This window comes from Neovison vison, chromosome 13 (genome assembly GCF_020171115.1).
Source record: "Neovison vison isolate M4711 chromosome 13, ASM_NN_V1, whole genome shotgun sequence".
Classification (NCBI taxonomy): domain Eukaryota; kingdom Metazoa; phylum Chordata; class Mammalia; order Carnivora; family Mustelidae; genus Neogale; species Neogale vison.
Window position 1 is genome coordinate 2,171,087 of NC_058103.1, and position 62,527 is coordinate 2,233,613.

At 65.3% G+C, this 62,527-nt stretch overlaps 1 protein-coding gene and 1 long non-coding RNA gene across 3 annotated transcripts; both read right to left on the bottom strand.

Moving 5' to 3' along the window:
• Window positions 1-5,364: 5,364 nt before the first annotated feature.
• KIF26A (kinesin family member 26A) lies at window positions 5,365-41,850 on the bottom strand. Of its 2 annotated transcripts, XM_044230608.1 has the most exons (15): window positions 41,608-41,839; window positions 30,308-30,760; window positions 23,984-24,174; window positions 16,991-17,180; window positions 12,641-12,850; window positions 12,065-12,158; window positions 11,533-11,795; window positions 11,249-11,414; window positions 10,931-11,093; window positions 10,489-10,651; window positions 7,311-10,137; window positions 6,496-6,701; window positions 6,348-6,368; window positions 5,825-5,975; window positions 5,365-5,608 (listed from the first exon to the last, which is right to left on the bottom strand). In XM_044230608.1, exons 2-15 carry the CDS (start codon window positions 30,518-30,520, stop codon window positions 5,427-5,429), a joined length of 5,040 nt encoding a protein of 1,679 aa, XP_044086543.1. In that variant the 5' UTR covers window positions 30,521-30,760; window positions 41,608-41,839; the 3' UTR covers window positions 5,365-5,426. The 2 variants fall into 2 exon arrangements, with proteins under 2 accessions (XP_044086543.1, XP_044086544.1); XM_044230609.1 differs by lacking the exon at window positions 6,348-6,368 and having other exon boundaries at window positions 41,608-41,850.
• Window positions 41,851-46,619: 4,769 nt separating this feature from the next.
• LOC122893546 lies at window positions 46,620-58,658 on the bottom strand. The gene is made up of 6 exons (XR_006381649.1): window positions 58,572-58,658; window positions 48,500-48,621; window positions 47,665-47,740; window positions 47,342-47,479; window positions 47,007-47,066; window positions 46,620-46,663 (listed from the first exon to the last, which is right to left on the bottom strand). It is a non-coding gene; the product is annotated as an uncharacterized LOC122893546 (long non-coding RNA).
• Window positions 58,659-62,527: the final 3,869 nt, after the last annotated feature.

Consider the following 62,527-nt stretch of genomic DNA (forward strand, 5'->3'; position numbering starts at 1 on the left):
TCTGTAGCAACAGGAAGCGGAGTAGGACTCTAAGCCGAAGCCTGGCCTCAGTGTCCGCGCTCATGGAAGGCATCGAGGGGGGCTGGAGAGAGAGGAGCTGGCCTCTTGTGGGGGCCCCATTAACCCAGGGAGGTGCCCCCAGCCGTGCGCTGTTCCGGGAACCCTCGACCAGAGGGACATGAGGCGAACTCTGCGTAAAAATTGGTCTTTGGTGGCTGACAAGCGACCACTACCAGCTCGGTCACACCCCGCAGGACGACAGCATCAGGGAGATGGAGTGTGCGGTCCAGGGAACCCCCTGCCAACACCCGTGCTGCCCTCAGACTCTTCTGCGAACCCGGGAGAACATTTATGTTAGGAGGTGATTCTAAAACACATAAAAGTAAAAGGCTGAGGTTTGATGGGGCTGGTGGGTGTGTGCGACGACGCTCTTACTTGCCCCAGGGCCTGTTGCACAAGGTGAGGGAGGGGAGAGGGGAGGGGGGGGAGGAGAGAAGGAAAGGGGAGAGAAGAGGAGGGGAAGGAGAGGAGGGGATAGAGGGGAAGGGGAAGGGAGAAGGTGGGGAGAGGAAAAGGGGGAGGGGGAGGGAGGGAGGGGAGGAGGGAGGAGGGAGGGGGAGGAGGAAGGCAGGGACGCGTACATGAAAGCCTCCCAGGGCCCTGCTGAGTAGTGGACATTTAGAAGGCGGAGGGGCCGAGGGGCCTGTGTGGTTTAGTCTCGAATGGGGTGACCAGGCCAGAAGGGCTCTGGTGCCCAGGCTACAGCTAGACCACGAGCCTGGTGGCCCTGGACGGGACCATGGGCAGGGAGGGGGGGGCCACAGGATGGGCTCCAGGCACAGACCTCCCAGAAGGCCAACCCTCCCAGAAGGCCCTTCCCCCAGACCTCAAGTGTCCCTGCGCCCCCACTTGACCCCTGGGCCAGGCCACCCTAGACTCCATGACCCTCGGCCATGTCCCGGTCTTACGGGGCCTCAGTATCCCCAACCACAACACGGGGTGGGGGGTCACAGGACTTGAGGGCCCCCAGCCTTGAGTTGTGGGTGGGGAGGCTTCTGTCTTGGCGGGGCTCCCCCACGGGCGCATGTGCACACACACACACACACACACACACACACACACACACATATGCACGCACAACCCGCAGACCCAGCCCACGGGAAGTCGCTCCTTGGCTGGCCCAAGGAATTCCTTCCCAGCCCCATCCCAGCCTCCCAGGCTTCCTGTGTGGAAATGGGGCCTGAATCCCGCCGGTAAACATATTACCAGGAGGGGGAAGTCACCCTCCGCGCTTCCTGTTTGCCACAGCAGACGCCAGGGCCCAGCCCAGCCCCCCAGGGTCAAGCCCAGCGCCCCGCAAGACCCTCGGGAGCCCTGCTGTGGAGGAGCCTGCTCTGTCCCCCAGCTCCTGTCTGCAGCCCTGAGACCAGCCCTCCCCCACCCAGGGCTGCAGGGAGGCCCCAAGGTGGGGTGCTCAGCCCCCCTGGACGGTGCACCCCCAGGCAGCCCATGTGCCCCGGATGGCACCAGGCAGCTGGAGGCAGGTGTGGGTTGGCACTGCGGGAGACCCAGGGCTGGAGAGACCCCCGCCATGAGCCCACTCTCCAAGTCTGCGGAGGAGACTGAGGCACCCCTGCCCTCGACGCCTTCTCAGCCCCAGACCTCACTCAGCAAAGCACCCAGTGCCCTGACAGGCAGGGGCACAGGCCCTGGATGGGACCCTACTATTGATTTAGGACACAGCACCTCGAGCCACTGCCACCAGGCTGCAGGGCCAGGGCCCCTCCCCATGGCCCTGGCTGTGATCCAGGGGTCAGAAGAGGGGGCGCACAGCCAAACACTTACTCTGGAAGCTCCAGGTCCCCCGTCAGGGAGGTCATGGTGCCCCTTTGCCCAGAGTAAGGCCCAGGAAGGAGGGGGCAGGCTCTGGACCCCAGGGGAGCCACTGCCTGGGGGCTGCAGGCCAGGCACCCTGCGCCTGCCCCAGCTGCCCGCCCCCACTTTGGCTCTGGCCTGTTCCCAGCCACTCCTGGTCGGTCCCTGAGCCCCCGTCCACGGGCATCCAGTCCTGCCTGACCTCCACCTGGCCCCACCTTCCTAGGTGGCCTCCCAGTGCCCGGGGCCGGGGTGGGCAGGGCGGGCAGAGCAGGCCTGGACCCGCAGAGTGAGTCAGGCGGGCACCTCACCCCAGGGAGCAGGCTGGCCGGGCGCCAGGCTGGCCTCGGAGGCCAGGAGAGATGCCACCTGGGCCGCTCCGGTCCTTGTCCCCAGATGGCCCAGGCGGGCACTTCGGCCTCCCCTGGGCAGCACGCCCCCTCCACGGTGGGCTGACCCTCGCCCCACAGAGAACAGTCTCTGTTTGACCCTGAGGACTCTGCACCCCACCCCCCACCCCCACTAAGAAGAACGAACACAAAAATGGGAGCTGGAGGTGATGGCGCCCACACTGGGGCTCCGAGCAAGATGCCCACGGACCCCTGACAGGGGCCCGGACACAGGGCTGCCTCGGCTTCGTCAGAGCTGGGTCCCGGGCGGCAGCAGCTTTCCCATCCATAAAATGGGCACCGAGCGGGGTTCCCAGCCTGTAATGACAGGGCTGAGGGCTTTGATATCCCAGATGAAAGGCGCTCCCAGGCTGCCCCCAGGACAGGGGCTTCCCGGCCCAGAGAGCAGGCACCGCCCTCCCAGAGCCTCCCCTGGACTGTGGGAAGTCGGCTCCAGCGGCTGGCCCCCAAGGTCAGCCATCTCCAGCCTGGGCCTGCTCCACAGAGCCCCCCCCAGCCAGGACAGGGGCTGGGGTGGGGAGTTAGAGAAGGTCAAGGGCAGAAGGGGCTCCTCCAGGAATGGAGGGGTGGGAGGAGGAGCAAGGCACATTCCCCGCAGGAGGAAGGGACCACGCGGCATCCCCCACACAGTTCCGGCACGGCTGTCCAGGCAACATGGCCGGTCTCCCCAGCTTCCCGGGTGACCTGCCCCCCAAGCCCCAGCATGGCCCTGGTCTCTCAGGATGGAGGGGGTCCCCAGGCCAGGCCACCACCTCCACAGAGCAAGGTCAGACCGTGGGTCACAATGAGCGAGACCAGGCCCATGGGTGCCACAACCAGGTTGGGCTTCTCAGCCCGTCCTCGGATATCCGGTCCCAAGGGCTCTATCTCCCCACGTATGCCTGCCACACCCCCCTCGACCCCTCAGACCCTCCCAAGTTCAGAGGCGGAGAAGCAGGCTTGGTGGCCGTGGTGTGGGGCTGGGCTCCTGCTGGGGGCCAGACCCAGCCTCAGAAGAGAAAGGGAGACCCCCGGGGCTGGTCTGGGCCTCCTGATGCCCCAGTGGACACGGGACCCTGATCCCAGGCGTGGGGGTCGAGTGCCGTTGACAGCAGGGAGCAGGAAGGCGGTCTGGGGCAGGGGGCTCTATGTGATAGACTCCAAGGACGGGGGGCGGGTAGGGTCCAAGGAAGCACTTTGCAGACGCTGTGGCCTCTGCGCCCGGCTGGACCTCCCCCTTGAAGAGAAACTTCACTCACTTGCTCATTCATTCATTCTTTCCTCCAGCAAGTATTTCCCAAGGCCCCACGGAGGCCCAGCCCTGCGCCTGATGGTGGGGAGCAGCAGTGACTCACTGTACCCCACGCTCTCAAGGCCCCGTGGAGGTCGGGAATGCAGGCAGAGGCCACACACGGTGTGATGTCCCGGAAGGGGAGTCCCAGACCTCACTAAAAAGGGCCCCGCCGGCTGCGAGGGGCCACGGTGCCCGCACCAGAGTCTGGGGGGCCCCCAGCTGGGGTGGGGACAGCAGCCGGGCTTGCCCAGGACCCCGGTTCGAGCACAGGCTGGAGCGACCGAGGCCGGCAGGGAGGTGGGGGCTGGGCGGGGTAGCCACGTCCAGCGCAGGCTCCTGCCAGCTCCGGGGGTCCTGCGCCCGGTGTGTCCAGTGTGTCTACTCACCCGTCTCCTGGAAAGACAGGCGGGGCCGAGGGAAGGAGGTGAGGCTCTCCGGGCGCCACTCCAGTACCTGCCTCAGTTTCCTCAGTGAGCACAACCCCTGGGAAGAGCCCGGGAGCCCACCAGCCTGGCCCTGGGATCCCTGCCTCAGCCTGGGGACCCCAAGAGCTGTTCAGACGGAGGAGCTCAGGAAGGGGGTCAGGGAGGGGGTCAGGGAGGGGGTCAGGGGAGGAATGGGGTGAGAGTCCCAGCCTGGCTGGAGGCCCTTCCTGCCGTCCGTCCGTCACAGCTCTGCCCCCGCTCGCCTGCAAGGCTGGTCCCCGCAGGGCCAGCAGGCAGAAGGCAGGTCTCCTGCTGTCCTGAAGACGTGTCCCCAGTGGTCTGAGGCCCCATCGCCCCAGGACCCTCGGAGGGCAGCGCACCCAGTGAGCTCAGGAGCCATTTTAACAACGGATGTGTCTTTTATTCACAAATAAAAGCCGTAGCAAGAGGTTATCTACATATTTGTACACAGGTCTGAGAGCCCCTAGAAAATGCACAAGGGTCAGAAAACAGAGCCCATTGTGACGGGGATACACGTACGTCGGCAGGCGCCCTCCCGGTCTGCATTGGGCAAGAAGAGCCCCCCACGGACCCCTGCCCCCACCGGGCGCCCCCCCAGAAAGAACCTGGCCTGAGGGATACCTTCCATAGAAAACCATAAAAACATAGATCATTTGTCTCCAAATTCCCACTGCAAATACTGCATTTATAGGCAAAATGATATAAAAATATGAACCTAACAGAACCTTTACAAAACCCTTACCCCCCCCCATTGTGTGTGTGTGTATGTTGGTTTTGTTTTTTGCTTGTGGTTTTGGTAAGAATTCCTGCCGTAGAAGAAGGCGCCTTGTGGGCGCTGCCCTCTCTGTATCCTCAGGACAGAGCAGGTCCCGGGGGGTTGGGAACACGGGCCATCCCCCCCGGGGGACCCCACGCCCCACACGATCCACAGCAAGGACGCAGACCGTGGTCTGGTGACCCCCAGGGCCGGTTCTGCCGAGAGGAAACAGCTGTAAAGGAAGAGTCCTGCATCCTGACCCTTGGGCCGGCGGGGCCCAGAGCAGTCCTGCTACATGAAACTGCTTGGCTGGGAAGGGGCCCGGCCTGGCCCCGGACGGCCCCCTGCCGCTGCCCAGGCCACAGCCTGAGCACACGGTCTGCTGGTGTCTTGAGTCCTTAGCACCAAACGCAAAAAGAGAGAAGTCGATTCAAGGTTAAAGGCACTTGCGTTGCTGTCTGGGTGGTGACCGTCTCGTCTCTGGCACATGCGCTCACTCCCCCTCCACCGCCCGCTCCGCCTGGCCAACCCCTCCCTCCTGCTCATCGCCTCAGAGCCCCCCCACCCACTGGGCCGGCCCCCAGCCCTCCACACCCTCATCCCTCTGACCCCTGCCACGTCCTCGCTCCATCCCACGTGCCCTCCCGGCGTCCCGGGGCCCAGCCTCAGACGTCCACCTCCTGCAGCGCCGGCGGGCCGGCGGGGGAGGCCACGCTGATGTCGAAGCAGGTGACCATCATGACGTGGGCCTTGCACACATTCACGCACTGCTCCAGAGCGGCCGTGGCGTGCTCCAGGGCCGCCAAGTACTCTGCCGACTCGGGCTGCAGCTCCGGGTCCACCTCGACTGGGGAGGGACAGTGAGCAGTGGGTCAGCGGCCAAGGACAGGCGTCGCCCCCCACCCAGCGTCTGGGTCCCTGTCTGGGCCAAGGTGAAGGAGGCCGGCCGGAGCTCTCGAGGGAAGCGCCTGGCTTGGGGATGGAGAGCAGGCGAGGCGAACCAGGGCAGAGGGCAGGGATCAGGGTCCTGCAAGCCTTGCCTCCCCGGGGCCGGGGGACTCACACTGCTCCAGCCAGCGGCCTTGCTCCAGCATCAGCCGGCCCTGGGTCTCCGCCAGCTCCCCGCACAGCTGCTCGTGCTTGGCCTGTACCTCCCGCAGCCGCTGCTGCCTGCGCTCCGCCAGCCGAAGCCGGGCGCTGGCGCACACCAGACCCTGGGGGGCAAGGGGCAGGCAGGAGACTCAGGCCTATAGGACGACGGGGTCTCCCGGCGTCCCGGGCTTTGGCCGTGACACCCTCCTCCAGCCTCCGGGCCCGGGCAAACCTACAGTGCGGCCTCAAAGGAGGGCAGGGTCAGCCCCAGGTCCCCCACAGGTGAGGCTCAGGCCAGACGCTCTCAGAGTACCCTGCCAAGGCTTGCCTGGGACCCGGGCCCAGGACGAAGGGGCCCAGCTGTGGGAGACCCTTCAGCAGGGCAGCTCCACGGGACAACCGTGGTGACCTCAGGACCCTTCCGGCCACCCACTTGGCCCAAGGTGGGCATCGGTGGCCACCACGGCTTCAGGGATGGGAGGGCTGGTTCCTACCTTCTCCACGTCCTGGGAGGGCTGCGGGCAGGAGGGGAAGGCAAGCTCAGCTGGCTGCTGGGCCAACCCCCAGGGGGCCCACCCCACCATCCCAGGACCTCTCCGCACCAGCCCCCCACCCCAGGCCCCAGGCCCCGCCGGCCCTGACCTCAGCCGGGTCCTCCCTCGGGGGCGGCCGGTGCCGCTGCAGACGCTCCACGTCGTCGATCTCATAGACCTTGATCTCGAAGGGCTCCTTCAGGGAGCCGGCCAGGGGCGGCGGCAGGTCCACCCACTGGCCAGGGAGGCCGGGCTTGCGGCCCAGGGCAGCAGTGTCCGGCATGGGGGCCGGGATCAGCCGTCTCCGCTGTGGACCTGAAGCAGAGAGCCAGGGTGCTGGGTGAGCGGGGTCTGGGGCCCGCTCCCAGGACTTCGCGCCTGGCCAGGGGCTCGTCCGGAAATCCCCAGCCCTTACAGGCCCCCTCTCGCCTGGACAGCTGCCCCAGCGGCCCCACACGGGGGCAGCCTCTTGGCTGGCCTCTCCTGGAGACAGCCCTCAACACCCCAGTCACGCCGAGGCCCCGCTCAACACCCCCTACTCCCACCGCCCCCCCCGACCGGGTCCTCAGCCCTCCCGCCAGTCCCCCAGGCCCAAGTGGCGCCCCTGCCACGTCTCCCAGGACGTCCCTCCCTGCTCCCCGCCCCAGCCGCTGGCCCACTTCCTCCACCACGTGCATAGCAAGAAGCTGGCCCAACCCACCGGGTCCCCCCGCCACACTGGCTGTGGGGCTCCCAGGCAGCTGGGCCTGAGCCCAAGAGACCCCAGGCCAAGTGCCCTACACCCAAGGCCTCCCCTGACCCCTACGCCCCACCGGGGTGACCTGCGACGCCGGCCCCCAGCAGCTGGCTCCGACAGGGGTGGCCCAAACCTCGGGGACCGCGCGGGGCAGAAGGGGGCCCAGTGGGGGTCGCACGCACACCCACCTGCGGCCCTCTTCTTGGGGGACCTGAGGCTGCGGGAGCGGGCCCCCGGCGAGGCGGCCCCGCTGTCACTCATGGAGTCGGGCGCGGACGAGGCGCTGCCGGTGGCCTCGCTGTCACGCAGCACGCTCTCGTAGCCGCTGCTGCCGCCGCTGTGATAGAAGAGCGCCGTGCGGCCCATGGCGGGCGGGAGCTCGCCGCTCAGCACGCTGCTGTTGTCGCTGCCGTGGCCACTGCTGCAGCGCTGGGGCCGCCGCGGAGCCGTGACCTTGCTGTAGGGGGAGGGCAGCGCGGGGACAGCGGGTAGCCGCTCCTCCCCCACATTCACGCCACTGTCGCTGCCGCTGTCCGAGTCCGCCGAGCCCCAAGAGGGACCACCTCTGCCGGGGGCACCGCTGGCCGCCAGCTCGTTGACGCGGCTGTGGGCGGCCCGGAGCGCCTGCCTGGTGCCCATGATGGTGCCCCGGCTGGCCTTGGCCCCGACACCAGGCACAGCCCGCGGGGCCGCCCGGGGAGCCATCACGGGGCCACCGGGGGTCCTGCCCACCGCTGGGGTCAGTGGCTTCACGGGAGCACACAAGGCCCTCGACCCACCCACTGCTGGACTGCGGCCCTTGCTCCCGCCCGCTGGGGGCTTAGGGGCCCCCACACCTTTGGCCGGGCTGCCCCTACAGGCTGGAGCAGGCCCAGGCACGGGGCTGGGGGACGGAACACCCAACCTGGGCACAGCCCGGGCCCTCCCAGGAGCCTCCCTGGCCTTGCCGTGCGCCGGGCCCTCGCACCGCTCGAGAGAGCCATGGGCGCTGGGCCGGCTCACGGCTTCCACCTTGCCCACCCGGGCCTTCAGGCTGGACGTGGCCTTGGCGACGGAAGGGTCAGCCCGGCTCCCAGCCCTGGCCTCCTCCTCTCCTCGGGGAAGGGCAACAGCCGCAGCCCGGGGCAGGCCCCCGCCCTGGGGAGCAGCCAGCGCTGGGCTACTCTTCTGTTCCAGGCTGGATTTGCGCACAGGAGGGGCGGGGGGGGCCGCCCCGCCAGGCCTCGTGAAGAGGCTTCCCTTGGGAGCCACGCTCCGCTTACTGCTGGGGGCAGCCTTCGGGTTGCCCAGAGAGGCGGCCGCGGCCGCCAGGACGTCCCTGCAGGATGCGGCGGGTGTGGTCACACCCAGCGTGCTGGCCCCCCTCCGCAGCGGGGGTATCTGGGCTATGGCCTCTGGCCTCTGGGCCGCCCCGGCTGCCACTTCACAGCCGTCCACCACCCTCCGGGCACAAGCCAGCACTGGGGCTGGGCTGGGGGCCCTGCCGGCCGAGGGCCCCTGGCACGGGCCACATTCGTCTGCCCGGAGCAGCCAGGGGTCCTCGAAGAGGCCTCCGGGGCCGGGTGGGCTCGGGGCCAGGCGACTGCAGCCTGCACGACCGGCCGCTGAGGAAGTCCTCGGTTTCCGGGGGAGGCTGGAGTGGATCGTCTGTGCGGGAGCCGCCCCCCATGGGGATGCGGCTGGGGACTCCCTACCAGGTCGGGCGGGGGCCGCAGAAGCCACGTCCCCAGGGCGAGGACTCTGGGCCGGGCCAGGACCGTCCGGTCTGCTGTGCTCCGGGAACCGACAGCTGCCCTCGTCCGGGGAGCCGCCCGGGACAGGGGTGCCCAGGGGGTCGGGCCCTGCTGGCGAGTCCTGGCCAGCCCGGAAGGTAGGCGGGGGCGCGGGGCTGCGGCGGTCGTCCGTGCAGATGCTGACCTCGCTGAGCCAGGAACTGACCGAGGTGCCCTGGCTGCTCCCAGTCCAGCCCGCCCCCTCCGAGGGCGCGCCCGCAGCCTGTGCGGTGTAAGCGTCGAACTCGTCGTTGATGCTGCTGATGATGCTGACCGGCCTGGACCCTGAGGCTACGGCCTGCAGAGAGCAATTGCTGCCGAAGCTGGCCAGGCTGCTGGGGCGGTCGGAGCCGGCCAGCGCCCCCAGGGACAGCTCCTCCACCACCGTGAACACCAGCTCGTCCTCGCCATTGAGCTCCACGGGCTGCTGCAGTGTCACCGTGGTGGTCAGCAGGCTCCGCTCCAGACGGCGGCCGTGTGCGGGGGGCCGGGGGCTGCCCGCCTGCCCACTCCTGCCCACGGGGGGCGTCCGCAGCACGCCGTCCGCGCTCCCTCCCCCCGGGTCCTCCGGCGCTCTGCTGGCTTCCAGCTGCCGAGGAGGCGGAGGGGCCGGGCTGGGCAGTGGCTTCCTACCCCCGACCCCAGCGGCCTTGTCCGGCACCAGCAGATCCCTCCGGTCGGCACCAGCCTTAGCGGGCTCCAGGGCACCCCGGCAGGCGTCTGGGGCGGGGCTGCCTCGAGGCGTGCCAGCCGCCAGCGGGGAGCCCGCCGCCTTCCTGGGAGCGCCGGCCTCGGGCGGTGAGGGCCTCCTGCCCCCACAGGCCGGGCTGGCCTGGGCTGCTCCGGGCACACCCAGGGCTCCGCCGGGGCCCTCGCTGCCGTCGATGCCCTCCAGCCGCTCCTGCAGCTCCGCGAAGGTGCGGCAGCGAAAGTGGTCGGCGTCCCTCGGGCCCTCAGAGGGCCGGCGGCGGCGGAGCGCGGGGATGATGGGCACGAAGTCGGGCGGCCCTTCGTCGTCGGTGAGCTCGCGGTCTGACAGGGCTGCCCCGCCGGGCCCCACGTAGATGACCGTGTCGCAGGACTGCTCGCTGCTGGAGGAGTAGTCGGGGTCTCCGGGCGAGCTGGAGGCCAGGCGGCTGGGCTCCGAGGCCACGGAGCGGGGGTGGAAGGGCCGCAGGTGCGGGGGGCGGCGGGCACGGCCCTCCTCACAGGAGCTGTCCCCACCGGAGGAGCTGGACGCGTACTGGGGACAGAGTAGGCCTGCGTGAGTGGTCACCTTCCCCACCGCCCCATCCACCCATCCCAGCTGGGGGAAGGACATGCTCCCGCCGAAGGCTGCCCAGGGAGTGCCCTGCTGGCTGGCTCCGGAGGGACACGGGCCACCCCCAGCGGGTACACGGCAACCGTAGGCCCCCCTTGGGAGCGGTTCCAGTGCCGCCCTGGGTGCCAGGTGATTTGGGGCACAGCCCCCTGCTTTGTCCAGGGGCACACGGGGAGCCCAGCCAGGGATGGACGGCAGGTCCCTCACCATGCTGGGCAGGGGCCCTCACAGGGCTCTCGGGGGCGGGAGGGGCAGGCAGGAGACAGAGCCAACCTTGACTTTCTTCCTGCGTAGCCGGTGGACGCGGGCAGCGATCTGCACGGTGCTGAGCGTCTCGGCGTGGCGCGCGGGTGCGTCCGAGACGTGGGCGATCATGGTGGTCCGGCAGCTGGGGGCCGCCAAGCACTCACGCAGCAGCAGGGTGAGCCTGTGCTCCCTGGGGGCGAGGGGCGCTCAGAGGCTGCAGGCCTGGGGAGGGGAGGTCAGGGCGGGAGGCTGGGCATGGGGGTGCGGCGGGGCAGAGGGGAAGGAAGGAGGCAGGCCTCTCCCCGGGACGGGGTCATGCCTGGAGCCCAGGCCCAGCTCTGGCATCTGGCCCTCGGGCAGCCAGGCCCCAGGAGCTCAGGGGTCCAGGCACCCTGGGTGCGCCTGCCGTGCCCTTGACTAGCTCCTGGGGGCCACCTCGCCACTACCCGCCAAGGAGCCCGCCACTCACCTATAGGGCACGTGCTTGGCTCCGCTGACCAGGGCCAGGATGACACTGCCCAAGGCGGACAGAGGCAGACACGAGGGTCCCCCGGGGGCCTCCCCGCCCCGGCCAGGCGCCCCCTCACACCCGCCCAGGTCGATGAGGTGCAGGCGGCTGCGGCCTCCAGACACTGAAAGCACAGGGCGGGAAGGTGGGGGAGCAGCCCTGGATCCCCTGATCCCAGACCCCCAGGCCCCCGGACGCCCGGATCCCCCGGATCCCTGGGCTCCCCCAACCCCAGGCACCGCGGGGAGGGCAGGCGGGGACGCGCGAGCCGACACCTACTCCCGCCGCGGCCGCACTTCTCCACGCGGTACTGGTAGACGTGCAGCGTGAAGACCAGGTGCGAGCCACAGCCGGGCCGGCGGGAGCTGCGGGCCGCCAGCGCCGCGTCCAGGTACAGGCCGGCCTTCTCCGCCGTGGGCGCCCGAAGCTCGCTCTGGTTTGGCAGCTGGGGAGGGCAGTGCGCAAGCTGGAACTCGGGCCTGCCTCCCGGAGGCCGTCCTCACTGTCCCCCAGGACCCGTGGCCCTGCCCCCCCACCCCATGGCCGCGGAGCCGGTGGCGTACCTGAACCCCACACCCAGGGTCCTCCCGCAGGTACACGCCCGGGGACTGGGCGTCCTGGAGGCTGCCGGAGGCCACCTCGGCCAGCAGGTCCCGCAGGCTCTCGTCGGGGCCGGACACCTCCGCCGCAGACACGCGCACTGAGAAGCGGGTGCCCGTCCTCTCCCTACGCTCCTCGATGAGCCTGAAGAGCCAGGAAATGGCGCAGGGCACAACGCCCAGGCTCTGGGGCGAGCTGTCCTTCCCGATCATGGTGTAGGACTTGCCTGGGGGGCGCACGGACGCGTCAGGTCCCTACATTCACCCTGACACGCCCTCAGAGCCCAGCCACGCCCAGCTGCCTCCCAGGTCCGACCTGGGGACACTGAGACCAGGGTCCCCCTGCCTCCTAGGACTGCCGGGGGCTTTCTCTCCACGTGCCCCCACCCCCGGTCCTGGGCCCACCCACTGCCCGCATGGGACAACCCATTTCCCCCGTCCTTCCTGCAAAATGAGGCCCAGAGACTGCGGACAGGAAAGATGGGGGGACGCTTACCAAGGCTCGTGTGGCCGAAGGAAAAAATGCAGCCGTCAGCCCCACTGACCACGGACTGGAGCACGTCAGCCACGGTCCCCGAGCAGACCTCAGCCTGAGAGAGGGGCACAGGGCACCAGGCTGGCACGGGGGTCGCGGGGCCGACACCCGGCCTCCCACACGCCTGCCTGTCCCCATCCCACGCCGGCCGGCGGCTCAGCAGGCGGGACACGGGCCCCGGCTCTCGGAGCTCACCACGCACGCGCAGGACACACACGGCGTGGGCCAGTCGGGCACACAGCTCACCCGCCCTCGTGGGGCAACCTGAGACAAGGACCTCTCCGCACCCCCGATGCTCACGTGCACCCGGCAGACAGCAAACCCTGCTCCCAAACCTCCCCCGGAGCCCACGGAAAATCCAGCACTTCTGCAAACGGCCCCACAACAGCGCCAGGAGAAGGGGAGGAGGACCCCAGGCCCGAGCCAAGGAGGGAAACACACCGCAGGCCGGGCCCGGACCACTGGGCCTCGCTCGCACCCCCTCCTTTTCCTCCCCGGGCACCAGAAGCAAGGGCAGGCCTGGGGCCGGCCCCTCACCTGCTCCGAGTCCTGGGGGAAGACGGCGTCGAAGGCAAACATCTTGGGAGCCGCGGTGGAGGCTCGTCGGGGGCCCGAGCTGCCGGGGGGCCCAGCAGCCTGGTCGTACAGGGTCACCTGCTTCTTGCGTGGGTCCACCTTCAGGAAGGACGCGGACTCGGCCGAGGGCTGCGCCCCCTGTGCGGGCCAGACCCGCAGCATGACCTTCACCTGCAGGAGGCGGGCGGGAGCGATCGCCTGAGCCGCCGCCCACCCGCCCAGCGGCCGCTAATTATAGGCCAGGAAGAGCTCGCGCGAGCTGAGACAGCGGGCCAGGCCTCGGCACGGGGATCCCCACCGCAGGAATGCGGGTGCCTGCGTCCCAGCTCTGGCCACGGCAGGTCCCTTATGAGATCAGCCAGGCAGGCAGAAAGCAAGGCTCATTGGGAAACTGGTGCGGGGCGGTCAGCAGAGGAGGAGGGGCCAGGACAGGGGGGCACAAGGGTGTGGTGGGGGGGCCGTGCATACAGGAGCAGGAGGTGGGGAAGAACGGGGGAGGACGTGATGACGCAGGACAGGGGAGCAGAGGTCGCGGAGGGCAGGGAGGGGTCCACAGAGCACTGGGCTGGGCGGGCAGGACAGTGGTGGGGGATGGTGATGCAACCAACGTGAAAAAGGCTCCTGGCGGCTCAGTGAACAGAGGGACGAAAGTGTGAGATGGTAGCCAAGGGCACCCCACCTGCCCTTGACCTGGGGTTCCTCCACACCCTCCGCTGTGTCCGAGGCAGAGCTGGAAGCTAAGTGAGCTCAACCCGGAGGCACAGAGCTTCGGGGACCAGAAGCAGCCCCACACCCAGGGCGCAGCTCCTCCGGCTTCCCTAGCCACCGGCCGGCCCGGCCACCCCCAGCCCAGGCCCACTGAGGCTTAAGGAGGGAGGAAACATGTGGACAAGTTGACTGTGACACCAGGTCACACAGCCTGAGGGTGGTTCTCCTCCAATCCCAGATCCCAAACCGAGGGCAGAGGGAGACGGGAAGCCAGAGGGGCGAGCAGAACAGGCCCCACAACAAAGCCCAGAGTCCCAGCCAACAGGGACCCTTCTCAGAGGGCTCCCCAGGGGTGCATGTCCCACGCCCTGGCCCTCCCTGCACCCCCATCTCCCAACCTCAGCTGGCAGCTCCTGCCCCCAGGCCAGTCGGGCCTCTGCCTCCTCCACAGAGCCCCCCAGCCCACTCCCCAGGCCAATCGGGAGCCCTGAGTGCATCTCCCCGCCCTGACTCCCCGACAGCAACGCCTGACGGGAGGAACAAAGGCACACAAGGGGGATGGCCTAGGGGACCAGGGCTCTGACCCCAGAGCCAGCTAGGGAGCCCAACTCAAAGCCCAGGCCCGGCGGCATCCGGGGGCCGGCAGGAAGGACGCACATGGTGGTCCTCCCGGAGGGAGAGCTCAGCTCTGACGGGGGGAGCTGGAGACACTGAGGCCTGGCCAGGGGGCGCAGGTCGGGAGCACAGGGGACAGAACAGGGCCTTAGCTTGGGGGCCCTGGTCAGGGACCAAGCAGCCTCTGCTCCCGTGTGACCCTAAAATACAAAAACAGACACACAAGTGTGCCCCCCGCCCCCCACCCTGTGCCGGGTCTGCAGAAGACAGGTGTCCCCATGGCCGGGCCACCAGCCCCAACACCCTCGAGGGAAGAGAGGTTCAGCAGGGAGGGGGGCTTGGACCTGGACACAAGCGCCTGGCGCGCTGTGCTACAGACACCCTGAAACCCGCATGGAGAAGAACCAGCCCGAGCTGCATCTTCTGCCCGGCCCCGGGGGCACCCCCTGACCCAGAGGAGCCCCAGGGCTCTAGGGCCCCTGTAGGGAGGGACACCAGACGCGACGTTCTGCTGAAGGACACCACCTTCCGCTCCCCCATGAAACCTTCGATTTCTCCACTACGGCATAAATCAAATTACCCGACTCATTTCAGAGCCAATATTTTTCACGGGTTTAATTGTAAGTGACAGATACATAACGCGGCGGAATTGGTTTACTGTGGGTAGTTCGCACGCACGAGGCCCATCTCCTCCCCTTCAGCACGTGGCAAATTGACATGCAAAATTGCTCCAGGAAGGAGGGGACGCTCTCTCAGGGGAGAAGCCTAAGAAACGCTTTCCCGCCGCACTCCCCGAACCTGGGCGAGAATCGATTCTTTTATTCCCTACGACAGGAACAAAACTACTTCATTTCCAAAGGCTGCCGCCAAGCAGGCAAAAATGTGCACTTCCCGGTAATTTCTGGCAATTTTTTTTCAGCATGAACTCCTGGCCACTTCAGGAGCCAAATGGGTTGTGCAGATTGGAAGGGGTTCCTGGGGGGCTGAGGAGGGGCTCTTGCAGCACAGAAACGGCCCCAGTGGTGCCGGGAGCCAGCCACGAGTCCCCACGCAGGGACCCCACCCTGCGGCGAGGGGACAGGCGGCCCCCGTCAGGCCACCCCATCCTAGCTGAACGCACGGGCCATTGTCTGTAAGGATCCTCTCATTCAGGAAATGACAGGATCTTTGCAGGAGACAAGGGCGGCTGAGTCTCTCCCCCAAATGTTCAGATATTACAAAGCAGCGCTGAATGGCTGCCAGGTAGGAAAAAACACGTTTTGCATAAAAAAGGGCTTCCACTCCTAAGAGGTGGCCCAGGCAGCCAGGGGGGAGGGGCGCCGCTCCGCACCCACAGAAAGGATGTCTTTTTTAATACTGCGAGATGATGAATTATCTTAAGTAGCACATTAATGTCAGAAATCGAGCGTAATCTAACTTCTTTTCTGTGACAATATGAAATGCCTTTCAGGAGGCATTTCTGACTGTGACATTCGTGCAAATAACATCCAGAGAGCCAGAGAGAGGGGGCACAGGCTGGAGGGGGGTGGGCAGCGGGGGGGCTGGTGGCCAGGGGCTCCCTGTATGGAGGGACTGGGGCAGGGGGAGGGGAGGGGGCTAGTCTACCACGTAGAAAAGGGAGGAGCTCCCAGCCCCAGAATACTTGGGTGGAGACCGGGCCCCAGGAGGAGGTGGCCCAGTGCTGGAGACGCGTGGCCCACCCCTACCCACCCCTGCTTTCAGACAGATGGTCCAGACCTGCCAAGTGAGCAGGCCAAGGTCAGAGCCAGGCCCCGGAGCTGCTGGATCCCTTCCCCTGCAGCCACTCTGCCCTGTCCAGCTGAGCGTGTCCACCACCGCCCAGGCCCTTCCACGGCCCAGCGGGCGGCGCGGAGAGTCCCTCCTCTAGCTCCCAGGGACACTGACGCCACGAGGCTTGGCCATGTAGGCTCTGAATCTCGTGAGGGCTTGGGGGTGACAGGGTGAGAAAAGGCTTCCAGAAGGAGCAGCCTGGCAGAGTCACCATGAGACTCGGGGGTGTGGCTCAGGCCTGGGGCCCCTCAGGGTCACCAGGAGCCCAAGGCCCTGGAGGCCGGTCCCAGGCTGGGTAGGGCGGGCCTGCTGGGGAGAGCCTGAACCCAGCCAACCACCTCTGCGGGGGGTTAGCCTCTGGGCGCTGGAGAGGCTGGGGGTGTGGGGTGCCGGGGTGCCAGGGTGTGGGCCCACGGTGGACCCACCCCAACCCCCAACCACCCTCAGGGGTGTACCTTGGAGTGGCCCATGGGAGCAGCGTGGGCAGAAAGTCAGGAAAAAGCTCAGGCTGTGCTTTCGGGCGGGGCCCGTCCTCCTGCCCAGAGCTGTGGGGCGTGCCTCGGCCCCCCGCCCCCCATGGGCACAGAGAACGCACCTCAAAACGCGCTCACACAACCCACGCCCGCAGGACCCTGAGTGAGGCCAGGGTGCAGTTACAAGCGACCCGACGGGGCCCAGACAAAAGCCTAGTCTCGGCAAAAGGCCACAGGAGCCAGGGGTCGGAGCCAGGGGCCAGCCAGCCTGTTCCAGGACAAGGCCCTTCCCTGCACCCCCCAGACCCAATTTCCCCACCTGACCAGATGATCACATGTTGGCCTGGAGGGGTCCCATCCCTTCCCTGGAGCCTCACCTCAGGGCAGCATGCCAACAGACACAGAGTATGGGGGTCCCCAGGGGGTCAGAGCCCAGTCCCGGGGAGCCCTGGCTGTCCCACCCCAACGAGACCAGCACGAGCCCCTGGAACCCCCACCCATTTCCTGAAGCCCCACCACAGTCTCTGAGGCTCCTGTCAGGACCCGAGCTTCCAACGTGGAACTGGGCCTCGGTCTCCCTGCCTGCACCCCACCTCGTCCAACCTGGGAGAAGGACGCCGGATCCCTCCACACCCAGCACCCCTCCCAGCACCTCCTCGGACACCCCCAGCTTCATCCCACCCCCAAGCCCCAGGGGTCACCCCCACATCAGCAGTGGGTCTACCTTTCCGATGCTGCCGGGATTGTCCTTGACCTTGGAGGCGGCCCTGAGCAAGCAGGGGGGCGTGGGGGGCGGCCACAGCTGCAGGACCCCGCTGAAGTCCGTGGGGTACGGGGAGGCACTGCGGGCAGCAGGGGCCGGCGGCGGATGAGGTTTCTTGCGCTTGGAGGCCAGGCTGAGCTTCTGGGCAGCCCTGAGGAGGGGAGGAGAGGGACCAGGTGGGGCTCTCGGCGCGGTCCTGGGCGCCTGTCCTGCCCCAGGTCGGCCCCACGGCCACATCCCTGCCAGGCCAGGCGGCAGACGCCCCTCCCCTCCCCCCACCCTGCCCGGCGCGCACCTTCCTCCCACCAACCTCAACTGGCCCTCAGGTGCAACCCAGCAGCTGCTGCGGTGGGGGGGGGGGGTACTGGCTGGAGCGTGCTGGGGTCAGCTCTTCCCAGGCATGGTGACCTGTTCTCTGTGCCTCAGTCTCCCCACCGCTAGCACATGCTGACACGACCAGCGCAGGCGCCTGTATGCGGCCCTGAGGAACCAAGGCAGCCAAGGAACCCTAGGCCATGCCGGCGGCCAGGAGAAGCTCCACGAAGCCCACTTGCCCTGATCCCGTGGCCCCCAGGCCCCAACCCACCGCCCTCTCCTCTGCGGCCCTCTGGGTCCTGCCCACAATCCTCCGGCCCCACACTCCGCTTGGCACTGGAACCTGCCAGCCCCACAGCGTCCCCAGGGGACCCACAGTCCTCCCCAGACCCCAGGGTCTTCCTTGACCCCAGAGAGGCTCCCGGCGCACCTGTGAGAGGCACGGTTCCGGAGTCCCAGGGCGCCCTCCCACACGCGCGTGCCCAGCACAGGCCCACCACACCCGGGGCCGTGGCTCCCATGGACCCTCCTGCCAGGCTCTCCCCACCGCGGCCCCTGCAGCCGGCCAGCCCGCTCTCCCGGGGCCCCAGGGAGAGCTGGCCTGGCGTCGGGAGCACCCACCCTCCAAGGGCAGCCCCTTGCAAGGGGTACAGCGGGGACACAGATGGGCCCGCTCCATATTCGCACTCCACTCCCACTGCCCGGAGGGCCTGGCCTCAGTCGCCCCGTTCCCGCGGGCGGGGGCCCCCAGAGAGAAAAGGGATCGGGATGCGATCCGAGCCCCCCGCTGACGCCCCCACCAACACCCACCTGCACCTCCGCCCAGCTCCCTGCGGGGCCCACTGCCACCCCAGAGCCCTACCTCCGAAGCACGCCCACAGCAGGGCCTGCCCACGCGGGGCCGCCCAGCCCTCAGCAAGGCTCCCGCTCCGAGGTCTTGCTCAGCTTAACTAGGAGCTGTCTTCCAAGAGCCCCCGGGGACCGCTTTCCTCGGAGCGGGGCGTCGTGGCGGGAAATAAAAGTAATTTCCGACGGGCCGGAGCCTAACAGAGCGGGGGCAGGGCGCCGGTGGGCGCCTGGGGTGGGGGGTCTGCAGGTGGGGCCCACCCCAGGACGAGCCCCAGCAACTCGGGGTGCGGGAGCCCTGAGCTGGGGTGCTTGGTCTCTCGGGCCACAAGCCCGCATGAGCCCGATTCCCACCTACTTGTAAACCTCAAAACCGCCTGCAAGGAAAAAACCCTGCTCCCCCTCTGCCTGCCTGAGAGTCACCCAGCAGACCAGGGGCCGAGTGGCGGCGGAGAGAGTCCCCTGGGCGCGGAATGAGCAAGTGGCAGTGAGTGGACGCAGGAGCAGCTCTAAGAAGGCCACAGGAGCGCCACAACCCAAACGGCCACGGCACCAACCCTGGGGGCCGTGAGGGCTGGGCAGGGGGCTGTGGGAGCCTAGGGCTCCTCTACCCTGACTGCCGCCCAGCCTCAACGCCCGTCCTGGACTCCAACCACCCTGGGCAACGCCACAGCCTCCTGCCAGCCGCCCCATGGGAAAGAACTGTAGCCCGGACCGGAGAATGAGCCCCCAGCAGGCAGCCCGGCCCCCTGCCTCGCACTGCCCCCAGGGGTAGGACTGCCCAGGAGGGGGGACTCCGCAGGTGCAAGCACGACCGGGGAACTAAGCTGAGCCTGCGAAGGTCAGCCAGGCCCCAGGGACTCACTTCCTCTTCTGTAAATGGAAGTGCCATGGGGCCTGTTCCCAGGATTTGGGGAAAGGGCAGCACCAAGGGGCCGCCCCACCCCAGCATGCATGGGAGGGCGTCAGTCAGGTCCTCAAGTTGATTGGACAGACCAGCAAACGGCCTCGGCTAAGGCATGGCCCCCCACCCCCGAAAGCCCCCCCCCCCGGGGCGTGCAGGGTCAGCCTGGGCCCCGCAGCGGTGTGAACGCACAACCCGAAGCCTCCAGGGGATCCAGACCTGTGGCTGATGGCCAGAGCAACTTCGGCCGGAGCCTCCAGTCTGCAAAGGCTACACCAAAGGGCAGAGCTTTGCCTAGTGGGTCCCACAGCAGGCCACGAGGGCTCTGCCCCTTCTGCGACCCTCTCAAGAGCCAGGGGTCTGCAGCACAGACCTCGGCACAGGCAGGCCACCCTCAGGGCCCTAGCACTGCGGCGTGGGGACGTGTCCTTCCCCACTGGACACATCCCAGTCATGTCTGCACAGAGGTGGGGCCTGGCACCTTCTGAGGACCCGCCAGCCCTGGGAGTCTGGAATGTTATGGGCCAGGTGTCTCCATCCTGCAATCTGATCTAACCCAGGGCACCCCCTCCTCCCTCCCCAGCCCTGTGGTCAGCCCCGGAGGGAGCTAAGGAGCTGTGCCCTGGCCCGCCCGGCCCTCCGGGTCCTGCTCTCACAGGCTCATCCCAGCAGGCGTGACTCAAAGGCGAGCAGCTGCATTAACAAGGGCCCCGGACTGCGCGCTCCCCTTTGATGGAATCCAGGCCCCTGGTAACTACTGGTACAATCCCAGCGGCTGCACCTCAGTCCATAGGTCTGGACAGGCAAGGGTGGGGGGGCCTCCGGGGGTCAGGCCGGCCCTTGCACCTCTGGGCCTGCAGCTTTCTGGAGGCCCAGACCTGGTTTCTGAGCAGTGAAGTCACAGGGAACAGAGGGTGGTGATTTGGGGCCTCACAGAGCACCACACCCAGGCCCAGGACAGCCTGGGGGCCCAGGGTGGGACCTGCAGGGGGGAGGAGGAGCAGGAGGTGAGACTGGCAGGGGAGTGCAGGCAAGTCTGAGTGGCTGGAAGAGAAGCCAGACAAACAGCGACTTCACCCCTCAGAAGACCCTCTTCCAGGAAGCCCGCCCTGATGCCCCCACGCTGGGCTTCGGCAGAACCTCTGCCTCCTGCTACTACAGGAACCAGTCCCTGTTCTGTGACACAAGACACAAGTTCCTGAGGCTGTGTTCATCCACTAGGCAGGGTCTCCCAAGGGCGGGAGTTTGCCAAGCCCAAGGCAACATGGGGAGCTCAGGATGCCCTGACATGGCCTGGGGGCGTGGGTGAGCGAGAGGGTGAGTCAGTGGGCCAGTGAATGTGTAAGCGAGTGCATGGGAACACAGGTCAGTGGGTGCCTGGGTCAGCAGGTATGTGGGTCAGTGGATGTGGGGTTGCATGGAAGAGGAGGTGCGTGGAGGAGCAGGGGTGCGGGTGAGCGGGTGGTGCAAGGAGCAGGGGCGCAGGTGAGCGGGTGCACGGAGCAGGGGCGTGGATGAGCGGGTGCAAGGAGCAGGGGAGCGGGTGAGCGGGTGCAAGGAGCAGGGGCGCGGGTGAGCGGGTGCACGGAGCAGGGGCGCGGGTGAGCGGGTGCACGGAGCAGGGGAGCGGGTGAGCGGGTGCACGGAGCAGGGGTGCGGGTGAGCGGGTGCACGGAGCAGGGGCGTGGGTGAGCGGGTGCACGGAGCAGGGGTGCGTGCGGGTGAGGGGGTGCATGGAGGAGCAGGGGCGCAGGTAAGCAGGTGCACGGAGCAGGGGCGCGGGTGAGCGGGTGCGAGGAGCAGGGGCGCGTGCACGGAGAGGCGGGTGTGGTGAACAGATGAACGGGGTGCAGGTGAGCGAATGGATGAATGAATGAGAGAGTGGCTGGGGGACGGGCACCTCCCACGCCCCCAGGGAGTAATTTGCCTCTTTACAAAGAAGTGCCTCTTCCCAGCCAGAGGGTGGTTTCTGGGGCAGCTGGCCTCGATGGCATGGCGAGGCCTTACCTGTGGGCGGGTCTGGGGACGCTGCTGACTCAAGAGCATTGGGCGGGGCCAACCCAGAGCTGCTTAACTGGGGGAGGAGGCTGATGGCCCCGGCCACGCCCCCCAGTACCCACCCCCCAGCATCCACCCCAAGGGGAACTGCCACCCACAGGTGCCAAGAGCCCCCAGGTCTGCCCGCAGGGGGCCCAGAGGTGCAGGGCTGCTGAGAGGACCTAGACCGCTGACCCCAGGGACCAAGGTCCCCGTAGCCAGACCCCTCCTACCACGGCTGGCGTTTCTCGCAAACCCTGGGAACCTCACCCAGAGACTGAGGCTTCCTCCCCCCGAGCCCTCCCGCTCTGCGGGCCCCGGGCAGCACCCCTCTGGTTCCCCACCTCTGCTGGGTGCCGGGCCGGCCATTCCGTGGGCCAAGGGTCCAGGCAGACACCATGGAGGGGGCTCCACGGGGGCTGCACTTGGGGCGGGGGAGCAGCTGTGAGTGCAGCGGGCGGTCCGGCACCTGAAGGAAACCTCACCCCTCCCCCTCCCGGCCCCTCCCCAGGAGACCCCAGCCATTCTTCCAAAGCCTCTCCATTCAGGAATTTGGGAGGGGGTCCCCAGAAAGGTCCAAGCGACCACTAATGGAGACATCTTGGAGGAGGAGAGCCTGCGAGCTGGGAGCCGGAGGGCTCAGGAAGGGGGCAAGGTGACGAAATCCTCCAGAAAAAATGTAATTCTGGCTGCCCGCGCCATGTAGCCCGGCCTTCTCAGAACTCTGGCCGGGTGGGCGCACCGCGCTCCGACCACAGCCGTGGCCACCATGCCCGAACGGCCCGGCAGGCCCCAGTGGGGGACGCGGGTGAGGGGTGCGGGGCGCCCAGCCTCAGCCCCGCTCGGTGGCCCGTGAGCGTCAACGAGGTCCTGGACACCGGCCCCCATGCAACCACACGCCACCTCGCTTTCCCCACACCGGGGTGAGGAGCTCAGAAGTCATGGGAAGGCCGGAGGCCAGGTGGGGTCGCGCAGGTGGTGCTCCAGGAACAAAGGGAACCCACACGCCCGACCTCCAGCCCGTTCTGCCTCCCCTTGGCAAACGCCGGCTCCTACTCAGCCCTCCAAGTCCACCTCCGTGGACTGTCCCCAGCAGCATGGACAGCACCCGGCTCTGTCCCTTCCCACGCCGCACCGCGGTCCAAGCTGTCTCCATGCGCACCCATGCCGGCCGGCCCAGGGGCAGGGCGTGGGCTCGGCTCGGCTCCGTCCCTAAGGAGCCTGGCGAGGGGCAGAGGCGGGAGCACAGAGCACGCAGCCCCGCGCATGCCGGCGGCCCCCACGGGGTGCGGTCTCTCAGGGACCCCGGACTGGCCCCTCCTCCGAGCCGCAGCCTCCCCACCACACCGGCGCTCCCATCCCACCCCGAGCTTAAGGGTCCTGCGACCCCAGCGCGCGGGCGGTCTCTGACCCGAGTCCGGCGACAGCTCCGCACGGCGTTCCCCACCAGACACGCCCCCCGCCCCCAGCTGGGCCCATGACTCTTCTCGAAGCGGCTAGATTCAGGGCCGTCCAACAGGCTGGAAGTAATGGCAGCCGGCACTGCGCACGCCTCCCGCCCCTTCGGGAAACTTGCCTCCCGCGGTCCCCAGCACTTGTTTCTATGGTAACTTCCCAAGGTCAGCAGCAGCCTTGCTCCCAGGGAGACAAAAGGCAGCCAGCACCTGCTTGGCAGGCTCGGGGTTACTAATGAGCCAGTGTGGCCCCCAGAACTGGGACCGCCAGGGCCGGTCTTCCTTCCCAGAAGGCAGAAGAGCCTCCGGCCGGTGGGAGCGCAGAGCGTGGCCACCACGGACAGCCCTGGAGACGGAGGTGAACCCCGGAGGGTCCTTCACTGCTCTGCCCTTCTCCTGCCCTTCACAGGGACCCCCAAGCCACGGGGCAGAGCCCCCGCCAGCCCCACAGCCAGAGCACTCACCAGCCGGAGACACAGCACCACTCACCCCCCAGGCAAACCCACAGCCCGTGCTGATAAGGTGCCCGGCTGCCGCCGCCGCACATGATTCATGGACAAGTTTATCAGTGCCCGCCAGGGCTGCTAATGGGACAGTGACCCGCGGCTGGTCCTGCCATTACCGTTCATTACCACCATTATATCCTGTAAGCCGCGGGCCTCCACGCAGGATGAGAGCTCGGCCTCCTGTCTGCAGAACCCCTGCGCCCTGCCGGGAGGGGTGCCTGTCCCCGGGGACAGCGGGCGGGGAAGAGAGCCCTGCTCCCACCGCACTTCCCTCCCCCGCCGCTGCCGGGCCTGCCGGGCCTGGGCTGCCCCAGCCCACATCCCCTGGACCTGGGGCCCACACCCAGGGCTCCGGTCCCGTGCACCCACCAGCGCTTGGGCCGGACAGGACGACACGGCTCCTGGAGCTGATTCTAACCACAGCAACCGTGCCAGCCGCCAGCACGCTGCCGCCCGGAACACTCCACGACCCCGCCCTCCAGGACACCCCCCCTAGCTCTCCCCAAAGTCCTCCATCATCCCAGGACCCTCCCGCAAGCCCTGTCCCACCCTCGTGCTCCCGGACTGAAATCTGCAGCCCCAGCCCACACCGGCCCAGCCCACACCCCAGGTCACCGAGGGCTGAGCCTCCCGGGACTCCATCCGCACCCTGTCTGTGGTGGCATCCCACCCCCGGGCCGAGAGGTCTCCGCTGCCCACGGCCGCTGACACAGTGCCCGGGGGCGGCGGTCCCCCCGTCCGCCCCCATCTGCCCCACCGGGCAGCAGCCAGGCCGCCCTTCTCGCGGGGAAGGCCCGTGGGCCACAGGGGCCGGCAGCCGAGGTCCCCGCCCACAGCGCTCGGGGGCCGCGCGCCAGACCCAGGCCCCCCCGAGAAGCCGCAGAGGACGTACCTAATGAAGAAGGAGGCTGCCGCTGACGGGCCTGGGGAGCCCCCCGCCGGGGTGCCCGGGGCCGGGGTGACCAGCGCCGTCCTGCAGGCCCCGCTGAGGCCCCACGTCTTCGACACACCGTCAGAGCCCAAGCTGGGGGCACCGTCCCGGACAGAGTCCGCCACTGCCACGGCAGCCACCGCCGCTTCAGCCTGGCGGGAGGGAGGGAGCCCGCTGAGGAACGCACGTGCGCTGGGGAGCCCGAGCCGCATGCCCCGGAGCCCCGGCAGGCGCCCCAGGGCCCCGCGCTCACACGACCTGCCAGCCAGCAGGGCCCCTGCAGCAGACATGGACACGCACGCCCACCCCAGGGCCAGACTTGCCAGCCCCTCCCACATCGGGTTCCAGAAACGCCGTGGGCACAGTGGTCGGGACAGATGGACGGGGAGGCCCCGCGCCCTCAGCCCCGGGCCAGCCACCTGCAAGCGCCCAGAGGCACGAGCCAGGAAGAGGCCACAATAAATATTCGTCACAAGCACTAACTGCCCCGTGTCTGATAATGTACGATGTTCCCGTCATCTGAAATGCTACTCTGGCATTTCCAACTAATTAGCTAAAATAAATTCTAGAAAGGGACACAGCCCCGTAACGAAGCAGAAATGGAACTGAATGATCCCTAAGTCGGTGCCAACGACCCTGAGGTCTGGCTACACTGAGTATTGCGTTCATGGGCGCTTGTTGGGCCCTGGACCCCCAGGCCAGACCTGGCCCCTGGCAGGGCAGGAGGGAAGCAGCCGGCCTCGGCCTGGCCACCCCCAGCACCATCCACGGCCCCTAGGCCACCCGGCCGCACCTCAAGGTTCTCCAGGGAACCACGCCTCGTCTCCAGGCCTCCGGGGTTCCACTCAGCCCCAGGAATTGTGGACAAGCACTATCCTCTAGGCCCACCAGGGAGGACCGGGGTCCCCATGCTGACCAGACTTGGGCCTGCCTGGTGACCCTGAGGGTGAGGAGCCCAGGCAGCAGTCACATCTGGAAGGCTCAACGTCCTTGGGGGTCTCCCAAGTGGCACGGCCAGAGCCCAGGGTGGGGCTACAGGACAAGCCACCATATCCCCAGGAGGAACATTCCGAAGGCGGTCCTGTCGCCACGGCGGAGGGTCTCACCCTGCCCGGCCCACAGTCAGCACCAGCTTCCAAACCCCGCCTGGGACACAGTCAAACCATGTCTGCAAAGGAAGTCACAGAGAACTCCATACTTTCAGCTGGAGGAAAGGCACACAACACCCTCCCCAGCTCCCAGGGCTGTGGCCGCTCCCCGGGGCGTTCGAGAACAGGTCAGCAGCAGAGAAGGGTGAACCTGAAACAGCTCAGGCCCTCACCCACCACACCCTGTCCCCTGCCTTGCCTCTGCCTAGAGGGCAGGAACTCCTATGCAGCCCTCAGAACCCAGCCCAGCCGGCCCTCTCCTTCCCCAGGCCCCTCCCTGCACCTGCCTCGTGTGCCCTGTCCAGGCCTCTCTGGCCCACTGACCCCGCCTCAGCTTCCTTCACCGTCTAGTGCTTCCTGCACCCCACCCCCGGGAGTAATGGGGCCATGCTCAGTGTCACAGTTTCCCATGCCGATGGCTTTCGCGAGCACCTTTCATGTACTCTCGCACGTACCTGGTCTCCTCCATGTCCCTGCGCTAACAGCCTGCTGGCCGGTTGTAAGTGGCCCGTAAATGTTTCTCCCAGGAGCACACAGCCTATCGGGGACGCAGACACAGGACAGACCTAGCCCACAGCTGGGAGACGACCCCTGTACCTGAGGGAATCGGGGCTGCTGGAACAGAGGGGATACCAGCTCACAGGGAACCTTCCAGAAGGAGGGTAAGCCAGGCCTAGACCCAGCCTTCAAGAACCGGAAGCTGCTTCTCCTCCAGGGAGCTGCATGAGTAACGCGGCAGCCAGCCTCACGGACACCCCGCCGGCCCGGCCGTCTGCCTGTCCCCCCGCGGCCGTCTCACACACACACCCTGGCCTCAAACGTGGGTTCCTCCCGCACCACCAGAAGCACCTGCTCCCTGGGAAAGAGCGGACTCGAACGAGCAGAGCGGAGGGAAGGGGCTGGGACATTCTGCCACATCCGCGGGGACCGCTGGGGCGGGCGCTCCTCAGAGCGGGGCTGGGTTCAGAGGCTCGCCCACCCCGTGCCCACCCTGGCTCCATCCAGCCCCCGGGGTGTCTGCCATGGTGCCCAGGCCCAGCAGCCCAGGCCAGGCCCGGTCACTCTGTTCAGTGAGGCACCCTGGACAGCAGGGGACCGAAGCAGGGGTAGGGTCACAGAGGGGACAGAGCCGCCGCACCATGGCCGTCCACGGCCACTCCGTCCACGTCCGGGCCAGCCCACCGTGCCATGCAGCCTGTCCGCCTCCAGCCAGACACTCTGACCCCACCCGGCGAGGGCGCAGGCCGCCCGCACTGACCTGTCTCGGGAGTCCCACAGGCGCCTCGGCTCCACCGTCCCACGAGCTGCCGAGACGCGGCTCCGGCCACCGGGCCGGCCCCTGCCGATTCTGCCAGAAGCAGAAGCCGGGCATGCCAAAAGACGCCGGAGGGAGCGGGAGGGAGGGGGAGGGAGGGGCGACCACAACAGGAGGACAGAAGAGAGGGGTGCGGGGGTGGGGGGCGGGCGGACGCCGAACAAAACGAGATGGAGGCAGCGGAGTAGCCACGAAAGAGAAGCATGAAGAGCGGAGAGCGTGAGGCAGGCCACGCCGTCCCGCGGGCCCCCGCGGAGGCACCCAACTCCAGCCAGCACCGGCGGGCCGTGCCGGGGTTCCGGGGAGCACCGTCTGGGAAGCACCAGACTAACGCTGCTCAGGAACCATCTGGGCCCGAGCTCTAGCACGTGAAGGACCGCATTCGCCTGCCCCTCGGGACGAACACCTCACTGGGGGCCGTCTCAAGCCGGGCGGTGGGGACAGCCAAGGGGGCAAGGGGCCAGGAACAGCGAGGACGGGGTCCTGCAGACGCTCTCAACCCAGCGCGGGGCACTGGCGGTTCACTGGGCGAACCCAGCTGCCTCTCAGAGCCCCGCCTGATCACAGACAGGGCCTCAGGCCAAGGACGTCCTGACCCCAGCAAGCGCCTTGTCCCACCCCCCACCTCCCGTCACAGAAGCAGTTTCCCCGCAGCACGTGGAGGAGGGGGCTGTCGGGTCCGATGTCCATCCTACAGGTGGGTAAACTGCGGCCCAGAGCGAGGGCACCAGCAATGGGCCAGATCAGAGAGACAGGCCAGAGCCCTCTACCTTCTGCCAGACACACTCCTGAGGCCGGGTGGACACCCACCTGAGACCCCGCCGGGGACGGCAGGGACGAGGGCAGGCAAACAGGCTGCTACAGGGGTCAGCGACACCCGCTCCCAGGCCCCCACCAAAATGACCTCACCTCCTGACTGTACATCAAAGACATGTGCAGCACCTCCTCCAGGAAGCCTCCAGCTTCCCTATCCAGGCCGGGCCTCCACTGCCCCACATCCACGGAGCACCACTGGACACTGGGGAGGTGGAATGAGCCAGAAAGGGCCAAGCTCTGGGCTCCCAGACGAGGGAGGTGGGCTTCGGTTTTGACTACAGCTGTGGCTAGCTCTCCAGATGGCCACACCCCCGACCTGACCCCACAGAGGGCACGGGGCAGGCTCCTCCCAGCCACAGCACCCAGAATGTTCCAGGCCCTCAGAGCCTTGGTTCCCTGCCCCACCCTCAAAGACCATCCCTGCCGCAATCTGCCTCCTCCCCACACACTAGATGGGAGGGCTGCTGCCCGGCCCCTCCCAGCTAGCCTGACCGGTGTCGCGCCCTGGGCTGCGGATGGGCCGTGGGAGACACTCACCGCACACCCTCCAGGAGCATTTCCTCGTGACGGTTGAACATTCCAGAGCCACCTCTAGCAATCGATGCCCCGGTTCCGGGGAAATCACCTCATCTGAATCCTAAAGTTCTATTATGCGTCTAATAATCTCCCACTGATCGCCAGCACGGTCGTCTAAGTATAAATCCATTCTCGCCCGCCCCGAACGCGATCGATGTGGACGGAAAACAGAGAGAACCTTCAATGGCCACGTTTTACAACGTGCTGGCTGCTGGCGGGGCTGCCCGGCCAGAGGCCAGCGACACCCGCCTCCGGGGGCCAAGGAGGCATAAAGCCTGCCCACGCCGGCTGCACAGACCCTCCTTGCTCCCACTGGCAGCTCCTGTCCCTCCTCCCCCTCCTGGCACTCTCACAGGGAAGGCCAACCGCCCTCTCCGCCCAGCACTCCAGGCCCCAGTAAGACAAGCATTCGGCTCCCTCCCCAGGTAAGGATTCCTCTGGCTATTGCCAGTGGCCCCCACAGTCCCTAAGCACCTGAGCACACCTCATGCTGGGCCCGCCATCTCTGAGGCTTCCCACTGGGCCCAGCTCAATGTCACTTCCTCCAGGAAGCCACCCGGCTCTCCTGAGCTTCCCGTCAGCTCAGTGCTGCCCCCCAGCACATGCCTCAGGCCAGGAGGCACTGTGCGCGCTTGGTGGGGGCTGACTGCCCTCTTCCTTCCTCACCCCAGGACTCAACAAAGGAGGAGTCAGAAGCAGCCAGACCACACCCGGGGGCCATCTGCGCACCAACCAGAAGCTGACTCAAGACCCGAAGTTTTCCCTGAGCCTCTGTGCCCCCCACCCCCAAGCTGCCAAGGGCCAGAGAGGCCCCAAGGACAGAGTGCCCTCTGGAGGACTGGCCCCAGCAATGGGCCGCAGGATCCAGCCTCCAGCAAGGGCAAGATCTCTCCGAAGGCTGTGCTGGATGTACTGATGCTGACCTGGCCCTGGACTTAGAAGGGCCCAGGAGCCCAGGCTGGGCACAGGGCAGGGTCTGTCCTGCTTCAGGACCGTATGTGACCTTAGCCCAGCAGCTGGGGACCCTCCCTATGCCTCCATCTGCCCAGCCCCATGGGACACAGGGCCCGTAGGGAAGGCTCACCGGTGCTCTACTTCAGAGACACTCACTGGGCAGCCTGGGCAGCCAGCTCTGCCGTGACTGGAGAACAACTTGCTTTCATACTCAGCCACGGTCTCGGCCTCTGGCTCAGAGGAGGGCGACACCGGTGAAGTCGGGATGCTTCTCCATGTATCCGCACACACCATCGCAGCCTGTCCCAGGCCCCAACCTCTCTTCCACCTTCCCTGCTCCCTGTCACAGCCCTCCCTCCTGACAAGGCTCACACCTCCAGGGAGGCCTCAGGCTTCACACCTCTGGGCCTCCACACAGAGGGTTCCTTCTGCTTAGAAGGTCCTTCCTACTTGTTTGCCTGATGAACCCTGTGCTGGGCTGTCAGTCTCAGTCCGCTAAAAGGGTGGGAACTGCCAAAGGCACAGACCTTCGGGAGAAGGTATCCCCTGAGGCTCGGGCAGAGCAGCCTTCCCAGGGCGGCCCCCAAGACAGTGAGCTCACGTATGACCCAAACCAGCTCCCCCAGTGCCCCAGGAGAGCCCCCCTCCCAACTCCTATCCTGGATAGTTTCTGCCTGATGAAAAACTGGGGGCACGGCAGACACTGGGAGAAACCACCAGAAGCCCAGCCCTGTGACCGGTGGGAATGCGGCCGGCCCCAGCTCCGCCCTCCAAGGCCCGCCAGCTTCATCCCAACCCACGCAAGTGACACCGGCCCAGAGCTTTGCCGGAGGACACATGGCCCGAGTCCACGGCAACCACAGCACCCACTGGTGCCCAGAGCTGGTCCCGCAGAGGCCGTGCCCCCTGGTGTGGGCAGCGATCTGGGCACCCGAGAGCCTCTGCGGGGGCCACTCTGCAGCCAACTGAAAAGAGGTATCTCCCGAGAGGCCGCGGGAGCGGACGCAGACCTCCCCTAGCACCTACACTCCGAGCTCTGCCCGCTGAGCCACAGCCTCGCGGGCACCTGGCATGGCAGCCGCTGGAGATCCCCCCTCACAAGGAGATGCTCCCCTGCCACTCACCCTGAGGAGGAGGGTCTGACCCTGTCCCGGGAGCCCTCCCGCCAGCCCACGGCGCCACACGTGCCCTCAGAGGCAGGGGCAGCCAATACCCGTCCCGGCCATGCCCGCAGGTGCCTCACGAAGGGAAGGCACCGGGGGCACGGGAGGACCCTGCCGCGGGGACCCCGCTGGCCGGCTGGATGCAACCTCCTGCCACGTGCTCGGCTCCCTGACGCAGCGGGGAGCCGCTGAGCCTGCGCAGCACGGGCCATGCAGAGACATGGACGGGACCCCCAGGAAGGAACCCAGAGGTCGGACCCCGCGGCCCGGTGGCCCCAGGAGGCCAGCCACCCACCCAGCCGCGCGGACTCACCAGGCAGGATGGCGGCAGGAAGCTGTTGACCCTCGAGACGCTCCACATGCCCTCCAGGCACTGCTGGGCCTGGATGGTGACTGTGCTCAGGGCTCCGCCCAGGCCGGCCGGGGCCACCGACACCTGGACGCTGGGCCCAGATGGCCAGGCCAGCCCCTTCCTCTTGTCCGGCCCCGCCCGGCCCGGCTGCCTCCCCGGCGGGCCCGCAGGCATGGACGCGTCCCGCGGGCTGGTCCCGGAGCCGGGGCTGGAGGGCACGAGGCCCGGGCCTCCATGGGGGGCGTCGGGGGCGTCGCGGCTGGCGGGAGCCTGCAGCAGCCGCAGGGCCTCCCGCGTCAGCTGGGTCAGGTGCGTGGCGCAGACGTCACAGCGGCGCTCAGCCTCCGGGCGGCAGGCGGGCAGGACCCCGGGGGCCGGCAGCTTGTCGAGGAGCAACGCAGAGAGGCAAGGGTCCTGGGGAGGGAGCAAGGAACAAAGCGGTTAGTGCCCGGGGCCCAGGACCCTGCCCCGGGGCCTCACCCTCCACAGCACAGGCCGCTGTGCCACCGTAGGCACAGCTGGGGCCGCTGCATCACCCCAACTGATGAATGAGCCCCCAACAGTTTCGTCTGCACAAGCCCGGCAGGAAAATAATTATCGGAGCTTCACAGGGAGGCCAGCGGCGCCCCTGACAGCTCCCGGCCTCCCCCGCCCTCATTACCACACTCGCTCCTGGCTAACGAGGCTTCGGCACACTGCCCCCCCCCGTCCAAGAGCCAGGCCACCAGGAGCCCGGGCCAGGGGGTTAAAAAGCGGCCAGGAGGCCAGCAGAAAGCAGCGCCAGACCACCCCCCACAGACTTGATGTGTGCAGTTGGCACCCCGGGGCCCCCCCAAGCGAGAGCGACATCCGTCCAGAGCCACAAGGGGCCCCCTGGCTTACAGCCCTGCTCCAGCCCTGCTCTTTCCCTGCTGGAAAGAGCACTGCGGTCCCAAGCTCACCCCTCCCGCAGAAGTCACCGAGGACACCGGGAGGGGTGAGGACGGACACACCAGGGCTAGCTGGCAAGGAGGCAGGAGGCTCCGTGCCCAGCCCGCTCGACCACAGGCAGGGACGTGGTCCCCGGGGCCCGTGTGGCGTGGTGGCTGCCACTGCGGCTCTGTTCCCCCCGCTGTGCACTGCACGAGGGGCACACATGGCTCTCTCTGTGAGCCTGATGCCCAGAAAGGGCGAAGAACAGGAGCCAGGGCAGCCCAGAGCCTGGAGGTCAGGGAGGGCTTCCAGGAAGAGATGACACCTCTGGAAGGAAGAGGAAGAGAGAGCCAATCCTCAGAAGGAACCTCACTGGAAAAACGTTATCAAGAGTCCTGGTCCCAGGGCTCATGCTCTGTCCCTCGACCACCCGACCAGGCTCTGACTGGACGCCTCCCTGGGCAGCCCCATGGGGATCAGGCTCTAAGCCAAGGCCAGCCCCTCCACATCCTCCCCTCCCCTGAGAGGTAAGGCCCAGCCACAGGTGCCTGCCCAGGGCAGCCCCTCGACAAAGCACTGGCCCAGCCCAGCTGTGGCCGTGACCACCCAGGACTTTCCCAGGACTCTCCAGAGAACCAACCTCAAATGCGGGCCTACATCTTCACTGTGGCCAGCTGGGCCACTCGGCTGGACCTCAAGCTGCCCCCTCCCTGACCCAGCAGGGGCCTGTGACAACTTCCCAGGGCTGGAGCCTTCCCCTACCTGGCCCCAGGCCGCTCCCTACAGTTTCCCCCAATACACCCATTACTCAGAAGAGGAAACTGAGGCCACCATTCCACCATGTGCATCTCAATCACCCCAGCCAGGCTCCCCAGGCCTGAACTGTGGCCCGCCCAACCCCGTGCACAGACCCTGGGGACCAGCTATGGGGGGTGGCCTTGCTGCGAGGGGGCGCCACCTCTGCTGTCCCTTCCGCAGGACCACCTGCGCTCCCTGGAAGCCCCGCTGGCCTCGGCCTCAGACCACAGCTGTCCCCACAGGCCCCAAGTAGATCAGTTCCCATGAAAGGGTGGCCCCGAGCCAGGCCCGCCACACCAGCCACCTGACTTGCGGGTCCCTCCGGAAGGCCTGGATTCTCTCCGGCGAGGTCCGGAGTGCCCCACGTCCGGTCCCCATGAGCGGACGCCCCGAGCCACCGCCCAGCTTCCCTGCGTGCTGCGGAGGCCCGGGGAAGCTCGGCCAGAGCCCCCAACGGCGCTGGCACGTGGGGCCACAGATGTCACCCAGACGCCAGTCCCCCAGCCACAGGCCAGGCTCGTCCGTGTCACTGCCCTGCCTGGTTTCCAGGGCCCGGCTCTGATTACTCCAGCTTTTCCACTCGGCGGGAGGCTGCTAATGTGGCTGGTGTGAGGGAAGGAAGGCCTGCTAACGCCATTAGCGACTTGAAAGGCAGCCCAGCTCCACCCAGCACCACCACCCCCCTGCCAAACCCCCCCAAGCCAGACCCAGCTGCCCATTGTTCCAGTGCCTCTGCCTGGCCTGGGGACCTCAGGCCTCTGGGGGAGCCCCCTGGCACCCCCTGCGTGGCCAGCACAGAGGAGGCAGGAAGGAAAGGCAGGGCAGGGGGTGGGGGAGTTCACTGACCTAAGCCGGCCCCGGCCCCCCACCAGCACCCGGGGCGGGAAGGGGGGGCGGGGAGGGCGCTGGCGGCAAGGCGGCAGGAAGCCAGAGCAAACCCCCCTCCCAGCTGTGTCATCAGGAATTCAGATGGCAGCTGGCAGGGAGGCCCCAGGCCCACCAAGGCCTCAGGCTCTGGGCATCGAAGCCCCAGGAGGGCACTGAGGAGGTCTGCTTCGGTGGGGGGTGGGGAGGGAGAGCCCACAGCAAACCCAGGTCCTGCTTCACAAGCCCCCAGGAGGCCCAGCCCAGACACACCTGGGGCCATCCCAGGCCAAAGCCCACCATGGGGCCACCCACCCCTCCCCCACCCTGGTAGCCAGGGGGCCCCCATCACTGGGGAAGGCCCAGCTGACACCCCAGGGCCACAGGGACCTGTTGGCACAAGGGCAGGGGCATCTCCAAAACCTTTGTCTCATGTCATACACCCGAGACAGAGACACAGAGCCCTGCCCTGGGTGACCACACAGAGACCCCACCCGACCCCGAGCCCCTCGGACGGAGCTGGGCCAGCTCGGGGCAGGGCAGGGCAAGGAGCACTCGCTGCTCCGATAAACTGGGAAGGCTGGCGGGGGCAGCCCTTCTCCTCTCCCAGACACGGGGGCCTCCGGGCAGCTCCCAGTGTCCACAGGCCCGAGCCCCAGAGGGGATGCTGGCCCATTTTCAGGAATCTTGACCCCCGAGAACAGCAGCGGCCACACGACTCATCCCCTACCCCTTCTCTGGAGCCCAGCACCTTCCGAAAGACAGTGATTACCCCACTGCAAAATATTACTTTTCATTTCCTCTCCACAGTCTAATTAAACAGATATTTTACTTGCATTTGGAAAATGTTTTTCTTAATTTGATTCAATTTAGCATTGCGCACCACCCACCCGTCACGCCACCGGGGTTTTAGGGAGCCCCCCCCCCCAAAGTAACGACTTGCCATGTTTCATCTGCTTTCCGGGTTCTCCAAGCCGCTTTAAGTAATCCTTCCATTTTCTCCTGCATCGGCGGCCCAGCGGGACTGCAGGGATGAGCCGCCGGGAGAGGCCGCTCCCAGCCCAGGCCCAGGCCCAGCGGAGCCCGCCCGCAGGGTGGGACAGGAGCTGACCAGAGCCCCAGGCTGAGGCCAACACGGGAGGAAGGAAGGGGCTCTGCTCCCCGGTTGGGAGAAACCCCCAGACCTCAGAGCTACAAGACGACTCTCCCTGGGCCGGTCGCCCTGTCTTTAGAAAGGGGGCCCACTGGCAGACCCTCCAGGGGGACTGAGAGACCCAGACACCACGCCTGGAGGAGCGCCCTGAGGCCTGGGGGTGCCCCTCCCTGGCCCCTCCCACCAGCCAGGCCCCTCACCAAAGCCCCCAACGGTCAGCCAGAGGCCCTGCCCACCCACGTCCCCTGGGTGTGGCAGAAGACCTGGGACCCCTGAGCCACACTGCCGGCCCATCTGCCGGCCAGAATCCTGGAGACCCCTCCAGGCCCATCAGTCTGCAGTTCCGAAGGCCCCAGAGCAGCCTCCAGCTCCCCTCCTCTGCCAGAGGCCAGGGTGGGGAGAGCGGGGGAGGGGTGCAGCCCGGCCCACCCAGCGCGGACTGGCACCGGCCAGCTGGGCAGCTCAGGACACACACTAGTTCATTGAGACCCTTCAGTGGCCTCCCCTGACCTCCACCCAACGCCACACAAGCATGGTGGGGACCGTGGCGGCCGAAGGCAAGATCAGCAGGACGGCCTCGACCAGGGGAAGGGGACGGAGAGCCCGGGGTCCCAGGAGCGCCGCCACCCAGAGGAGGCGCTCCACGCACTTCCGGGAGCCTGGGGCTCACCCAGACGTGGCTCTCAGTCCGTGGCTCTCAGTCCGAGTCTGCAGGTGTGGCTGCAGCCCCCAGGGACCTCATTCTCATCCGAGCAACGGGCACAGCAGAGTCTCACCACGAGGGTGGGGCCCACGCTGTGCCCTACAAGCCAGGCCATGCCCAGGGCTCCCGATGCCACTCAGCAGGGCTCGGAACCCCAGGAAGGCTGGACGGGCCAGCAAAGGGCAGGTACAGGTGCGGGATGCAGCCCGCCCCTGAGCCGGGCCCGCCCGCTCTCCTGCTGGGAACCTCGGCACACAGCCCCTGGCTGCAGCTGTTGAATCAAAGCCCCCGGACACTCCAGGCCCCAACCTCTGCTCCAGGGCTGGAGTCTGACTCCCGTCCACCACACCCTGACCCTTGACACCATCCTGGTTTCCCCTGTGTCTCCCTGGCACCCTGGGACAGTCTCCATGCGTGCTCCAGCCAGCCCTATCTTGGAGCTCTTCGTGTTCCCTCCCCCCGGGACCTCCACCCCCTCTCTGTGCGCGTAATTCCAACCAAGATCAAATGCCACTTCCTCCAGGAGGCCCTCCAAGATGCCCTGCTGCAGAGCCCTCTCTCCCAGGCCCACAGCACTTCAGTTATCCCCACAAACCCTGGAGGGAGAGAGCCAGCGCGAGGGGTCTTGGGCACCGTGGGCACCCCTCCGCCTGTTATTGCCTCCCTCACCACGTAGGGTGGTCGGGCTCAGTGTGCTTTTCTGAGGCCCGCAGCCTTCCCATCGGCCCAGCTCCCTGCCCGCTCTCCGAAGCCCCACCAGCCAGGTACCCTGGGTGTCCGCCCTGAGGCTTCTCTCCCCACCAGGCCTCAGGGGCGTTCAGAGAGATGAGGGGTCCCCCTCCCCACGGGGGCAGCCCCTCCCACAGCACGAACCCAGCCAACCCTCTTCGCTGATGCCCCAGCGGAGAAGATAGACACGAGGCAGAACGGATCCCACGGTCATCTCGGGATCCAGCACCCAGACACACCACCGCCAGGCAGCCCCGGGCCTCCAGCCGGGCCACTGCGCGGGCTGGACCAGAGCCAGAGCCCAGGGGCCACGGACCCATGTCCACACACACCCATGCCGCTGGGAACCACGTCGCTCCCCCTGCTACGCTGAGCCTGAGCCTGAGGCCCTCGGATCAGCGGGCTTGGGCAACAAGGCTGGGGATCAAAGTGTGGAAGGTTTGAGAAGGAATGGGGCCCAGGGAAGGGGACTCCAGGGACGAGATCAGGAGACGCATGGCCACATTAAGGGCAACCGCCAAACAAGCCACACAGAAATGGCTTCCAGACAATCCCTTGGGTTTTAGACAGGCCAAGTCCGTGCGGCTGGGCTATGGCCTTGCGCTGTAGCTGTGAAGGGGGACAGTGACTTTTAGGGACAGGCCGACCCTGCCACCCTACCCCCAGCAGGGTATGGGGCAGGCCCACGACGGGCAGATTCCACCTGGAAACGGGCAGCGGTGCAGGCCAGCATCCATCACACAAGGTCGGAGGGGAACGCAGAGCCCCTGGCCCTGGGACACATGGGACTATACATCGGCCAGCTCCAGGCGCCTGGCAGAGCCCACCCACCCCTGCCCCAGCCCAGCCGCAAGAGCTGAAGCCTGGGTGCTGCTGGGGGTTGGGGGACGGGTCCAAGACCAGACCAGATGAGGCCAAGAAGCCTCTCCCACGGAGGGCCAAGGACCCTGCACATAGCCCCATGGGGGTCCCCCAGCCACAAAACATGACACCAAAAGGGAACCCCCCCCTTTTAACCCAGGGGGAGCAAGGGACTCAGCCCTCCCTGACCCTGCTCCTCTCCACAGACAGGCAGCGAGGCCGGTCACCACCACACACACCCCTGGCTCAGCCCTACCTCCGAGTGTACCCAGAGCCCCTCAAGCAAACTCCCTCCCGAGAGGCATGAGGGCTGGGACTGCAGGGCCCACACCCGGCCAGCTCTTCACCCTGCCCAGGCTTGGTCCCCTGCAGTGGCCTGGGAGCCTCCGAGCCCCACAGACGGATCCCTTCCCAGCCGAGTCCCCCTGCCAGCTGGGAGACTGCACAGCCAGCAGCCACAGGGAGCTCCCGTCCCCTCGAACACCTCCCCGGCTGCTCCGGGGCACACTGCGCATGCCAGAGTCCCGGTCTGTGGAGCCCCACGGCAGACAGGGCAGCCCTGGCTCAGAGGCGGTCCCAGAAACCGGCAGAGCTCAGGCCAGGCTCGAAACAGTGCACAGAACAGGGGTTCAGGGACCCAGAGCAGGCAGCAAATGTCCCACACCAGGCAGGCTCTGCCCCTGCTCTCCCGGGACCAGAGGCCAGTTGGGACAGCAGACCCAGGACCCCACTCTTGCATGTCAGTGCAAGCAGAGCTGAAGGCCATGGACAGAGCCTGGAAGGCTTCCTGGAGGGGGGAGTGACAGGGGAATGCTGAGCTGGCAGAAGTGCCGCCCCCTCCCCTGGAACCACAGAGACAAGCAGGAGGGTCTCCAGGACACCAGCCGTAGGAGCCTGGTTAGGTTAGGAGGGGAGCCGGTGCCCCTCCCCAGGAGCCTTCAGACTTGGGGTCCAGCTCAGTGCAAAGCCAACGCCTGGGGGCTGCTAGAGCAGTCAGGGACCAGCAGCAGTGGTCCTGGAGCCCACGGGGGGGAGGGGGGCCTAAGATGAGGAGACCCCTGCCGGGGTGAGGAAGAGCCTGCAAGGGCTGAATGAGAATTGATCCCTGCCTCCCCCAGGGGCGCTAATCCGTTCAGCAGCAGTAATGACACGGCAAACATCCCAGGTCTCTGGGAGAGCCACCACCTCCGCAGGACCCGTCTCATGGCCCATCTGATGGCGGGGGGAAGCAGGATCCGGGCCTCCGCTACACCAAGGAGGGTAAGGGTCGCCATCCTCCACGGGGGGGCTGTCACCGGGGTGGGGGAGGGGAAGGCAGGAATCCAGCTGAAATCCGCAGGGGTGAGGGAGGAAAAGCCTGGTCACTTAGTCATTCAACAAACGCCTCCGGGTTACCTGGACCCCATGCCTGCCCTGACAGAGCTCCCGGCCTCGGGCCAGCACAGAGGACACAGAAGTCACACAGTGGTCAAGGGGTGTAAAGGAGCTGAGAAAGGACCAGGTCAGGAGGCAACAGTGGTGGCCTCCCAGAGATGGGGGAAGGGGAAGCTTACGGGGTAGGTGGGGGCTCATGACCACGGAGAAGCAGCGGGAGCTGTGTACTGAGCGAAGCCGGCCAGCGCGTCTGAGTGTCCCCACCACGGTCAGCCGCGTGGGTACCAGTACCAGGGATGCTGGAGACTGGGGTGGGGGTCTGCCGACAGAGCGTGGACAGGACGAGGGCCAGGGGTCTGCAAAAGCAGCATCTGAGACAGACCACTGTGGGAGGGAGAGAGGATGGGGCTTTCAGGCAGAGGTGACCTGCCTTGACCCTTCAGGCAAGGGTGCACCTCCCGGTGAGCCTCGGCCTGACAGGGCCAGGCCAGGCCAGGCCAGGCCAGGCTAGCAGGACTGGGACCGGCCAGAGACCCCGGCTAATAGGTCCACAGTTCAGCAAGGCCCCTCTGGGGGCCCTGAGGGTGGGAGCTGGGGCGGGGCAGGCATCGGGCACTGAACTGGAAGGGACGCTGACAGGGTCTGCAGGAACCTGGAGGAACCTTAATGGGCGAGGACACAGAATGGGCAAGGCCAGGGCCTGGGGTTCTGGGGGAATGAGAAGGACAGAGGGGCCAGCGCTCGGCAGGGGGGCACTCAGGTGTGCGGAAGAGGAAAGCCGGCTTTTGTCCCATCAAGGGAGGTGTCCCAAGCCCCTAGCCAACTTTTCAGAGGCAGGGCCCCCTGCAGAGGGGGCACAGGGAGCTCAGAGCAGGGAACTGGCAGGGTGGTCTGGGGACACTGGGGCTCCGGGGAGGAGAAGGGTGTCTGTAGCAAGGCCCACAGTGGGCAGGGCCCCGGGAGGTTGGGGAACAGTCCAGAGGCCATGGCTCCAGGCCATGGAAGGGTCCTGAAGGTCACCTGAACACAAGGCCTGGGGAACCTGGTAAGAGAAGAGGAGGGCACACTGGGGCGGCGGGTTGGGGGGGGGCGGGGATCAGCGGGGGCTGTCCAGCCTGAAGGCCCCCGTCTGGGTGTCTCTCCACACCCAGGCCCACTGCCCCTCCAGGCACGGGTAGGACACCCTCCCAGGTTACACTTGGGCAGGCAGAGCACGTTCCCTGCCCGTGACCTCCAGCAGCATCAGGGCACAGTGTTATCCACTCCCCACAGAAGACCTCCCTCGTTGGGGACCACGGTCACTCTCACTTCCCCCATGGGGAAACTGAGGCAGGCACAGATTGAAGAGAGGACAGAGGCAAGGGAGAGGCAGGCCACCTAAAGCCTGCGCAGGGTTCCAACTGCCCCCACTCGACCCCAGGGGGGCCAAGACCCAGGCACAGAATGACCCTCGAGCCCACACCCAAGCAAAGCAGTGAGGGCTGGGCTGTTGGAGCAGCCATGTGCGGGCACTGCTCTACTGCTCTACCTGCCCATGAAATGGGTACAAACACGGTCCCGGGGCTCCACAAACCTGCCCCAGGTCCCAGAGCAGACAGCTGTCTGCCAGTAAAGAGGGAGGGCAAGGAGCCAGCTGGACAGAGCCCTGGCCGGGACTCCAGGGGCACAGGATGGGGTGACCTGGGGCTAGCTAACATCCACTGTCCCTCTACCCTCGCAAGCCTCCCTCTCCTCCTGAGATCAAGCCGGAACCCCTAAGGGGAGCACCTCCAATAGCCAGGGTGGGGTCTGGCTCCAGCCCCACCACGGGAGCCCAGCAAGCCTCCCCCACCCCCCCGCCCGGAGTCTGAAGTGCCGCCCTTATGAAATTCATCTCTGCATGACAAACACCAGGAACAGCCCTACGGAAAATCCTAGAGCACCAACTCCGTGCTCCAGTGCCGTGCTGGCCTCAGAACAGAGCCTAGGGCTCCTGGACGTGGGCCAGGCTCGAAGGAGCACCGGGCTCACCCAAAGCCGGTCACACACAGGTCCCCCCCAGCTACCTCCCTAACCAAAAGCAGAAGCAGGTCCCTGCACGTGCCCCAGAGCACACCTCGCAGACTCCCTGAAGGAAGTTCTGAGGCAAGTGGACCAGGCTGAGAGTCAGCCAGGACGCCGGGGAAAGCCTGGGTTGCCCAGGTCAGTGACACCTACCAAGATCCCAGGGTCTCGGGCCCAAACCCCTATGTCTCTTGGCTTGGGTGGCTCAGCCCTAGGGCCTCGAGCCCCCCAAGATCTGCTTCGACCCTCACAGGGAAAACAATGAATAATGCTTGGGCAAAGCACCCTCCAGGTTGGATCCCACTCCCAGAAGGGCCCCAGGAGGCTACACCCATCTGACAAAGGAGGAAACGCAGCAGGGGAGGGGCTGCAGACCAGGAACAAAGCACGGGACCCCGTCTGCTGGGTGAGCATGCTGCTGGGTACGAGGGGCAGCCAGGAAATGGGGTGAGCCCCCACCTGGCACCTAGGGGTACTGCCGAACTCATAATAGGCTCGGGCAGGTGCAGGTGCAGGAGAGCACTCGGTGGTCAGGAGGCCTGATCGGTGTGGGCAGGAGGAGACCACAGAGCCCCGCCCCCGGCCCCATGAGGGGCTCTCCCCACCAGGACCCCACTCCCCAAAACCAGCTGGCCTCGCGCCCAGCACCACCCGCAAAACCCAGCTCAGTCCCTGAAGCCCCTCCTCTCCGGGGCCTGTTTCCCCTACTGGGTAATAAGACGGCCCGGGAGCTCTGACAGGCCCCCAGGAAGTCTGTCCCACACCCTCTCATGGGAGCCTGTGGGTCCTGTGCTGCCTCTCAACCAGATTCAGGCCATCTGGGGGCACAGAGCTTGGGAAGGCTGCACCCCACTCGGAGCAGCAGATCTGGAGGGTGCAGCCCCCTCCCCCACCGGGGGCAGGCCGCAGGTCCCCCCCCTCCAGGCCATAGAAACCAGACTCGCCCCCTTCCCCGCCCCTGCCCAAGACAGGAACACCGTGGGACCCCCTGGAACCCCGGCTCCTGCCCCATCCCGCGGCGCCGGCTGGGAGAACTATATTTAGCTTCAATGGGGATTATGCAGACTTCCCAAGAAGGCTTTCAACGACTGAAGGTCCGGCGGGAAGGGCTTCCTCTGGAGACCCCCACCTTCCCAGGCTTTGCAAACTTCCAGGGCTCATTGTTCCTTGAACAATGGTCCCAGCTCCTTCCAACACCAGGGCGAACCCATTGGCTGGAGAATCTGGCAGAGCCCCCTTCACCCGCAAACACCTTGGCTGTTGGGGCCCAGCCCCTCTGTTCCCAAATGGGTGGCCACCACCTAAGGTGGCAAAGCCCCAGGCTGTGTCCCACACACAATTCTTATCCACGACCCAGGGAAAGGGGGAAGGCAGGGCCCCCCTCACAGTGGCAGCCCCCACTCTGGTCCTCCAAGCCCTCTGGCCCCAGGTGTGCAATTTCCAGACACCTGGCTGGGGGCCCAGGAGCCCCAAGGGCAACAACGCGCGGAGTAACCTCTTGCTGCTGGCAGGGCAGGAGCCGTCCCGCCCAGGGTGGAGTCCACGCCATCCCGGTCTCCCTTCCCCCTCCCAGACACAGACTGGGATTCCAGCTGTGGGACATCTGTGGCTCCGGGGAGAAACGGCCGCCCAGCCCCCCTCCGATCCCATCGCAGAGCCTCTTAGAACTGCTGCAACTCACGCACAGCGTGTCACAGAAGGGGAAACCGAGGCCCAGGGCGCAGAACTAGCCGAAAAACGCTCGGTGGAACGTCGCTCCCTCCGGGACCCTGGGTCTCCCAAGTGGCAGCCCGGGAGAAGACGGTCCGAGGAAGGTCCACTTACCCGGAGGGGCGTCCCGGGCCCGCTGACCAGCTTCCACGCCTGTCGCTTGAGCTCGGCGAGCTTCGTGTGGCAGTGGCGGCACCAGCCCCCTCCGCCCGCCGAGTGGCCCTGCTCGGCGCCCGCACCGGCGCCCTCGGGCGCAGGGCGGCTGCCGCATGGGTCCTGCTCGGGCCCGTAGGGCAGCCTCTTGCGGGAGGACACCTCCAGCAGCTGCAGCGGCTCGCGGGCCGGGCCGCCCTCGGCCACCTGCGGGGGTGGGGGCAGAAGGGGACGTGAGCCTGGGCCCCCGAGCAGCGCCGCCCCGGGACCCAGCACCGCGGACTGCAGGACGCAGCGCGTCCGGGACGCAGAGTGCGGCACTCGGCAAAGTTCGGAGCGCGGGCCGCCAGCCGGCCGCCCACCCTCCGCGCGCAGCCGCGAGGTCGGGATCGGGGTCCCTCCCAGCAGGAGGCCCGGCGCCCCCCCCGCTCCGCTCCAGGCGCGGCCCCCAGGGGGCGCATTGCACCCCGCGAGCGAGCATCCTCGGCGTCCGGGACTCCGGCTCGGGGCGTCCGCCGCCGCCTCCCTCTCGTGGCCCGGCCGCGCGTACCGCGGGTGCTGCCGCGCACAGGGGGGAGCCGCGGCCGCCCATGGCCTGCGCGCGGGAAGGGCCGCGCGGGCGCTTCGGGCGGCGCGGGCTCTCGGGGTCGCCGCGGCTACGTGATCCGGCCCGGGGGAGCCCCCATGGTCCGGCCGGCCGCTCCGAAGTTGGCGGCGCCGGCGAGTGCGGGAGAGCGCGCGGCGGCGGCGGCGGCGGGAGTGCCAGGGAGGCGAGGGCGGGGCAGGGTGGGGGCGGGGCTCCGGGGGCGGGGCCGGGGGAGCCGGGCTCCGGGAAGGCCGGCCCGCCCCGCCCAAGCCCGGCGCTCGGCGGCGCGTGGGGGAGGGGGCCCTCCTCGACACGCGGCCCCTCCCACTCCCAGGACCCCAACCTGTTAGGCGAGTCCCAGCCGGAGGGAGGGGCGCAGGAGGGCCTCCGGGAGATCGCCGGCGCACTGGCGCGCATGCGCTTCCCTGCTCCTCTCCCGGGACGGTGGGGTCCGCGCGTCCCCGGGGACGCACCAACCCGCGCCTCACTTTACGCGCGAGGACACTGAGGCCGCAGAGAGAAAGGGCTTGCCCAAGGTCACACAGCTAGGGAGGACGAGGAAGGAGCTGAACCCCGACCCCGACTCCCCCTCGCTTTTCCCCGCAAATCCCGCGCGCTCCGCGGGTCGCGGACCACCCTTGGGGTCTAACAATCGCACGTAGGTGCTCGTTCCGCGGGGTGCGCCTCGGAGCGTGCAGGGCCTGCGTCCGAGTCTGCTTCTCGGCGAGTCTGCGAGGGGCACGCGTACGGGGCAGCCTCGCGTGTGCAGGAAAGTGGGTGTGCGCGCTGCGCGCCCGGGAGGCCGGAGGCGGCGGCGCGGCGGGCCCGGGGGATGCGCGGGGGACCTGTTGTCGCCGGCCTGGCAGATGGGACTTAGCTCCGGAATTAATTGCCTGTTTGTCTCCGGCTGAGAGGTCGCCCCCCTTCTCGGCGACCGGTTGCTCCCGCTCCAGCCCGGCCCGAAGAGGCGCCGCTCCCCGAGGCGCAGGCCGCTCCGGGTCCAGGCTCCGGGTCAGCCCGACTGCCCGGGTCCCGCTCGCAGGGCGCGGCCGCGAGCTTCCCGTGGCGCGAGCGCCCCCTGCCGCCCGCCGCGCTCTCCGTCCCGCGGCTCCGGGGAGACCCGGCGCCGCGAGTCCGGCAAGACGGTCCGGGGCCCAGGAAGGGCCCAGCCAGAGAAGGGGCCGCGGGCGGGCGGTGGTCCGGTCGGAGACCCCGGCCCGCGGCTCCCCGCGCAGGCAAACCCTCACGCAGTTCGGACTGCTCCTTGACTGGCCTGCGCCCCCCAATTACGTCTTGCCCCGCACCCTTTTACTTGGAATGTTCTCCCCGTCCACGCACGCACTCCCCCAAAATGAACAGTGGCTCGTAACACCTTCCCGCCCTGCTTTCCGAGTCACTTCTGGTCCGCCAGTGATGGGGTGCGGGGAATAAAGTGGGCAGGGGCTCCCCACTCTGTCTCCGCAGTCCCACTGCCTCCAGCGCCTTTCCCCCCGGCCCCAGCCGGGGCCCGGAAGCTCGGGCCGTGTCCTATCTCGTCTCGGCCGTGGGGGGAAAACGGGCGTCAGCCCCGTCCGCGTCTGGGTGCCGCGGGGCCGTCCCGCGCCGCATCGCCTTCAGACAGCACCGGTCCCCGCCCTTCAGTTAGTCTGGGACACACGCGCGCGCACACACACGGGCCCGAGGCGTGCGGCTCTGAGCCACGCACACACCCCACACAGGCGCCCGCAGAAACGCCCTGTTGCCGACGCCCCCCGGGGCCGGTCTCGCCGGCAACTTCGGCGGGTAGGCGCCACCGCCGCGCTCGGGGAAGCACACGTACGCACACCCCACACCCGCGCTCCGGGAGCCCGCACACAGCCGGGCAGAACCCGCAGGTGCACGCAGGACCTGCAGTCACCTCGGGGACCCCGGGTCTGCCGCGAGACCCCTGGCCCCCGGCAAGGCGCGCAGTGGGACCGGAGTCCCCGCGCTGCTCTCTCCGTGCCAGCTGACCGCCTCGGCTCCGCAACACAGCCTCGGGGGAGAGGGAGACGCGGGCAGCGCTGACAGGGAAAGAGTGGCCGCGGGTGCCTAGCGCGGCCTGCGGGACGCCGCCGGACCTGCTGCCTCCTTCCCGGCGCCGCCTCCTCGGCCGCGGGGGCCGCGCACGGCAAAGTGGCGGGACAGCGCCTCTGCCGCCCGCGGGTCCCGCCGCTCGGCCCTCACCTTGGCTCGCCGCCGCAGGAGGTGGCTGGTGAAGCCCAGGATGATCTCCGAGTCCAGACAGAGCGCCCCCATCTCCAGCAGGCTGGGCGCCTTGCGGGGCGCGCCGCGGGCCGGCTCGGGCGGCCCGGGCAGCGCCATGGAGGAGCGGAGCGCGGGGAGCGGAGCGCGAAGAGCGGCCGGGAGCTCCTCCCGCCGCCACCGCCGCCACCGCCTCCCCGCTCGCGCGCTCACTGGACGCGCGCCCGCCGCCGCCGCCGCCGCGCCCCGCACCGCGCAGGGCCGCCCGCCAGGCCCCCAGTCCTCCGCGGTCCGCGCCCGCGGCCCCCGCGCTCCCGCCGCGCCGCGCGCCCCCGCGCTCCGGCCCCGCCCGCCCGCGCCGACAGCGCCCCCTCCGCCGGGCAGACGAGCCAGACGCCGGGCGGTGCGGGCCGGAGGAGGAGGAGGGGCGCAGGGAACCGTAAGCCCAGTTGCTGTGCGGCGGAGGACGGCGGGGGACCAGGACCCGGCCTGGGGCCTCACTCCCTGCCTCGTGGGCCCCTGCCAGGTGCCTGGCCCGGGAGCTCAGGGCTGGGGGAGGCGGCGCTGAGCAGGACTTCCGGAAACCTCTGTGGACAGGGGACATGTCTCCGCTCTTCCCCTCTCGAGTCCGTCCCGGGGAGTCTCAGTCCCTGGAGACGCGTAGGGAGCCCAGCGGCTTTGCGCCCCCCACTCTGGCCATGCCCCGGAACGCCCCTGTCTAGGGTGGCTGCACAGAAGCCCACATCCCAAGCCCCAGCCTCGGCCTGTGGACAGAACGCCAATTCCGCCACCACGAGCAGCTTCTCTGCCCCTACCAGACCCCTCTGGCCGCTCCGGTGACTCCCCATGGGCTGGAAGATTCTTGCTGGTCGCCTGGCCAGGCCAAATTATGGTCGGAGCTGGGAATGGATCAGGGGTAGTTCTGCCCAGATAACAACACCAAGCCATGTGTGGCTCCTATTGTGTGCGGTCCCCAGGAGGAGCGGACAGAAGGGGTCAGCGGGACACCTGCTTGGGGGTGGGGGGCATTGGGCAGACAGACAAGGTTGCCTACATTACCTGGGTCCCTGGGGAAGGTCTTCAAGTGTTAAGGGGAGGCGATGTCCAGAATGGTGCTAGGAGGGTGGGCCTTGAACAGGACCTGGAAGGTAAGCACCCACGGGGAAAAGATTGGAGAGCAGTCGGGGCTGGGGGTTAGCATGCTGGCCCTTCCAGAAGCCCTGCTATGCAGATGGAAGGACCCAACAGCTTGGCTAAGGTGCTATCATTGGGCCAGCCAGGCCATCCCCTCGGCCCCATGGAAGGACCATGGACTCTTCCCACCCCCCCAAATTCCCTGTGGCCCAGGAGACCCTGGTGCTCCCCAGGTTACTCCCCTGACCCCCATAGATGGCCGCTGAAGGAGACAGTTTCCACCTGACTGCACCCAACAGACACATGGTCAACACCTTATCTGCGGGTCACAAGGCCAGCGACAGCCAGCACCCTGCCCCAACCCAGGCTTCAGGTCAGGGGAGACACCCCAGGAGGAGCTGTCCCCTCTCCACCCCCATCGCCACCGTGGGCCTGGGACAGAGATCAGGACAAGCTGTAAGAGGGGCCTGAGTCCCGCCCCTCCAGCTCCCCATCTCTGGCCCCCTCCTCTGGGTTCCTAAAGTCTGGATTTAGGGGGCACTGAGCTCCAACAGGCCACCCTGGGGACCTCCCACCTTCTCCCCTCCCCCCGGAGGCAGGCACTGGGGAGAACTGTCCTGCCCCCCCTTCTAAGACCCCAAGCCTGGGGGTGGGGTCCCTCCAGTGGACCCAGCTCTTCTGGGAGGAGGCTGCCCGCCATCTCAGCGGATTGATTAAAGTCATCGTGTAGATTTTTTTTTAACGTTTAATTTACCAAGCACGAGGCACGGGTCAGAACTGTCCCCGGGGAAATCTAGGCCAAGGGAGCAAAACAGAAAACCCCCTGCAATCGCGCAGACTTCTGATGGGATTAATTGCTGGACTCAGCTTCCGATCTATGTCAGGGAGTCAGGAGGACACTGGCCTGGCGTGGCCAGATTCCGGCATCAGGTGTGGGGAGCCCTGAGCCCAGCATACCAGCATCTCCCCAGGACTGCAGGGACAGTAGGAGTCCTTCCTGCCCCCTCTACTCACAGACTAGTCCCTCCTGGGCCCAACGCGCTGTGGCGGCCTCCAGCTCAACCCCACGGCAGGCTTGAAAAGAAGGGGCCAGTCCTCTCGGTCAGCAATGGGAGGGCTGGGCAGCCCCTGGCACCCTGACGCGCCCCACGGTGCCCTCGGGAGAACCAGCGGTCTCTGCGGTTCTGTCCTTTTCATCTGGAGGAAAACTGGACCCAAAGCCTAACACTTGACCCACCGTGACAGCGCACGCAAATCAAAACCCAGAGCCCTTAGAAAGAAGCCCCAGACACACTGTAGGGCAGGGGCGGGTTTATCTTTCTAGAGATTTCTGCCACTAAGGGCCTGGACCCTTTGGGGAAGAGTCATTGCCTCCGAGAAGAGGAGATGGTGCAGGCAGGGAGAAGCTTACACTTACCCATCACGTCCCTTCGCGTGGTTTTACCTCCTGAGGGACCGTAACCGTGGCTGTGAGTATCTAATAAAGAGACAGGGAAGCGTCAGAGGGCCTGAGGTCAGATGATCTGAGGGTGCGCCCTAGAGATGCACTCATCTCCTCCAAGAGGGGGAGAGAAGGAAAATTCCCCCTCATCTCAAGGGGGCCTCGGGACTCTCCCACGCTTCCAGGGTCCCCTCGGCACCCCTGCGGAGGCTGGGCTGGCATCTGCAGTGGAGGAAGGATGGCCCAGGAGAGCAGCCAGGGACGACCGCCCAGTAGTGTCCATGAGGGAAGCCCCTCAGCCCTGAGGGCACCTTCGGGTTGGGAGAAGAAGGCCACTTGGTCCAGCCCTCCTTCGGGGCGCTGCGCACTGGGGGGAAGGCAGTCCGCTCTGCTGGCATCAGCTGTGGACCACACTCTGCGTGACGCCCTCGACCGTCTTCTTGGGATCCCTGTTTCGAAGCGAGGGAATAGGCACCGAGTGGTAAAGAAACCGGCCAGAATTTGTCCCAGGCCAGGCCTCCATGATCAAGAACCCTTCTGTCCTGCTGCCTCTTTGCCCCCTTCGCCCCCAGGGCCTGGCCTACGTGGCCTCTGGAGTGCCGCTGTGGAGACGCCGAATGGACGGGGCCCTCACCGGGGAGCTCCCAGGGTGGGGGGCAGATGCAGGAGCCCAAGGCGGTCAGCCCCACAGTGTTCCGCAGGATCAGGGTCTGTCAGGTAGAGAGGGAAACTGGCAGTCCGGCCGGCTCTCGGAAGAACAGGGACCCTCACTGTGCCAGTCCCACTGCCCCTCCTGCTGTGTGCCCGCCCCTGCCTGGCACCCCGAGGCCAGGAGGGGCCTCAGCCCCAGGGCACTCAGACCGCAGCAGGCGCTACGGCTTCAGCACCTTGGCCAGCGCCCGCAGAGGGACGGAGCGGCCCTGCCTCCGCTGGGTGGGGGTGGGCTCCAGGAAGGGGGACCCGCTGCGGGGGAGGGGTTCTCCATCATTCATCTGCTCATTCGCTGGATGCAATCAACCTAGAGTCGGCCTTGACTCCCGATTGCCCTCACCGCCCCCACGTCCTGTGCACCAGGACCTCCAGTCCCCGCTACTTTGGCAGCATGTCCAGAGTCAAACCCCACTTCCCACCGCCTGTGTCTGCCAACATCCTATCCTGCAGCAGCCCCCACAGGGGAGCCTTTAAGAAGGTGGGTGAGATCACACCACCTCTCTGCTCAAAAGCCCGACTTCCCACCTCTTTCCCTGTGAGTCCTTGTGTCCCGCAAGCCCTCACCGACCTCCTCACTGCTCCTAAACTCAGGGCCCACCGATGCTGGGGTGACTGCAGGCGTGCTGCTCCCCACACAGACTCAGGGCTCTCTCTCTCCTGCTTCAGGAGTCTTTGGGTAGGTCCCTCAGCAAAGCCTTCCCTGCCCACCACACCTGCAACTCCAGCCCCTCCCAACACCTCCCGGCCCTCCTGCTCACCGTTTTCCTCCTTAGCTCCCATGGTGAATTAGTACAACTGTTTCCTCTCTGTCTTGTTCACTGTCCATCAGCCCCATTAGAATATCAACGGTCCCCCACGTCCCTGGCACACCTCTTGACATCTGTTGAAGAAATAAAGGCATGAGTGAATCCGGGGTACAGTGTTTGTGGCCAGTTCCCACGTGATTTCCCATTGCAGAAAGCCTCCTGTCTCCCCATCCCTCACCTTGGCCCAGCCCCCCAGACCCCCGGTTGGGATCTCTGCCCCCCTCCTCGCTGCCCCATACTGACTCCTCCTCCCCCCACCCCACTATCCCTAGGATGACTTGACCAGGCCCACCCAGCAGGCCCCTCCAGCTCAGCCAGGGTGACGACCCTGACGACACTTTCAGGCCCAGATGGAAGCATTCCTGATCTGGGCCTTCCCAAGGCAGCACCAAGTGGCCCCCAAAGCCCACAACCAGTGCCCTCACTGTGACAATAGAGCCCTGGCCCTCCCACCCAGCCTGCCAGGGCTCCCGGCCCTAGTAGAAATCTGAGCCAGAAATGGCTGTCCCTCAGCCAGCTTGGACCTCCTCCTCTCCCAGCTCAGCCCCTCTCCCTCCTACTCTTACGCCCCCAGGAGCCAAACCCTGCAGCTCTGTCCTTTCCATCTGGACTTCTCCCGCAGGGCTGGCCAACTGCGCCTTCAGGTCGCATCAGATGCCCTCCCTTCCAGGAAAGCTCCCAGCCCCAGACAGCTCCCGTCTCCAAGCCCTGATACTCCCGCTGCACCGGCCGTGTGCCCGTGCCCCTGCAAAGCAGGAATTAGACTCGTGTCTGGGCACCCAGAGCCCTGCTCAGGCCAAGCAGTGACAGGTAGCAGAAGCAGACGCCCGCCTCCCCGGACCCCAGGCTCCCCGGGTCACAGAACAGGCAGTCCTGGGGAGCCACACCACCATCTCTAGGACCGGGCACTGCCGCCTGAGGCCAGCAGGTGGCGCATCTTGGCCACAGTCTCTGGTGGAAGGAAAAGTAAGACATCACCTGTTTTGAAATTTCAAATCAACACCAAGAACCGAACGAAGATACTTATGCAGATAGAGAAACTGAGGCCTGAGAGAGGCAGGGGCCTGCGCTAGACCCCTGAGGGTGAGGAGTGCGCTAAGACGTCCTGTGGCCTCACCAGCCTCCTCTCGGGGCCTCCTGGGTTCCTCCCACCGCACCCCACACCTTCAGCCCGCCTGTCCCACACCGCTGACTCCCTTCTCCCCTGGTGTTCTTGCTCTCTCTCCCTCCAGGCACAGGCAATGACGGGCGGAGGTCCACGTGGGGGTGGGAGTCCTGGAAAATGCAGGCCAGAATGGGCCTCACGGCCCCCCAGGAGCTCATCCAAAACACTGCCAACACCTCTCCAGGGGAGGGGCAAGGTGCAGCACAGCTCTGGGATCCAGGCTGGGCACAAAGGCGGCCTCATGAATGTAAGCTCTCTGGGTGTGCCCGCGTGCATGTGTGTCATAGTTTTAGCAAGAGTGCACAGCACTGGCAAGAACAGCGTGAACTGAATGATTGGGGGGGGGCGCTGAGGGAGCCACTCCCTCCCTCCAGACCTGGGGCCCCTGCACCACTGACCCTGGTTGCCATGGCTGCAGGGGGTGGGATGCGGTGGGCAGGGGAAGAGGAGAGGGTATCCGGCCTGGAGCCCAGAACTTAAGCACAGACAAGATCCAGAGAACGGTGAGGAAGCACTTGGAAAACAAAAACACAGCAACAGCAATAAAACTCCAGAGAAGGGTTGGAGGCCAAAGTCCAGAAGATCTCACGGAAAGCAGAGGAAAGAGACGAGGAGGAGGGAAACAGGACAGGATTCAAGCCACGAGTGCGAAGTCCGAATAATAGGACGAGAGAACAGACAAAGTCGGAGTGAGGAAATAATAATTCAAAAAAAACAAACAGACAATAATGCCAGAACTGAGGACTAGGGATCTCCCATGCCTGGCACAATCAAGGCAGGCAGGGGCAGGAGTCACACGTCCAGCCAGAAGCATGTCGGCATCGGAGGCCGTCCCAGCAGGAACCTCCGGGAAGCTGGGAGACTGCGGCCCTCGGAGGGAAACGCCTCTTTACCGGCAACGCGGGACCTGGCCTGGCCTGGCCTGGCCCGGCCCGTCACCCAGCAGGAAAGCACCATAAAGACACACAACTTGACCTTTTGATTTTTTTCCCTTTCTCAAAGTTCCCGGCAGACAGACTCCCCCCAGACAAGGATCTGAACCAAGGAAGGAGAGGCTGTGAGAGGAAGGAAATGGGCCCCCAACCCAGAAGGGGACAAAGGACATCTCGGAGCAGTGGTGACAGGAGGTTAAGGGCGTCAGTAGGTCCCGTGGGGTGCAGAGGGGAGCCGGTGCTCAGAACACATTAAGGGGAGGCCCTCGGGGAATGAGCAAGGGAGGGAGGGAAGGAAAGAAGAATATAAATTATTTACTGTATTTGAACACATTAGGAAACGTTTAAACTTCAAAGGTTTAAACATCAAAGAGCATGGAGTTACTCACAATTACATAGAAAACTATGCAAATTTTTTAAATGAGGTAATTATTTTTTCAAAAAATCCAGAAGCGGAAGCAGAACACATCAGAGTACAATCGCGGTGAACACAGTACGCCAGCACGGGGCGGGAAAACAGAATGCAGGAGGCTCCTGTGTTTCTCCACAAGCCTCATAATTACCGTTTGACGTCTTAAATTATATATGTGTTTATATTTCAGTTTTCAAAAAATGATTTGTTTAATTCAGAAAGGTAGATAAAAGGAAAAATATACTTCCGAATAATCGCAGAGAAAACCCCAGCGGGAATTACAAGGACAGCGACCGACCTGGACCCATCGCCATGCTGTCGGTCCGAGCCAAAGTGGCTCCAAGGGAAAATCAAATCCACACATACACTAGTGTAAAACAGGGAGAAAGACGAAATAAGCCCGACTTCGCAAAATGCATGAGCAAGTGGTGCCTTGGCCACGGGGTGTCATTCCCAAGACCCCGTTCCTGCCTGGGGCGGCTTCCAGTAAGGCTGCGTCGGCAGCGCAGGGAAGGCTGGTGGGTGAGTCTCAGGGCAGGAGAGAAGATACCCAGAGTGCTCCTTAGGAGGGGACGGAGATGGCTCTGTCGAGAGGCCACCAGGGAGCCCCTCCCAAAGGCAGACGCTTTGGGCGGCCCTTCTGCTGCCCCTAGGCCGTCAGGGAGATCATGTGTCTGTGTGAGGTGCTGCCCCTGGACAGAGGTGACGGAGGACCACAGGTGCCACCCTGAGCACGTGGTACGGCTGAGCCCCTGGGGGTAGCCAGGACCCGATGTCAGGAGGTGGCCTAGTGGCAAATGAGGGGCTGAAGTATGTAAAGACTGTGGCACACCTTGGGGACAGCCAGAACTGCCCCCTAGAAAGGAATGCGCTGGGAGCATAGCAGCGGTCCACAAGTGGAGGCTTGAGCTACTGCTGTCCTTGGGCCACAAGGAGAAGGGGAACTTTCACTTGGGGCAAGACAGAGTGACAGGGATCAGAGTCCTACTCCCACCAGAAACAACTTTAAAATGAGCCCAATATACAAAAGAGCAGTGTACAGACGCTGGACGCCAGGCGATGAAAGTGGTCGTGTGAGCAGGGCAACAAAGGAGGGGAGCCCCGCCGTCGCTCCAGCTTGCGGCCTGGAGAGAGGGAGCCGGTGGTGCGACCCAGGAGGGCGCGCCCAGGAGGAGGTCACGGGGGTGGCCGGACAGAGACAGGTTCGCAGTTGTCAGCATGGAGAAGCCAAGCTCGCTCGGGTCTGCGTGTCACAGAGAAGAGAATGCGGCTCTGGGGATCTGCCAGGGCATCCCCATGAGTCCTCAGCTGAGTGTGGACTGATGCTCAGAGGAAAGCAAACCCTGCTCCCACCTAAGGCCGGAGGAGGGACCACCTGGAAGGAGAGGAGGGAAAGCCTGTGGGTGCTTCAAACCATGCGAGGAGCTAACACAGGCACAGGCACACCTACGGCCTTAGCAGCATTGCTCACTGTAGCCAAAAGGTGGAAGCAGCCCCAATTTCCATCGTCGGGTGAAGGGATAAGCAAACTGTGGTCCACCCATACAATGGAACATTGCCCAGCTCTAAAAGGGGGGACAGGAAATTCTGAGACCTGTTGCAACATGCTTGAACCTTAAGGACACTATACTAAGTGAAATAAGCCAGTCACAAAAGGACAAATAGTGTATGGTTCCCTTTGTATGAGGTACTTAGAAGCATCACGTCACATCTACAAAGACACTGAGTAGAGAGGGGAGTTAGTGTTTAATGGGGCGGAGTTTTAGTTTGGGAAGATGAAACGTTGAGATCGAAGCTGGTGGCCCAGCACTGTGAACGTACTTAACGCTACCAAACAGGACATTTTAAAATGGTTAAAACGGTAAATTTTACATTACATATATTTTCCCATTTTATCTTAAAAATACATGCTGGGAACAGTGTGTGCTCCCATCCATCAGAAGGAATCAGCCTTCACAAGACAAGGGGTACATACTCCTTGCTGGGGAAAACTTTACCCTAGAATAAAGGTGAAACTGATCCTAAGAGATCCTAATAAAGGGGTCGTCAACAGGATCAGACACAATCCGCTTCACCATGTCCCAGAACAAAGTTTACACACACTTACAGGATACAGAATTGTGCAGCATGCAACAATATAAAGTTCACAATGTGTCAACCAATCAAAAATTACAAGGCATACAAAGAAGCAGAAAGTCACACAACAGAGAGAAAAACCAATCTATAGAAGCAGATCCCGAAATGACACAGATGCTAACACTAACAGACAAGAGAACATTAAAACTATTTTTGTATTTATATTCCAGTATGTTCAGGAAGATCCCAGAATGCTCAGATACATTAAGTAGAGCCATGAAACTATACAATGAACCCAATCTAACTTCCCCAGATGGAAAATATAATGTCCAGGATGGAGATTACACTCACGGAATTCATTGCAAACTGGCCGCTGCAGAAGAAGCCAGAGTCTAGGCTGCCTGGGTGGTTCAGTGGGTTAAGCCTCTGCCTTCGGCTCAGGTCATGATCTCAGGGTCCTGGGGTCAAGTCCCATGTCGGGCTCTCTGCTCAGCAGGGAGCCTGCTTCCCCCTCTCTCTCTGCCTGCTTCTCTGCCTACTTGTGATCTCTCTCTATCAAATAAATAAATAAAATCTTTAAAAGAAGAAGAAGAAGAAGCCAGAGTCTAGGTAGAAACAGAAATTATCCAAAGTGAAACAGAAAACAAAATACTATAAACAATGAACAAAGTTCAAGTGGCCTGATGCACACCATCTTAAGAAAGTAGAAAAGCTGAGCAAAGAAACCCAAGATGAGGAGAAGGGAAAAAACCAAGATCAGAGTGGAAATCAAATAGAATACAAAAGATAACAGAGGAAATCAAACAAGCCTAAATCTGGTTCTTTCAGAAGATCAGTGAATGAAGGAATGCATGGATGAATGAACAAACAAACCTCTAACCAAGGCGACCAGAATAAGAGAGAGAAAACACAAGGCACCAATATTAGGAATGGGAGAGGAGGCAGTGCCACAGACCCTACAGGTATTAAAAGGATGATAATGGGGGGCCGCCTGGGTGGCTCAGTGGGTTAAAGCCTCTGCCTTCGGCTCAGGTCGTGATCTCAGAGTACTGGGATAGAGCCCCACATCGGGCTTTCTGCTCAGCGGGGAGCCTGCTTCCTCCTCTCTCTCTGCCTGCCTCTCTGCCTACTTGTGATCTCTCTCTGTGAAATAAATAAATAAAATCTTTTAAAAAAAAAAAGCATGATAATGGGGTATCATTCAAAAGTTCATAAACTGACAACTTAAGTAAACAGATTCCTGGGAAGACACAGATGGCAGAAACAGGTAACTGGAATAGTCTGATTTCTCTTAGAGATACTGAATTTGCATTAAGTATCTCCCAACAAAGCAAGCTCTGGGGACAGGGAAGTGGAGAAGGGAGGAGGGAATGACAAGGGACTGAATGAATCCTGATCAGTGGCAGATGTGCCACTGCCTTGACTCTGGGTTGGGCTTCGTGGGTACACACATGTCCCAAGTCGTCAGACTGTACACTTTGAAGGCGTACATCAATTGTATCCCTATAAAGGGGGAGAAATGAAGAGAAAGATGGCCCGCCAAGACAGGAGGGCTGGCTGTGTGCCCCTCAACCCCACACTGGATGCTCAGTGAGCCTGCAGCAGCCAGACCCAGGCCCATGGCCGCAGGGACTGGTCTGTTTCCGGTGGGCCTCGCCAAGTCGCGGAGAGTGCGGAGAAAGTAAGAAGCCACCATCTGTCCTCCCCCTTCTCTGCCCTCAGGAGCTGCACAGCTAGACACACTTTGGGGGCTGGTCTAAGCCCCAGCGGGTGGCCTGTGGGGTAGGAGCTGGGACTCACAGGCAGGCTCTGCTTGGGGGCTCCCACTCCCCGGGGCTGTTGTGGCCTGGGATAGCTCCAAAAGCTACAGGTTCAGGGTCTGTCTCCCCTTTTTCCACCCCATTTCTCTTGAGGAGGTCTCCTACTTAGGACGGCTGTTGTTCTCAACCTCGGGCTTCTGACCTCAGCAGGGATGCCGACTCCTTGGCGCATCCTAGCCCTCCCGGCGATTTAGCCACACGGAGAAGCCTGAACACCACTGACTCAGAATACTGGTTTAGCTACTTTGACGGACACCAGAATAACCAAGGCTTGAACAAGACAGGGCTTTATTCCTCTGCAGAAAAGAGGCTGGTCAGCAGTGCCAGGAGCAGGGTGGTGTGTCTCCCGAGCTGGTCCCAGGTAGAGCAACCACCTGTGTGACAGCTTGCTCAGCTGTCAGGGGCAGGGGGTCTCCCTGAGACCAAGAGACTCCCAGAAAAGGGCGCCTGGGTGGCTCAGTGGGTTAAGCCACTGCCTTCGGCTCAGGTCATGATCTCAGGGTCCTGGGATCGAGTCCCGCATCGGGCTCTCTGCTCAGCAGGGAGCCTGCTTCCTCCTCCTTCTCTCTCTACCTGCCTCTCTGCCTACTTGTAATCTCTCTCTGTCAAATAAATAAATAAAATCTTTAAAAAAAAAAAAAAAAAAAAGAGACTCCCAGAAAGTCCCAGACAAACTGGGATGGTTCTCTGGGCATTGTCCAGGGAGGCTCTGCTGTCCCCATGGCCATCCTCTGTGTAGCCAGAGCAGGCTCGGGACCCAAGGCTGGGTTCTGCCAGGAAAAGAGAAAGAGGATGCGGGGGCAGAGGGTCCAGTCTGAAATGGCAGCTGCCTCATCTGTCACCTCGCCCTGGACAGAGCTGCCCACTAAACCGCCGGGGGGCCGTGTGTGCAGCTAACATGTTGGGCTTCCGTTATTAAAGAGAACGACTACAGAGACTCAAAGTAGGAGCTGCCTGTGTTCTTGGAGGCCTCAGGGACCGAGGGGGGCAACTGTGAGACCCCAGCTCGTTGCCACCTGTGACCCCGCCCCTTCCAAACCCGCCCATCATGAGGGAATGCCAGTCCCGGGGTAAGCACTGGCTCAGTTCCGCATCAGCGCCCCGGGGAGTCTGGCTGCACCGTCCCGTGGGCTTTCCCGCAAGTCCTGCGAGCTGGGTACCACCCCCGCCTCTGTGCAGGAGGAAGAGATAACACTGAGAGGCAGGGCGCCTGGCCAAGGTCACTTGCTGGTGGGCCACAGAGCTGGGATCTGAAGCCGCAGACCTAGGGACTCAGTCTGAGTCAGGATCGGGGAGCAGAAGAGGTTCCTCCATCACTCCAACTTTGGCCCTGCCCATGGCCAGAACCCCCCGCCAGACACAGGTGGCCGCCTGCCTGCCGGGGGACCCACATAGGGTGGGGCTGAGCGCAGCCACGCACTCCTCAGCCGGGCTCTGGGATGCAGCGGCTCTCAGCCCAAGGGAGGGTGTGTGGCCCAGGGCCCAGCTCAGGGAGGTGGGAGAGGGTTGGCGGGGTCCCAGAGAGGTCCCTCCCTGCTAAGAGAGGGTTGGTGCCGGCAGTGGGGCTTGCTGGGGGACCACAGTGCCAGGGGCAGGGCCGAAGCTGAACGTGAGGCCCAGGCCCCACCCACAGCCATCCACGCTTCCATTCCTCGGGGATCGGGGATCGGAAGGCAGAGAGAGGGGCCACAGTGAGGTCTGGGGAAGAAAGGACAGCCAGCCCTGGACACGGTGTAGCTTTGAACACACATTTATTTTCATCACTCTGTAATGTCAACGCCCACACTGTACAAAATGATTTTGGGCCACAGAATGGAGAGCACCGCATCCCAGCCCCCACCCCCAGCCTCAGCAAGGGAGCCCGTCTCATTTGAGCTAAGCAGACGGCCCAGGGAGAACACTGTAGAATTAAGGGTCCCCAATTGACTGTGGCGGTCAGGGGGCAGCACAGCTGCTGAGAGCCTCTGGGCTCCTCGGAGCTTGGTGGCCCCAGAACAGTTTGTGGGGCAAAAGCCGAAGGTGCTGGCTAGAGGGTGGACCTCCTCCCAGGAACACAGCCTCCTCCTTGGATCAGGCAGCCGGGGCTCCCACAGCCTCCTGCAGCCAAGAGCCCCCCCACTTACTGCTCCTGCCCTCACGTCAACCCCCCCACACCCATACACAGGTGGGGCTCCGCCAGAGCAGGCAACTGGCCTAAGGCCACCAAGCCGGGCATTGCCTGTGGACCTCAAACCCAGACCGTCCCACCTGCCCTGTAGCTCCCCTCAGCGCTGGGGGGAGAAAGGAGGGACCCCAGGGGCGCTGCCCTCTTCTCCCCAGAGGGTGCGTCCAGACCAGCCAGTCAGCCTCATCCCCGCGGGAGGTGGGAATAAAGGGGTCAGCCCTTCCCAGTGCCCGGCCCAGGGCTCTGCCCCAGGACCTCCCCCACCACCTGGCCATGGAACCCCAGGCCGCACCCCCCTACCCCCCCCCTCCCCGGCTCTGCGGTGTCTCCCCTGCCTGGCACGTGGCCTCTCAACTCCCTCCCCACCGAGTTTCTGTCCCGCAAGTCCTTCCTCGGACCACACAACCCTCGGGGCCTCTGCGCTCCGTCGACTACGCCGAGGCTCCCGCGGCGCAGGCCCCCCAGCTCCCAGGGAGCCCGCCCCGCTCACCCTAACCCGGCTCCGGGGAAGCCCCGGGCCAGGCGCGCTCCTTCAGCCAGCCGTCGGGTCCCCGTGGGAATTCGGCGAACTTTCGAGAAGGGTGAGGCCCACGGGCGCAGGAGCTCGGCGCGGGTTCACGGGGTCGGCCCCGTGCCAGGAGCGTGGGCCGGCCGGCGCGTCCACACCCCGCGGTTCCCAGCGCCCGGCGCCGCCCGGCCCCGGTCCCCACCCCGGCCCCCGCCCCGGCCTTCGGACCCGGCCCCCGGCCCCCGGCGTGCGGGCGCTGGAACCCGCGGGGCTCAGTCCGGCCCGGGGCGCACGCAGCGGGGCGCTGGGCTCCTCCCCGCCGGCGTGCCCCTGCCCCAGTCCCCGGGCCGCGCCTGGGTCGCTCCGGTCGCTGTCGCCGCCGGGCCCGCCGGGTCTAGTGGTCCTAAACATTTCACAATTGCGCTACAGAACTGTTGAACTGTTAAGAACCACTGCACCCAGCGCGCCGGGGAAAGTCCGCGGTGCGCCGCGCTGCGGAGAGAAAGCCCGGCCGCCCCGCCGCCCTGCCCGCGCCCCGCGCCCCGCCGCCCCAGCTCCGCCCCGAGTCCCGCGAGCCCCGGAGCCCCGGCTGCGCGTCCCCTCGGCCCGCGCCACGCGTGGCCCAGCGGCTGCGTCCGTGCGGCCGCGGCGCCTTTTAAGCCATGCGGCCGCCCTCCCCCGCCGCCGGAATGCGACCGCGCCGCGCTGGCCCGACCGGTTTTTCCGGGCCGGGCGGCTCCCGGGCCGGCGGGTCGCGCGGCGGGTCGTCCGCGGCCCGGGTACCTGCTCGGCGCGCCCGCGCGGGGGTGGCCCTGACTCACCGGCCTCCCGGCCCCGCCCGGCGTCCCCGCCTCCAGCGCCCGGCCGGGGCGCACCTGGGCTCCGCGCTCCGGGCCCCGCGACCACACCCGCTCCGTCGGGCCTGGGACCCGGGCGCCCAGACTCACCGCGGGGGGCGAGGGGGGGATGACACCGGCCGAGCCGGTCCGCCCGGTGGCCTGGCCGGGACAGGTGCGGCCCAGAGCCGGCAGGAGCCCGAGCCGCGTGCACGCCCCCGGGTGGGGAGGGGGAGGACGCGGGCCGGACCCGCCCCTCGAGGCCCCGCTCACTTCAAAGGGAGCTTCGTGGGAGGGGGAACAAAGAGAAAGTGAAACTAGACGGAGGCCGGAGGCTGGGAAGGAACGCGTCCAGCCGGTTCCTGGTTCCCAGAGCCGGCTCTTCTCAGAGGGTGAGGAGGGGGGCCCGGAACCCCCGCGCCCCCCCCACCAGGGCCCAGTCTGGGAGCCCCATGCTGCCCCCATCCCCCACACAGGCCACCAGCCCTCGCCATGCCCCCGCGCCCCCAGCGTGAGTCACCCAGCCCCATGCGCTCTGGCCTGCCCACTTAGTCACCTGGAGATGCTGGGGGCCCGCCAGCTGCGGCCTCCGGGAGATCTTCCAGGGAGCTGCCCGCTGCGGGCAGATGGGGACCAATGGGGGTTTCCGCTTTAGGAAAGAAAGTCTGGAGAGAGGTGTCGCTTAAGTCTCCAGCCCTCACTCTGAGCCCCTGGTGTGGCAGGTCAGACTCACTCAGCTAGGTTCAGGAGGGTCACGCGCGGGACACACGCACACGCACACCCAGCCCCCCGAGACCAGTGTCTGCATAACCCAGGGGCCCCCACCCCCACTGACCCCAGCCAGGACACAGCCACCAAGTTACGACAGACATAAGGCATTTTCACACACACAGTGTGTGGTTCGCCTGTCACAATCCTGCCACGTGAGTGGCAGAAGTTTTATTCTTTGCATTTTGCCGTGGGAGACACCAGCTCACAGAGGGGCCCCCACTTGTCAGAGTCCGAAAGCTCTCCCGCCGCACACCCCTGCTGACTCCCAGGGCCTGGGCGTCCGTGCTGGGGGATGGGATGGAGGGCACAGAGGCCTGTGACCGAGGAACAGGAGTGGACCCTGTCATTTCTCCCCATCACCATCACCACAGGGGTGGGAGGAGCCCACCTGTCCTGTCCCCAGCTCCCTGGCACGGCCCTGTCCGTCGGGGGACAGCCCCCTCCCTACACACTCCGCCCCCCCATACCCCCTCCTCATCCAGCAAAGCTGGGTCACGGTGTCCCGCATCTGAGGGGGCTGGGGAGGGAAGGGTGACAAGTCCTTGAAGCTGTGGCTCCCACTTGAGGTCTGCCCAGCCAGGGAACGTCCTCAGGCAAGCTGCCGCTGGGAGCGGGGTGACCTGGGGGCCTGGCTGAGAAGTCTGACTTTATGATGGAAGATACTGGGTAAACACAGACAGTGGCCTAAGTGAGAGACAGAGAGAAATGCTTCCCAGAGATAAGCCTGGGATCCCGGTGATCTGAGGGGCCGCTGGGAGCCAGGCCTCCCCCGGGGAGCTGAGGTGTGAGCAGATCGGCTCCCCAAGGAGTCGGGGTCCTCCGAGACCCCACGGGCTCACGGTGCCTCCCACGTCCCCCCAGCCCGTGCCCCACCTAGCCTTGCTCCCGTGTGGTGTTTTTTTTTTTCCCCTCTGGTGAAGATATTTTATTTTTCATAAAAATACAATTGTACAATGCTCTTCAGAGAAAGAAAAATTCCCTCAACACCCCCAAATACCACGTGGATTAATAATCTTCCTCTCTTTTAAAACTAAATATGTAATTGATAATATGCAACTGATTTCCAGTGAAATCTAGTATTTATGTTTTTAAATTTTATTTCCCTTTATTTTAACTAAACCTAGCTCCAGTTTAAACCTATGCTTTTTGCAATGAGCCAAATCAAGTCTATCATAATTCAAAGATGATGAAGTAAAATGTTAAACGGTGATGCTGATAAATACTGTCAATTAGCTGGTACACGGTGATATGAATTTGCTACAGTAAGACAGATTCTGATTTAGAAGCAACAGACAGCTTTTAGATAAAATAGGAAAAAAAAATTTTAAGAATGTCAGCTATATTCTAAAACTTGACCTGGTCAAACTTATTCCCTATTATGTTCAGTTGTTCTAGTATGTGGCAGGTCTATGCTAAGTTAATGACAGAATATGACTGGTCTGAATACACAAATAGGTATTTTCCCCTTACCTTCCTTCCTTTGAGGGGGGAAAAAAGAAAGAAAAAGAAAATCTGCTCGGGGAGAGTACTTTCCAGAGGTGGGGGGGCTGCCCCGGGGTCAGGCCCACGTACCAACGTGCATCCCTGAGCACAGGACTGGCCCTTAGTTTTTTCAGCTGTGGAAGGAGAAGGAGAATGAAGCAGTGCGCTCTCGGGAGTGTAGCGGGGCCGTGAGGAGCCAGCGCGTGGCAAAAGGCGAGCCTCTACCATTGTCCCATGTGGCTATTTCTCCTCACGTGTTGTGCTTGGGGACCTAGGGGACTGGCCCTTTACTGCCCTGTTGCCACTCCGTGCTTCTCAGAGGAGCTGACTTACAGACGCAGACTGGCCTCTTGCCAAGGTACAGAACAGCTCTGCGGAAGTTTCCAGACGTGCACCTGTGACTTTGCACAGCTTTCCAAGAGACACATCCCCGTCCAGAAACTGCACCGTGTCGGGCTCTGTGTCCCACAAGAGTGTGCAGGGGCCCAAGAATGGGGACCTCCCCCCACTGCAAAACCTGGCGGGGCGCTCCCCCAACCTGCCTGGCTGTGGAAGCTTCCCACCCACCGTCCGTCACCCACTTGGGGAAAGTCAGATGAACGTGTGCTCTCCGTGGGACACCCAGAACCCAGCTGGACCTTCTACCCAGCGGGGTCCTCGTCCTGGGGCGCCATGGGACCATTTACCCCGGCGGGGTCCTCATCCTGGGGACCCGTGGGACTGTCTACACCTGACACTTGCTCTGGGAGGGTGCTGCCTTGTGGACTGACGTGAGCCCCCACAGCTTGCTCCTTGGGGTCTGAGAGGAGCGCTGAGTCCTGAGTGGCCATGGGCAGCAGGCTCTGCCCCAAGCCCTGGTAAGTAGAGCCCAAGGGCTGGGTGCTTCCAGGGAGCTGTGGGGGGTTGGGGACAGAGAAGACACGGCCGGGGAGAGGGGCAGGGCTGCTTTACCACTCCTCCCTCCTCTACTCCACCAGGCTCCCATCCAACCGTCCTGCCCCCCCCCCCCCCGGCAGCCACCCCTCTGACTGTCAAGCCCGGAGCCCCCTTCCTCCCCCCTCCCCCCACTCATGGGGCCTTCATTAGGGTGTGGGGCAAAGGCTCCTCGGGCCTGGCCGTGCTTATGTGGTGCTCCCTGGTTGTGCAAGGCCCAGGCACACCCGTGTCTGGGCGAGAATCTGGAAGGCTGCCAGCCAAGGTGCCAGCCTGGGCCTGGGAACCAGGCGGAGGAGCCCGGGGGTGCAGGCAGAGCCACCCCCAGCCCGGCCCACCCGGGAGAGGTCCCAGCTACACTGTGGGTGCCAAGGGCAGGCTCTTGGGGGTCACGCTTGTGGCCAACATCTGCAGGGCCCGTGCCCTCAGGCTGGACGCAGCTCTCCCAAGCTTCCAACCCAGGGGACAGACAGACAGATGGACAGATGGGTGGGAATCCTTACATGGGCAGTGGTGGAGAACCTGGATGGAGGTACCCCCCACCCCCTATGCCCCCTGCCTCCCCCCACACTCCCCATGCTCAGCCAGGAAGGGTCAGGAGCCATGTTGGGGCAGGGGGCGGGGGGAAGGGCAGGCTGCCACCCAGGGAGCTCTTGCCCCACTGGACTGCGTACAGTTTGGACGGAGTATAAGCCAGGGGGCCAAACACCGGATTTCAGCCCCAGCCAGGTCTCTGACGAGGCTCGGGGCTGTCCAACCCGCCTTGGAGAACCGCTCCCCTCCTCCCCCCGCGAGGCTGTCACAACCAGGCACCTAGGGAAGGCACAGGTCACCCCCTCATGCCTCTCCAGGTAGGGGCCTTGGGCACAAAGGGCTGGACT

Excerpts from the sequence above, each read along its gene's own strand:
- KIF26A (XM_044230608.1), bottom strand. The coding sequence starts at position 30,520 with ATGCCTGCGGGCCCGCCGGGGAGGCAGCCGGGCCGGGCGGGGCCGGAC. Across the intron at positions 11,796-12,064 it reads CTTCGGCCACACGAGCCTTG|GCAAGTCCTACACCATGATC; the intron begins GTAAGCGTCCCC and ends TGCGCCCCCCAG. Across the intron at positions 10,138-10,488 it reads TACGCAGGAAGAAAGTCAAG|TACGCGTCCAGCTCCTCCGG; the intron begins GTTGGCTCTGTC and ends CTCTGTCCCCAG.